Source organism: Lycium ferocissimum, chromosome 6, assembly GCF_029784015.1.
Source record: "Lycium ferocissimum isolate CSIRO_LF1 chromosome 6, AGI_CSIRO_Lferr_CH_V1, whole genome shotgun sequence".
Classification (NCBI taxonomy): domain Eukaryota; kingdom Viridiplantae; phylum Streptophyta; class Magnoliopsida; order Solanales; family Solanaceae; genus Lycium; species Lycium ferocissimum.
In genome coordinates this window covers 26,037,074-26,108,847 of record NC_081347.1, presented here as the reverse complement: position 1 = coordinate 26,108,847, position 71,774 = coordinate 26,037,074, and the positions used below count along the sequence as shown (strand labels likewise).

At 36.8% G+C, this 71,774-nt stretch overlaps 1 protein-coding gene across 1 annotated transcript; it reads right to left on the bottom strand.

The window, feature by feature from the left end:
- Nucleotides 1-12,617: 12,617 nt before the first annotated feature.
- Nucleotides 12,618-32,168, bottom strand: LOC132059576 (uncharacterized). The gene is made up of 13 exons (XM_059452220.1): nucleotides 31,644-32,168; nucleotides 28,643-28,814; nucleotides 28,318-28,535; nucleotides 27,466-27,526; nucleotides 23,184-23,256; nucleotides 22,143-22,220; nucleotides 21,306-21,463; nucleotides 18,990-19,158; nucleotides 16,867-17,329; nucleotides 16,385-16,786; nucleotides 14,822-15,025; nucleotides 13,535-13,668; nucleotides 12,618-13,220 (listed from the first exon to the last, which is right to left on the bottom strand). Exons 1-13 carry the CDS (start codon nucleotides 32,016-32,018, stop codon nucleotides 13,049-13,051), a joined length of 2,679 nt encoding a protein of 892 aa, XP_059308203.1. The 5' UTR covers nucleotides 32,019-32,168; the 3' UTR covers nucleotides 12,618-13,048.
- Nucleotides 32,169-71,774: the final 39,606 nt, after the last annotated feature.

Below are 71,774 nucleotides of genomic sequence, written 5' to 3'. Positions count from 1 at the left end.
TTATTAAACAAAGTTAAAGCTTTGAGTTCTTGTTGTTTATTCTTACCAACCCTAATTATTTTTCCAAATAAATCAAGGTTTATGGCTTTAATCAATGTTTGCAACCATTAATTATGAATGAAGAATGAAGAATAAACAAGCCCTAATAATCCATTATGTGTATATCAATCACAACCCAATCACAAAACACCCGTCAATTGGGTTCTGACCCTAGTAGGAAAATTAGCTACTCATGACAAAGAACAAGAAACAAGAAATTGAAGAATTCATAATTGCTTACTTTGGAAGAAAAGAGGAATTGAGAATACTTGAATTGATGTTTGAACCTTCAAAAACTAGAGAGTATTTAATGTTCTAAGTCAAAAGCTAAAACTATGAGAACTGATGATAATTAAAACCCTACAATGGACTATTTATAGGTTTCAAAACGTAAAATTACAAAATTTGCACTTAGGTCCCAGGCGGCACTTATACGGTCCGTACAAATTTCCACGGACCGTACAAGACTTCCACGACCTTCCTTCAGTTTCTTCAAAGAATAATACGAGCGGCGCTTCCACGGTACGTAGTAATATTATACGGCTCGTACAATCCTGCTCGTGAACGTATCTTCCATTATCGTCACATCTACTTATACGGCCCGTACAATATTGCACGGTCCGTATAAGTGTCCTTGGTTCAGCACCTGTCCTTCGAGACATTCTGTTAAGTTGCCACCGGTTGTACGAACAAAAATACGATCCGTGAAACTTTCTACGGACCGTAAAACTCAAGCTTCAGTGCAATTTTTCTGTAACTTCTACTCCTTGAACCCGAACTTCCTGATTTACCTGAAACATGTCAAAAACACATCAAAACAACACATACTTGCCTAAAAACAAGTAAAACTTCTCGTAAAAGAGTGTCAGATGTGCCATAATTTCCCAGCACATCAAGATGCTATTCAGTTATTGACTCAGTTAATAGCCACTCAGGCTCAGCGACTGGTCACCAGTACTAATTATGTTGACAAGGCTGTTAGTGCCAAGGTTCGAGACTATTAATTTAGATCCTCCAGTATTCTTTGGATCAAAACCAAATGAGGACCCGCAGAATTTTATAGATCGAATGTTGAGGACATTAAGGTTAATGCATGCTTCTGAAACTGAGTCAGTAGACTTGCCTTCTTGTTGTTTGCGATATGTTGTTGTCCAGCGGTATGAGACCTGGAGTTGTCTAGAGGGGCTAATTCACCCCCAGCAGTATGGCAGGAGTCCACAGAGGCTTTCCTTCGACATTATTTGCCAGCGGAGGCCCGACAGGCTCGATTTGATAGGTTTTTAAACTTACGCTAGGGTAATATGAGTGTTCGGGTCTTCTCTTTAACTCATTAGCTAGGTATGTTCCCACAATTGTAGCTGAGATGGAGGATCGAGTACACCAATTTGTGATTGTACTTGGGCCATATTTGATTAATGATTGCATGATGGCCTCAGTTCAGAAGGGTATGGATATCTCTCGTATTCAGGCATATGCTCAGGGTTTAGAGGTGCGGAAGCAGTAGCAGCGGGATAATCGAGAGCATGACAGGGGTCAGAGCAAGAGGGATAGATCTTCTGGATCTTTTAGTGAGTTTAGGGGTGGTCACAGACAGCAGTTTCCTAGGCGTTCGGCCTGTTACGTAGCTAGTCGCGCCTTCGGTTTCAGGGCCAGGAGGTTTGATAGACCCGCGTAATGCGGGCCGGACGAGCTCCGAGCTTCCCGGTTCGGAGGTGATTTTAGCTAGATGAGGCTATCTTTACCGCAATACGCTCAGTGTGGTAAGTTGCACGGCGGATAGTGTCGTTTGGGTTTAGATGTGTGTCGTACACACGGTCGGCCGAGCCGTATTATGCGAGATTGTCCGCCGAGAGGTAGTGGAGGTGTAGTTCAGCCGACAGGATCTACAGTTGGTTCTTCATCTTCGGTACGCCCTATGGGGAAAGGCTCTCAGACATCAGCTGGTCGTGGTAGAGGCAGAGGTGGAGCGTCCAATTCGAGCAGTCCTCAGAACCGCATCTATGCATTGGTTGGTCGGCAGGATCTTGAGTCACCTCCTGACGTTGTTACAGGTATATTGTCAATTTTCTCCCATGACATGTATGCATTAATAGACCCAGGCTCTACTTTATCATATGTCACTCCTTTTATTGCTGGTAAGTTTGGGATAGAACCTGAGAAGATTAGGCCTTTTGAGGTGTCTACACCTATTGGAGATCCGGTGGTAGCTGGACAAGTATACAGAAATTGTATAGTTATGATTTTCGATCGTCATACCGTGGCGGACTTGATTTAGTTGGAAATGGTGGATTTCGATGTTATCATGGGTATGGACTAGTTAGCTTCTTGTTATGCTAATATTGATTGGAGAACAAAGATGGTCTGGTTCCAGTTTGCAGGAGAGCCTGTGCTGGAATGGAAAGGTAACAGCTTCGGTGAGAGGTAGGTTTATTTCCTATCTTAAGGCAATAATCGCAAAGGGTTGTATTTACCATGTTGTTCCGACTCCGAGATACAGAAGCAGAACCACCCACCCTTTAGTCTATTCTGGTGGTTAATGAATTCCCAGATGTATTTCAAGATGAACTTCCAGGCATTCCGCCAGAGCGGTAGATTGATTTTGCTATCGATGTGCTACCAGATACTCAACCTATATCTATTCCCCCTTATAGGATGGCCCCTGCTGAGCTGAAGGAATTAAAGGAGCAGTTGAAAGATTTGCTCGAGAAAGGCTTTATTAGGCCTAGTATGTTGCAGTGGGAGCACCAGTGTTATTTGTAAGGAAGAAAGATGTCTCGTTGCGAATGTGTATAGATTATAGACAGCTGAATAAGGTGATGATAAAGAACAAGTATCCGCTCCCGAGGATTGATGATTTATTTGATCAGTCGCAGGGTGCCAGATGTTTTTCAAAGATAGACTTCAGATCAAGTTATCATCAGGTCAGGGTTAGAGAGAAAGACATTCCGAAGACAGCATTCAAGACCAGATATGGTCATTTCGAGTTTCTTGTTGTCATGACCCAATTCGTGAATCGTGATAGCACCTACACTGTCCCCCCAGGTAGGCGAACCATTCCCAAATCATTTTAATCATATATAAGAATTGTGCAGAAATAAACAATGATTTAACTAACAGATTTAACTTATATAAATGATAAGTGCGGAAGTAAGAATAACCCCAAAATCTGGTCTTGACTAGTACAAGAGCCACTATTACATAGATACAAGTCTGATAGGAAGTACAAATCTCAAATGTCAATATTGTCTCGAGAATACAAAGTAGACAGTTAAATACAAGAAGAGTCTCTAAATGCGAATCTAGCCCAAAAGCTCACCCTAGAATCTTTGTCGAGTAGACTCGGATCACCCTCGAGGACGGGAACTGAAACTAGTAATGAGACTCGCACTCAAAGAAAGAGTACGAACAAGAGCATCGCACAAACAACAAGTACTGAGTAAGCATCATAGGTCGACTAAGATTAGTTTACGCATATAAGCATAAAATCAACAAGATAAGCAGATAGGCACATAATACCCAAACCAAGGTCACAGAATATCCCATTACCGGATCACAACCTAAGATGAAACTTCTAAATCACAAGTCTGTCGAGTCTCAATAATCTCAAACGATAATCACAAAACCAAGTTCTGAACCTAGGCAGAGTCACTACTCTGCAATCTGACCCAGTCCATAATCCAATCTATTCCACCACAATGATAAGAACAGACCATACCAAATCAGACGTGAAGAGCCATATGATGATGCAGAATAAAATGCAATGTTGGCAATGCAATGCACTGGCCAAATACCTCAAACATGTAAACACATGCTAAAGGCATTGTTCGCTCAATAGTCATGACCCGTGGGGACCCGCGAAGTCCATGTACCTCTCGCTCCGGAATATACCTCGGATCACGAGTCCACTCACTCCAGAACAGACCTCGAATCACGAGTTCACAAATAGGCCACATCCTCACCCCATGTCAAATGTGCCTTATATGTATATTTCACAAGATAGGCCACATCCTCACCCCCGTCGTATGTGCCTTATATATATATATATATATATATATATATATATATATATATATATATATATATATATATATATATATATATTATTGTATGCAAGATGAGTATACAAAATATGGTTCAAGTCTAGATTCCCAATATGAAACACCAACTCAAAAGTAAGTATAATAAATCAATGAAATCAAATGCCAATGAAAGTACGAGTCATAATGCCATAAGATATATCATGACTTAGATAAATCAGCTCAACCATGGAATGAATCATACAAACCATCTCAATCAACATAAAGAGTCTATGACACCCTTTACTTCCAAATATAACAAGTACACCTCACAACCAAGTCTTGTGTCACCAAAGTGCTCCATTTTCTCATGTAGCATCATCAGTACCAAGTCATAATTCGATATCAATATACATGTGAAATGAGAATGTATGCCATGCATGATAACATCATAATTATACAACACGATTCAGGCCTAGTCTCATTATCCTTCCTTTCTCCGATGATAAATGACACAACAAGAGAGAAATGAGTGCAATACGTATCACAACATAGCAATTAAGGCAACAAGCCTTATCATAATAACAGGGAAACAAGCCATAATCAACCAACCTAATAGAATACCATCCCAAATCACCACAGTACGAATACAAATACACTATCACCAAGTGTAAATAACGGCGACAAGCCCACATAGTCAGAAGTCATACCAACCTAGGTAATATCCAACCAGACATTATATCCGAAGACCTAATCATGCTTTCTCTCATCAATTTTACACAATATATACGTTTCGCTAATCAAAGTCTAACTAAAGTAAGTCGTAACCTACCTCGAATGCAGAACAGGAACCATGAACTACTCCACACGAGCCTTTTGTTTCCAAAGCACCTCAGAACGATGGTAGTCTAGTAAATAACATTGCAAGTAATTAAATGACCACGACAACCAACTAATCGAATGAGAAATCAATTCGGGAAAGGTTACTCAAAATAATTCTAACGAGTCACGAGGGAAAAGGGGGAAATTACCCATAGTCCCAACAATCATAATCCTTCAATTCATGGGTTTCTAATCACATTAGACCCTTCAATTTCATCAATTAGTCAAAACCCCTAAATTTAGGTGAAACCTTAAGTCTCATAATTAGATTCTTAGACTATCAAGTAATTCAACCCTAGAATATGCTAATCTACACTTCTCGATGATATAAACAGCTAATTAAACAATAATAACCAATTCAAGCTAAGGTTTCATGATTTAGAATTCTAAGTCCTCAACCCACCATTTTTAGAACTTGAACTATCGTGGAAACTTAAAGGGAAAATGAAAATAAACAAGATAATGGTTTAGAACTTACCTTCAGGGATGATTTCCCCAAGTTTTTCAATAAGTGTTTTATACAAAGCATAATGGGCTGTCTTGAGGTGAGGTGAGTGGTGATGTGGAATTAAAGAGACTTATATGAGGTTGTTGTTATGTCGTTGACTGTTAGGTGTGCGGCAGTGGCTAAGAAGATTGGAAAATTAGCCGCCAGTTTCATTATGGGATTTTGGTTGATGACTTGAGGTATGTTACGGCTAACTTTTCTTCTTTTGGCATGATCCTTATGAACGGAACATAAACGTAACGCTACTCCATAATGATTCCATTCTTAGTAGCTAGGGATGCTCCATGTTGATTCATGTTCTAGTAATGTTGTTCAGAACGTCTTTCTTCAAATTCAGTATGATTCATAGAGTCACTCATTGATGAAAATGCTATCTCCTAATGATGTTCGGAGGTGTAACCACCTTACGTCACTCCGACATGTTCAGGATGTACTCTTATCACATTCATGCATTGCATTATATATATATATAGATATACATACACACACAAACCTATGACCCGTCAGGCGTTATATACGCGTATATTATGTATTATATATATATATATATGGGGTATGGGGAAGGTGACGGCGTTATATACGCATTACCACCTGATCAGCTAATCACATGATGATGATGATGCCCACAAAGGCCAATATGATACGATGGGATGCCCACAGAGACTTGACAGGCACTATATACGCATATATATGTATGACCCCTATACATGCATGCACAGTATTTCATTGGCACATAGAGGCAGTTCAGACATACAGGTTGCATTCATTTTATCCTATGTACTTTTATGTCTCTTTATGTTACTTTCATGCCTTACATACTCAGTACTTTGTCCATACTAACGTCCCTTTTCTGAGGGCGCTGCGTTTCATGCCGGCAGGTTCAGGTAGACAGGTTGACGATCTGTCACTGTAGGTTGTTGTTCAGCTGATATTGGAGCACTCCTCTTGTTCTGGAGTTGTTGTTGTATTTTTGGTACGTTATACTTTTGTGTACATACGGGTATGGCGGGGCCCTATCTCGACCTTATTATGTCTTATACTCCAGTAGAGGCTTGTAGACAGTCATGGATTAGTTAGACGTTGTATGGGTCCCTCGGTCGATATTTGCTGTATAGTATTTCATGATGGCCTTGTCAGCCGGCACCGTTTTGTCCAGCATAGTATGTATGTCTTTTTGGGCTCATCCCTTTTTCAGCTTATTTCTCTCATGATTTAGCATATTTCCATCTAATGACCCTCGAGGTCCATTGTTTATGATTATGATATGAAAGTATGATTAGCGGTCCTTGGCAGGTAGGGCCCCGGTGCCCGTCATGGCCTTCCGATTTGGGTCGTGACAGTACTTACCCTTTTGAGCCCAACAAACAACTTTTCACTTGTACTTGGAAATTTTTTGAATCAAACCGTCATTTTTGGTCTTTTCCTCCCATATGAATCTATGAAGGTTCTTATGAACACCAAGAACACCCAAATACAATCTAGGGCCAAATCAACTTATTTTTACTCCAATTTTCAGATCTAAGCTCCTCTTGACTTGGAAAACAAAGCCCACTATCAATTTAGCTCCAATTTGTCCTCAATCACCAAACCCAAATTTTGAGTTCTTCAAGCTTGGATGAAGCTCCAATGGTGAAAATTTCAAAACCCACTCAAACAACTTCAAACTTCGGATTGAGATGTTTTCCACCTCAATGAACTCAAAGCTAGCCTAAAAAACACTCAAATCAAACCACAACAACAATTTTTTTGGGATTTTTGAATTTTTCAGATTTTTTATTTTTCAAAATAAGATGAACCTAGGATTAAGAATTGTAGGAACAATCCTTTGGCCTAAGCTCTGATATCAAATGATACGATTCCTAAAATCGAAACTCTAGGAATCTAACCTAAACTTGGAATTTGAAAGATAAAGATGAAACCAAAGATGGGAAGTGAAGAATTTTTAGATGAGAAGAGAAGGATAGGAGCAAGAGCCACTTCATAATGAATTCTATGGGCAAACTTGAGTATATTAAACCCAAACCCTCCCAATTGGAAATCAATCAAGGAACCTATGCTATTTGAAATCCAATCAAGAGTCACAAACTTGAAATCCACAAATAAGCAACTCTCATATGAATATCAATGGAAAATGGTTCATAGCCAACAAAGGAATTCACTTATGATGAACTATAACTATCACTAACTCTATAGCTACCTAGCTAAACAAACTCTCACTCCAAAGAGTATTCTCAATTCATAATTCATGCAATCTAATCTTAATGAAATGGCTAAGTATAGTATTTATACTACTAGGCTAAAGAAGACTAAACTAGCTTATTACAAAAATACCCTTAATGAAGTAAGGGCCTTGTTTGGTCTTCTTGGATGATGGCTTGTTTTTCGAAAATCAGTCTGTTTGCGTAAATAGCCACCTTCCGGCCTTTAACCACCCAATCTTGCAATTGTGGCCGCTCTAAGAGGCAAGCTTCGGGCCTTGGCTCGTGAATTCTTCCTCAATGTATCTTCCATAGCTTGAAATCCTTCCCTCCGCTTCTAGTATAAGCCCTTGGAGAAGCTTGAGCACTTCAGTCATTCCGAATCGTATCATTTTAGTAGTCTAACATGCTTGAGATAAGGAAATCAGTTAGTTGCAAGAAAAGTGATAGCAAAATTAGTCTATTTTCATCCTACATCTTCTCACAGTTCTAGATCAATGATGCAATTATTTTACAAAATTGGCTATGGCTATCTTATTGGTGGTAAGATATGTTTAAACTCACAAGTTTTCAAAAATCTTCCTTCTTTATTAAACTCTAGCCCTGTCAATTGTATTTTCAGTTTATTCTATTTCTAAACAAGTGAGGATCATATATTACACTGCCAGTAATTTTCTTGAATCTTCAGCTTATAACTATATGGTTGATATGCATTCATTTTCACTGCATTGAGCAAGGATATTTTAATCCGTCCCTTTAGTTATTGTTGGCTGGTACATCTGAGTATTTTGGCTTAATTTTGACACAATTGCTCTCAATTTTATTTTATTTGCAAGTGTGACCTGATTACATCATTTATTAATATGCTGCCATTTGGTTGTCTTGGTGGGAGAGAGTTGTGCTGGTGCTTATTGCCTTCTTTATTTTTCAACTGTGAACATCTTTAAAATATAATCAACATCATCCTAAAAATTTGAATGAAAACATGTTTAAATAGTGAAGACCAAATAGTTTGGATAGTAATCTGTTATTCTTTTATTTTGTTCGATATATAAAATAGGACAACCGATGTGTTGTTCAATGGGGTCGGAAGATAACTTATGTTGCAAAAATGTGCTAAACTAATTTTGGGACAGAATTATCTGCACCATAAAGATACTAGAGACTGAGTAGTATATCTCAAAAGAAAACACAATAATGAGTCTTTGAGTACTTGCTTTTCCTTTGGAATGAGTGTCTTTTGTCTAATTTATTGTTTATCAGAGAAAATAAAGATTAATTTTAGCTGCAAAGTTAAAACAAAATTTTGTATTTTCCGAAGATGATTTCCATTTGGAATGAGTGTACCAAAAAGGAGCTGCTTTTAATGGCAATCTGTTATCAGTAATTGTAATTAGACAGCATCCTAGTCAGCTGAATTAGTTAGGTGATGATGCAAGCCAAGCTCCATCAAGAACCTGCACCCAAAGCCGAGCTAGGGAGTTCATGGACTTTTCATCAAGTCATTACTTTGGATGCTTGGAGGGTGCATGGGGTCACAATTCACGGAGCATTATCATGAAGATGGAGTCTTTGAAAATCATGGGAGGTCAACATAGAACGGCCCTCAAGATATGGAAGATAACTTGGGAGGCTATTTGTGCAAAAAGGTTATTTATGTCAAAAAAGGGGCTATTCCATAAATGCAAGCCTTTCATCTCTTGAGAAGACTACCAAACAATGTCCTTACTTCATTAAGGGTATTATTGTAATAGCTATAGTAGTCTTCTTTGTTTAGTTAGTATAAATACCTTAGGCTATTTCATTAGTTAGTTTATTCATGAATGATGAATATTGTTGTTGTCTCTAGAGAGAGAAACTTATGAGAGGCTTATGGAAAGCTCTTGTTGAATCTTGTTTTGTTGAGAGGATTGAATGCTTGGGAATACAATTCCCTCGAGGTCATCCTAAGAGAATTGGTGCTTGATTGTATGCTAGTTGGAGGTTTTAGCTATTATAGAGCTTTAGTTGCCTATTAGTGTCTTTCCTTGTGTCACTCTATTTATCCGTTACTTTCTGGTTGAATTTCTTGCGTTTCCATATCCTTTATTGTATCAGTTGACTAGTGAAATGGTTGAATTGTTAGTCGAGTTAGTTAGAAGTAGTTAGCATAAAATGGGCTGGAGAGTTAGTTAGGAAATAACTGACTACTCATTCATTGTGATTGAGATATATAGGTTTGTAATTCATTCATTGAAGATCATCAATATACATTTACATTTGTCTGAATACTATTCTTCTCTCTATATCCATCTTCTTCCTCTCATCTACTAGGTTAAAACTCTCGAATTACTCTGTATAATTCCTGAATTAACCATTGAATTCTCGAGCTATTATTGGTTCCTGCAATTCAGTAAACACAAGCCGCAATGCCTTTAAGGCAAGAGTTTTGCAGTTTGATTCTTGATATATAGAGTACTTGGTTGATTTACAATTTCTACCCTGTAGAGATGCAGCCTATGGAATGATGGAAGAAATGTAAAAACGCTTAAGAATCTACTGTTTTGGACGACTCTAGTTGAAATGTCTAATTTATTGCTTATATCTGGAAGATACATCACCAATGTCTTGTTCTATGTACCATGTCTTTAGTTTCGGTAATGCTGGCATTGGCTTAAGATTTGAATGTAAAAAACTCATATGAACTTTTGAAGATAGTATCAAGCCGTTATTTTACCTACATCGACTTCTCTGCTGAATATTTTGCTTGAAATTACACAACTTTTCAAGAGAGAAAACGAAGTTGAGTAATATTCAACACTTGTTAAAAAGTCACATGGCATTTAAGCTCATCAAGATGTCACATACAAGCTCATATCATTGACGTAAATCCTTATCACAAAATTGAGATATGCATCTTCAACAGTGTTTTAAAAGGCATTTTTACGGGCGAGTCCCTAGTCTAGGGGCGAGGCGTACCAAAAACGCAACGGGGTGTACTGGCGGAGCGTAAGTACTTGGTGCGTAGCGTAAGCCCCAACATTCTGGGCTTTCATTTGGGGAGTAAGCCTCGAGAACTTTTCCAAATTTGAGTCAAAATTGCTTAATAAATCTTTTCTCTTTGTTGTTTACCGAGTAACAGGTACACTTTTGACCTTTGTATGCAAAATACAAACTACAAAGCAAAGAGCATTGTCCTCCAATTCTTACTATGCTTCCATGCTTGTATTTTCCTTAGTTTTTTTTTTTTTTTTTTTTTTTCAAGGCCTTTTTAGCACTCTTCAATTTATCTTTCTCAAGATCGTTTTTAGTTTTAGAATTTCTTTTAGTATCTCTTGTTTAGATAATGTTTTGAAGACTCTACTTTGGCTATATGTATTATAATAACTATTTATTTGTTATCTAGCTTAGGTTTTTAAACAAGAACTTTATATTATTGTCATTTTTATTTTTGAATTATCGTTTTTACAACTAAAATTATTAATGCATCTTTACATGATTCACTTTTTCAAGAGTTTTTGTTTAATAGTTCGTGCACATGTTGGCATGTTCATAATAGATATATACATTCCTACTGTTTTTTTAAAAAAAAAAAAATAGTTTTAATGTATTTTTTAATTTATATGTTTATTTTATTAATTTATAAAATACTAAAAATTAAATACCCATGAGGCTTACGCCCCCGTGCATCGGGGTTTACGCCTCACCGAAATATATGTAAAATGTCTCGCCTTACACCCACGCCTTTTAAAACACTGATCTTCAAATGCATTTAGTTAAGTACGAGTTCTTTGATGTTGAAGTTCTGACCAAATGTTTACCGGTTACTTCAAAAATTGATGTTGGAGTTGGATCAATGGTCACCAGTTTACTTTACATAGATACAGAATTTATGTATGACCCGACTTTGTTGTTATCTCTATCAAGTTGTATACGTCATTATTTCTGCTCATTCAAATTTTCCATAGCTATTGGTACATTAACATTGAATTTTGGTTAATAGGATTTCTTTTTTCAGTTTCATTTAGCTACAAAGCACATTTTGAAGATATTCGACGTAGCACCACAGAAGAAAGCTATGAAGTGAAGCAACTGCTATTTTGAGGACTCATGATATTGATGCTATAATTGGCTAATGGAGCATCTAAAGATACTTTGTGGATTGTGATCTCAATGGGAAAGATCTCTAGAATTACCAAAGGTGTAAAATAATAAAATTTGAAATATCTTATGATTTACTAATGATCGATAATTAGACAAGCCTGTTGCTATTTTCGACGTTCATTAAGATACTTTTATTTGCACTTTCTTATTACAACAAGCCAAAGATTTATTCAAAGAATTAGTTTAATAGCTTAAGAAAAGTTAAGACGTTGGGCACTTCCATCTAGTATATCAATTATCAACAAGCATGAGAGTGATGAATAATGATAAATTTTGCGACTGTTATTACTTGTCTCCTTCCAAAACCAGAGCTCACGTGTCTACGGACACTCGAACAGTGTACAAGCTAAAACAATAGTTCTCTAGAAAAGCACCCTCTTGGAGATTGATCATTGAAGTACACTAGTTTATTCATATCAAAAAATTTCCAAGCAATTCAAAAATCGCAATAGATTTAAGAATTCCATAAGGTGTTAACATGAATACGACTCAATAATTCTCTCGAGTCTGATAATATTATGGATTTCAATTAACAAGAAGAAATGGAGGCTGAGGATGGAGTATAGAGAGGCACCAACGACTTGTTGATAGTAAGAGTCATCTCAACCTAGCCTTTCGTTTCTACTGAGGGTAATTTCATTTCATTTCAGTTTCATATGAAGTTGAATTTTACAAATAAAAAGAAGTCTCAATTTATTACAAATTTAACATTCATGCCCCATTTCTTAAGCAAATCCATCTTTCAGCTTCATGCATGACGCTTTACTTAGCATTCTCCGTTTCATTAATGTACTTGTCTCAGAGAAAGAACTAGTATCAACTTTGTCCATCTTTTGAAACAAGCTGTAAACCTCAATTTTCTAAACCATACCATCTTGTAGGGCTAAAGAATAAAACACACAGTTGTTACAATGAACCGATAAATCAATTTCTCTCTTAACTGCTGGATAGCCACCCTAAGTTCTCCGAAAATTCAACTATGCTGAAAAGATTCAAAAAATTGTTCACGTATTAACAACTTCTCAACAAGTACCAAGTACGTGAATTTCAACTTTTTACACCTCCAGGCAAAACCTGCTGATCTTTAAACCACCAATGACAAGGGGTTGGAAGCAACACTTAAGCATAAAACGGATCTTTTTCTGCTAACAACTAATTCTTCATTCTGTGCTTGTTTGTTTTAGATTCTATATGCTAAAACATTTATGATATGCTATTCTAAATACCTACTAACCTACCAGTAGAATCACAATATGCAGATTCTATTGCGAACCATTAACAGGAGTATCAGTACTCTGCCTGGCCGAAATTACTCTATCAAGGGTTTCATCCGGTACCTTGATTCCGCTAGTCTCTAAATCTGCCACTATGGCAATTGCAGCATCAAGCTCCCCAAGATCAAGGCATAATATAATGATCTCGTCATACAAAGGGCTGCAATGAATGGGTTAAGATCAAAAATCAGTTTTAATCAATATGTTAAATTTTTAGATAAGACCATGATAATGGCATACAAGATAAATTATGAAAAACACCGCAAAAAGAGTCGCTGCAAGTGAGCCAATATAGAGTAAACACAATCTCAGTTTGAATATCTAAAGGCAACTCTACTTGTTTAGCCAATCTTTGTGAAACCTTCTTTTTGCTGATGTTATATCATTTATTTGATTATTTGCAAGTGTGATGCAAGTAGCACGAAAAAAGATATTTCATAAAGAAGGAAGTATAACGGGTAAAACAAAACTTACCTTCCAAATACATAACCAAGACTATGTGATGTTTGCAAAATTTTCAAGAAAGCAGAAGGCATAGGAGCTCGTACTGCGGCCCGCAGTATCACAGCGCAATCCCCAATTGTTGGTGTCCCACCCAATTCTATTACCTGAGATAGAAATATTTTTAGTTAACGAGTAGAAAAAAGAAGCATCCATACATGAAGCCAAGTTCACTAGCTACAAGGACAGGAAAGAGCAAGGCACCAGTTCCGCTAGAATGCCATAATTCATGATCAGAATAGAAAACAATATTAGAAAACCTAGTTGTTAAACACCTTAGCTTCATTCACTGAAAATCTATTGGTATATTCAGAATCTTCATTCCAGAATCCAGATAGACTTAATATTTGAAGTAAGAAATCTAGAAAAGCATAACTGTAACTCCTGAAGTGTTACAGGAGAATGCTAGATAGAAGAATCAAGAACTCCTGGAAGAAGAACCAAGAAAGTTGTAACAACATTAACAATCCAGTCATTGATTTTAACATGGCCTGGAGTCTCTAGTGACTTCATTACATGCAGCAGCAGCTGGTACAATGTTACAGGAAACAAAGAACATGAAGGTGAGTTTTGAGCATCTTTAGCAGCTAGCATGCCTCCATAAGACCATAATAGCCTAATGTTGGATTATGCAGGAAAATTTTGGCAAAAATGAGACTTTATTCAACCAAATCTTCAATGCTGGATTCATTTCTTCTCCTTCTTAAACCAAGGATGAGAGCCAGTCATCAAAAAAGTTGGTCACCAATCATACAAAATTCTAATCCATATTTACCACCCTGATAGTTTCTACGAAGAAGCATGGATTGGTAAATGAAAAATCTGGAAAAGCAAGTGTTAAATGTAGGCATTATTCATGTGAATATGTTGGGTGTTCTGGACTACTTTCTTTCTCTGTATTCAAATAAGAAGACTAAGGCGGACGGTAAAAGCAAAAAATGTAACATCACCAATTCTTTTTTTTTTTTTTTTTTTTCTCTAAACACAAAATGCAATATCACCAATTATCATCTACAAAGAATCACCGAGCAAAGAGCTATTAATTACTGAGTCTGTAAAAAAAACAGGGAAAGTTTAGCTATACTTGGCTAAAAATATACATAGTTTCAAGGGCCCTCCAAAATCTGTCACGGCATATTCTTACATAAAAATTCAACCAATAAGCATACTATTTAGCAAGAGAATACTTGTAGATTGAGGAAAGACTGCATGTAACATTCAGAAAATGGTGAGGAGACCAAAAAAGATGTCATAACATACTTTTGTCATCACTTTGATCCCCAATTCAACTTCCCACTCCTGTGACCATCTTCGAGGAGCTTTGTTCTTGAACTCTTTATCCCATGTCCAACCCCAAGCATCAGTGATTGTATACATATCTGATACATCAAATACTTTCCGATTCCTCATCTCCACAAATGCTTCTTGAATGTCCAGTGGAAACCAGTCATCATCGTCATCATCCTGTGCATATGTGAAAAGACAGATCAATCAAACACCCGTGCTCTTAGACTGCAATTATATAAATCCTAAGTAGTTTCCTGAAGTAAACAAGATATTTTGTGAAAATTTGTAAATTTAAGGGTAAATTCTACTTCAGAAAACCTACTCCAATTGTAGAAAGAACTTAGGGTTGTTACCTGGATGACTATTTTCACTTATGCATGTATGCTAAAAATTTGCCCATGAAACAATTATTAATGTACTAAGACAACAGAAATGCTAGAAGATAAGTAAGTGGACCAAATCGTCAACAGGTTTAAGTGTTCCAATTAAAACTGACCTGATTGGTCGTTTCCTGCGATTCAGTTACAAATGCTTAAGTTTACAACTAGTGAGCAACACTTAATAAACCTAATAATGCACTGTACATAATATTACATACATGAAATGTGGCATAGAAATAATTGTATTAGCAGTCAACAGATTCAAAAACACAAGTTTTAGTTCCCCAAAGCACACCATCTATGTGTTCTAGATAAAAAAGAAGGTATAATTTTCGTAAAATGGTGAACCATAGATGTGATTTAAGTACGAATCATGAAGCTAAAACATGCAAAAGTAGATAAAGTAAATGTAAAGTCAGAACCTGGAGAGGGAAGAGGAAAACATGATATAGTTGTCAATCCCTCAACAGCTATGGAAGTAGTAACCAAACGATACTCCCTCCTCACCAAATTGCTTTTTCTATTTTTGAATCACAACTATTAAACAAATTATTGATGAAGCACATCGCTGCGGTGTTTATGAGAAACAAGGGGCCAAAAATCATCTTTTAGCTATTAAGGTAAAAAGGAAAAGATTGCAAATTCAGAGTGACATGGGTCTCATCAGAAATTCAGTGACGTTTTAGACTTTCCTTGTCCAGAATTGAATTTTAATGGGAAGAACCAGAAGAGATGGGGATATTCAGATGGAAGTTGGAAAAAGAGTCCACTGGGATTGAGAGAGCAGACATCAAATAAAACAATCAACCAACAATGTCTCAATCCCGAACTATTTTGGGTAGGCTAGATAAATCCTTTGAATCCAGTCCCACTCTATTCAGGCCCATTTCGTTCCAAATGTGGTACAAGTATCTAAATTTGATATCACCCAAGTTTCTTTTGAGTCTTAATTCCAATACGACCCCCACGCTTCATTAGCCCATACCTTTTACTAGAATATTACAGGAAGATACAGGAAGGATATTCAGTTTGAGTCCATATGAGATAGAGAGAGCAGCTATCAACCAAATGATTTGCTTGTATCTTATGACTTTTCTTTCTACAGAGATGCTATAACAAATAATTAGCAATTGATGAACACCATAAAATGTCATACCACTGCAGCTACTCTAGAAATCCTTCTCCTGGATTTTCTTGAAGAACTAGCTGTTGAATCAGAATCTTTTAGTAATTGCACTCCAATCATTTGAAGAGGTTTTGCAGCTTCAACTTCCTTGTCCTTCCTATCACCTACTTCCGGTTGGCTTTCAGTTTGCTCCACTTCTTCCTCCTCATCTTGTGCCTCGTCATCTTCTGCCTCATCATCTTCAGCCTCTTTTGCATTATCATCGACAGCATCAGTATCATCTGCAACACCAGTAGGTTCTAAGTCTATTATGTCCGACTGCTGGCCATGATTTTCGTTTAAGCCCTCCCCAAGAAAGCGGCGTTTCCAGAATTCGGTATTTCCTTCATGCAACTTTATACGTGAGATCAACTCATCCAGCTCTTCATCGACCTGGAAAATGATTACAAAATATGATACAGTTTGTGAGGAACAACTAGTTACAGTTAATATACACTTGGAATAACATTTACCTCTTCTTCTTCCTCCTCAACTGGAGGAACCCAAAGTGGCCTGCCTCTAGAACGATTTATTCTCCTTGCTTTCTGCACTCGTTGGTAGAGTACATTTCTGGTTCCATCTATTGGTAGACCTTGTGCTTCTAGTTCTTCCTTTAATTCTGATACAACCATTTTACTAGCAGCTTTTGGTTTCAAGGCGTTCTGTTCAGGTCCTTTGATGACTTTCCTCAGTCTCTCCTCAATACGTATGTAATCAGACTCGGTAATGTTCCCCAGAATTGAAGGTCCTTCATTGAGTAAGGTTTTCAAAAGCTTCCTGTGGTGCAACCTCCACTCTTCAAGACATCTTTGTTTAAAAGAGGTTTCCCTAGGATTGGAATATATAAATCCTTGGGCATCAGGATCTAAAGGAGTTTTTCCCCTTCTTGGGACCCATCGTTTGCGGTCACCTGTAAGTCCACCTTCAGAAACATACCTGAAAGTTATGGCCAACTAAATCACAACTTATAGTGGAAATCGAAAGATAGAAATTGAAGCAGAACTTCACCACAATAAACCTAGGAATTAATGAATATACAAACAAAGAAACAATTAGAAAAAACAGCCCATCATTAAACATGAAATTAGGGCAAGGCAATCCACTATCAATACAATTAGCACAACTACTATCTAGCTGAAAATCTCAAATCGTGAAAAGAAGACAAGAAGCTTATCAGCTAAAAACAGAAAAGAACAGATATGACAGTTATGAGCGCCTGGAGGAAAAAAAAAAAAAGATTATGAATTAGAGGCTATATGGTCTTCCCATGACTATTCCACCAACCCGGATATTATGAAGTCTAATTTGCATAAAAATGGACAAAGGAGGTTAGTTCCCTCAATTACGAAAAATAAGGGATTATCAGCATGATAATATCGGCATCATGTGCATCTTTGGTACCAGCAAAGTTCCAAAGTGATATACTCTCAAGTCTCAAACATAAATCATCATACAACTGAGTGGCTTAATTATCTCGGCATCGCACTTCAACATTGCATCATCAATGTTAGCTCAGTCAGTAGATAAAATTACTAAGCAAATAGAGCGAGCTGAAAGCAGACTAAGGGGGTGTTTGGTATGACGGAAAATGTTTTTCAAGAAAATATTTTCTCGGAAACTAAGTGATTTTCCGACTTAGAAAATATTTTCTCGGAAACTAAGTGATTTTCCGACTCATTTTCTTGTGTTTAGCAAGTTGGAAAAAGCCTCTCTACCTCCTAAGGTAGCGGTATGGCTTGTGTACACTCTACCCTCCCCAGACCCCACTTGTGGGATGGATTACACTGGGCATGTTGTTGTTGTTGTTGTACGCAAATTGGAAAATGTCATTTTAAGAGCATTTGCATATATTCAGAACTAAAACACGATGAAGGTTTTTGAATTCGGAGTGCGAGTTCTGGTGGTGGGGGGTAGAAGGGGTGAGGTAGGCGGGACAGGGTGGGGTGGGTGGGGTAAGCTGGGGTAGGCAGGGGTAGGGGTAGTCAGGGGGTAGGACGGGGTTGGGTGGGTGGATAGTGCGGGGGTGGGTTCGGAATGAGTGGGTGTGTTTTTATTGATTCGAAAAATGTTTTCCCTCGAAATTTAAGGTAAACATTTTTCTCCATTTTCTCCTATTTTGAGGAAAACATTTTCCAAGATATTTAGTGCAACCAAACAAGGAAAAATAGGAAAACATTTTCCGTCGTACCAAACACACCCTAAGAGTCACAACAGTGGAAAATCCCTAATAATGAATTTAAAGTGTTAGGTGGACAAAAAGGGGTTGCTCCAGTGGTAAGCACCCTCCACCTCCAACCCTAAGATTGTGGGTTCGAGTCACCAACGGAGCAAAAAATGTGGGAGCTCATAAGGAGGGGTTAAAAAACGGGAAAAAAAAAGTGTTAGGTATCAATGGAGCACACATAGAAACCAGGGTGCTATAACTTTTTTCCCTGATTGTCGAGTTAATCACTGCACAATTGAGCAAGCAAAGGTATTAGTTGATACCTCCATCATAACATTTTTACCCAATATCAATTAGCAAAACGAACTAATAATGTCAAAATCATTAAATATGCAACAAGACATGACTACTAACACGAATAAAAATGCTTACCTGGCTATGTAATCAATCTCATATCCAAGTTCAGCTTCTTCCTGCAAAGGTTCAATCCATGAGCTAACTAATGTACGATATTTTCTGCTCAAGATCATTGCTCTTGGTGGGATTGGCTGTTTATCTCTAGCCATTGCTTCAAGTGCTTCTAACAACTCAACAATCCTCCCTGGAGTAAAAGATCACTTTGTTGATATTCTTGTTTAAGACTCCTCTAAGAAATTACAAGCATATTATCTTATTTCAACAATTAAATGAGGGGGAAATTCTTAGATAGCCCTAAAACTTGGCACCAACTGCCAAGAAGACACCTTAAATTTACGAGTGGCCATTTAGACACCTCTACCTGGTAGAGGTGTGTAGCTTGAACGCCCGGGTCTAACCTCGCACCACGCGTCTGTTATCTTCACATTTGAGTGTGTTAAAGGTTATTCCAACACATTTCCAACTCAAAAAGCATATTGAAATTCTTTTATAAACCTTATCTACCTCTATTTCGCCCCAAATGCCCCCCTCCCATTCTTCTTCATCTTTTTTGTTAGCCAACCACCATTAAAGCCAGCACCACTTTAGAACAATAAATATAACGCCTCACAATTCCTCAATATAAGATACTCCCTCCATCCCAATTTATGTGAAGGTGTTTGATTGGTGAAGGTGTTTGATTGGGCACGGAGTTTAAAAGCTAAAAAAAGGACTTTTGAAACTTGTGGTCTAAAACAAGCCATAGAAAGTTGTGTGGCTATAAATCATCTCAGTAAGGGTAAAATGGGATGCATAAAGTTAACTTGTTACCAAATATAGAAAAATATCACTCTTTTTGGACTGAGGAAAAAAGAGTCATATAATTAAGGAGGGGGGAGTATTAACTTGACTTTCAGAATTCACACATAAACTCAAATCATCATATCAAAAGATTTACACATAAGAAATCAATATACAAAACACAGCTATTATCAGTAAGCGTATTTCTTTCTCTCTTTCCGCTATTCTCTATTATGTACCAATTTTTCAGTTTTGCTTCAGATGAACGAAACAAGTTCCATCGGAGGAACCGCAGCAAAGCAATGGTATACTGGAGCATAGAAACACCTTTGCTGGTGGAAGATTCCAATGATTCGGAGGTGGCCTCCGGTTTTGGTGATGGCTACGGGTTTTGTGTTTTTCTTAAAGTGTTTTGGGGAAAGAAGGGTTTTGCTATGGGTTAAAGAGAAAGAAAATGAGAAAAAATGGGAGTGATCGTCAGGGTATATTTCTTGGTCGGACTTCTGGTCCGGTGGCTCCTTGCCTTTTCCAGTGGTAGTCTCTTGCTGATCCTCTTCACTAGTGGATCTGTGGTGGAAAAATGAGGAGAAGAACGGTATAGGGAGGGGGGGTTAGGAGAAGAAGAAGAACGGGGGGGATAGGAAAGTTGCTGTCTGTTTCTTTTTTCTTTTTATAACTGAAAAATCCCCGAGGGTTAGCTTGCGCATTTAAGGGGTTATCTATGAATTTCGCCTTAAATGAGCTTAAGGATACTCAGGGGCAACTAACGCCAAAATACAGAAGAGTACACAATAGAGTGCTTTCAAGTACAAAGGAGGAAAATGAATACTCTAGGCAATAAGATATTAACACTTGAAGCATATTGATTTTAAGTAAAGAAATTGGTGAGTATAGGAGATAGGAGAGGAAAAGAAAGAAGTGCTAGCTTTTCATATAGATAGAGATAGAAGAGAGGAGGAATGGGCAGGGCTCGAAGCTCTCCTTTTACACGGTGTGAATTTCCATTATCAATGCGTATAAAAGTGAAATTTATTATGATAGAGAATATGTCTCCCAGCAATTTGGAAGGTTGTTCAACATTCAGTGCTCCCTCCTCCCACCCCCTCCCCGCCAAACCAAAAGAAAATCAGAAAATATTTGTAAATTGTAATATGTTTTTCTTTCCCCATTTTGAATTGCTCACACATGTTTATTTTAGCGAAACTCAATAGCAGCTGACTAATTCTTCATTAGTCTATACTGTCTAATGAGTAAAAATAGGTCTCTTCCATATATCTCTATCATTGTTCTTTTGATGCTGATGGTGTTGTTCCACATATATTATACAGTAGCTAGTACACATTTCAGTTTCCAATACAAAAGGATCAGTATATTTTAGTTGCATTATAAGTTATAACCTCCATCCTTCGAAACAAACCCATGCGATAGGTGACACGAGCGGGTAACAAATAAATCACAGAAGTACCAGAGAGAATTGTTCCTTCTGGGAGGCAGGCAAGAGCCGTTTTATCCTAATATTAGCAATTGTAAAAGGTCCATAGTATTTATTACCTTCCCTACATAGAGCACGAAGATACAATGAAAGTGGGTCCCCGTACTTTCCATCATTATAAAGCACTTGTGTTCCACCTTCAAAATTCTTTAGACCACGGAAATGTCTGATAGCTTCACGTACCACACAATACTTGGTAAAGCATTCAACCAACAAACTGAAAAAGGTACGCAAAGAGTCATCACTGAAAAAGACAACTTGTACACAAGACTCTGTGTGGGTGCATAGCAATGTGCTAATTAATACAATGGCCTCGTCCTTGCTTCCACTTCTGTAGTTGGCTAACCAAAAGGTTAGCAACAGAACTTTAGAAACAGCTAAACAGAGTACATAAAAAGAACAATGTACTACTCCTTGCTTAACTAGCTCGTGCTATTTATTTCAAAATTTCTCCAGAATCAGCTTTAGGAATAAAACTTTGCTGACAAGAAGGGTCAGAGGATAAATATCCACCCGATCAAGAAAGTATCTTTTCTTAATTAGAAAAGCTGCCCAAAGTTATCAGTAAACTTAATTCCCCAGGATCAAACTTTGGGCTTGTCCTGCCTCTGCCACTGGTTACAGTGTCTCAAGTTGGGAAGTTCTCAAGTCGAAACGAAGTTAATAAAAGTTTTCCCAGTGTTCAACAAAAACAAATAATTTGGGCTTGTCAGGGACAAACTGTAAGAAAAAGGATTCAAGATAGGTGATTGAGTCATATTGGCTCATACCAGTCTTGCCGCAGCTGGGAAATTGGGATGTTTCAAGATGAATAATCAAATATTACTTTCTAAGAGCAGAGAAATGTTCATGCTACAGAAAATTTGCTGAAGATAGAATAAAAGAAAGTTTCTTACGCATAGGTTCTCACGTTAGGTTGCAAACGTTTGTGGTCCTCAACCATCATCCCAAGTAGCTCAGCAACGTCCTGCACTCTAACAGTCAGACAAAAAGCTTCAGTAAAGATTGTATGATTAGACATGCTGTAAGTACATAAAGATAATAAAATTGTTACATTTCTCAACCCACAGTTCACACGAACAACATATGAGAAAGATGTACAACGCTTTGATCAACAGTGGACAACAGAAACCAATGCATAGATTAAGTCACAAATTTTAAAAACATACTCCAAGTTACAAACTATGACTAGGAGTGTCATTAGCCCAATTTTATGTAACCCACCGAAAGTTTGTCAGGTTGGTGCTTGATAAATCAAGGACGGATCATAATGGGTTGAGCACAAATTGACCCATTAAAGTTTTGGGCTCAAATTGGAAAAGAATATAACCAAAAACTTGATTGTCAACCTACTATTGGAAGGCTTAGCTAATAGGACTCAATAAGTTACTCAACTCTCTAACAAGAAATTAAAATAAACAAATGAAATAAGTGGATAGGGAGAAAATTTGTCTCAGCTGCAACAAGAAATTGTATGAGAAGTGTCCTTGAGTTGGGCAAGTTGGGTATGACCCGACACAACATTGATCTGACCCAACTTATACTGCTATGAACAACCATTGAATGGGTTAGGCTATGACCTTTACTCCGGTTTAACCGGTTCTGAAATGTCCAATCTTGATTCTACCCTTTCATTTAACATTCCTGATTATAACTCCAAGATTAGACTTAATTTAGCTGGCAGTTATTAGTAGATTCTAAGGCATTCAAACAAATGGTAACTGATATATGTCTGTTCAAGACATGTTATGAGCACGGCTGGGCAGAAATTGAAAAATCATCTTAGCTCTTTAACTATAGAAACAAAAACCAAGATCACCTGAAGGTCTGTATATACTTAATTCGACATCTTTAATCACTGCAAGTTTCAGCTAACTTTGATAACATGGCTGGGAAGACAAAATTACGAAAAAACAAGGGTATGATTCAGAACTTACCTATCATAAGACTCAGCCCTAGTATATGCTTGGATAACCCAATTATATGTCTCCGTATCAGGTTTCATATGAGCTGCCAAACAAAGTTAATGATCAGCTTATTCACTTGATAGAAATATCAGGTGTTATCAGTTATCACTCAGTGAGTAACTGATACTACCAGGAAAGACAATAAAACGAACAAACAATTCTTCCACTATAACAAAAATTAAAGATGCGAAAGCAACTTTGGCTACTATTTTTAATGAACAAGAAAGGTACTTAAAATTTTACAACAGTATCTGGATGTAAGTGCTTCAAAAGAAGATGTGTGATAGATAAATGGATCATAATACAGTTAGAAAATAAATTAGCCTAGGGTACACATATTGTAAGAACTTAAACAATGTGGCTCCAAAAGAAGAAGGAAGAGGAACAAGCTCCCAAGTACCACTCGTGTGTAAAGCAGACATCTCGTCAATCATAGCCTGTCGCCATCCGGGATGAGAAAGGGCTTCACCTGTAGACTTAGGAATGGGGACAGAGGACAATGATGATACAAAGGCATAATGGGATGATGATAGACGATGATAACTTAAAAGGGTATAATGTGGGTTAGTATTACGAGTGGACCGTTTACCTTTCCGAAGTGCAATCGGCTGATCAGGAGGAGACAAGTCCGCAGTAGGTGCAGGGTCCGACGCATGACATGAATCATCTGGACCTGATGTTGGGTCTGATGCTGGACGCGGTCGACGATGATAAGTCAGAAGTGGTGGCACTGTGACTGGAGATGTAGAAGTAACTGTAGATTCCTCAAAGGTCGGTGTAGGTAAAACCTGAGGTATAGGTAAGACCTCAGAGATATCAGGATGATCAGAAGGAGACCTAAAGTAAGGTTGAGACTCAAAAAATGTGACATCGGCAGACATAAGATATCGACGGAGATCAGGTGAGAAGCAACGATACCCCTTTTGAACCCGAGAATAACCAAGAAAGACACATTTAAGAGAGCGAGGAGCTAATTTATCTGTCCCCGGAGCTAGGTTATGCACAAAACATGTGCTCCCAAAAACACGAGGAGGAAGAGAGTATAGAGATGACTATGGATATACTACGGAATACCGAATATGGAATCTGATTTTAAATAGAAGATGAGGGCATTCGATTAATCAAATGGCAAAACGTGAGGACTGCATCGTCCCAAAAACGCAGCGAAACATGGGATTCAATGAGAAGAGTGCCAGCAGTCAATGAGATGTCTATTCTTCCCTTCTGCTACCCCATTCTGCTGAGGGGTGTAGGGACAAGATGTTCGATAAATAATTCCTTGGTGAGTCATAAACTCTTAAAACTGGGAGGAGTTGTATTCTAAGGCATTATCACTACGAAAAGTATGAATAGAAACACCAAATTGACTTTGTATTTCAGCACAAAAACTCTTGAATATAAGAGAATAACTCAGAACGATCTTTCATTAGGAATAGCCAAGTACATCTGGAAAAATCGTCAATGAAACTAACAAAATAACGAAATCCTAAAGGTGAACTGACTCTACTAGGACCCCAAATATCAGAATGAACTATTGAAAAAATAGACTCTGCACGACTCTCAGCACTACGTGGAAAGGTAGTGCGAGTGTGTTTCCCAAGTTGACACGACTCACAATCTAATTTGGACAAACTAGACAAACTAGGCACCATCTTTTGTAGCTCAATCGCTTATGGATCAAGTCTGGAGGATCCGTAATGAAGCATGTTATGGAGGAATTAGGAGAGGTAAGTGTTAGATAGTAGAGGCCTTGTGATTCATATCCTGCACCAATCACCTGTCCCGTACTGCGGCTCTGCATAACAAAAGAATCATCAAGAAATATTATGGCACAATTTAGGGCACGTGTCAAACGACTGACAGATGCAAGATTAAAAGGACAACCAGGGACACAAAGAACAGAGTTTAGAGTGACAGAAGATAGGGATTAGCTTGTCCAACCCCTTTTGGTTTTGTTTGGATCCTATTAGCTAAAGTAACCAGAAGAAGAGACTGTGAATAAATAATATTTGACAAAAGTAATTTTTTACCAGAAATATGATCAGAACCGCCTGAGTCAATGACCCACGATGGACGGATACTAGACTGTGAAACACAAGCGAAGGAATTACAGCAGCAGAAGTATTAGGCTGAGAATCTGTGGCTACTTGTGGAGATGTCTGCTTACTTGCTCGATACTAAAGGTGCTCATTATATTCAACTTCTGATAAAAGCCTCGGATTTCCTGTAGTGTCAGACTGTCAGTCTGAGCAACGTGAGCATTGTTGGGTGGTTGACCATGCAGAGCACGACATATGTCACGAGTGTGTACAAACTTATGACAATAACTACACTGAACGTCATTGGATAGTGGACCATGTAGAGCACGACATACGTTGCGAGTGTGTCCAAACTTATGATAACTACACTTAGTTTGAGATTTTTCAAAGCGACCTCCTCTTCGTCGATTATCCATAGGCTGAGATGTTCGATTCTCTATGGTTTGAGATGCGAGAATAGAGGAGTCAATGGTTGGTGATGGAACCCTTTGTGTGATTAGGAGGCGCAGCAAGACGAAGCAAAAGAGAGAATGGTTCATCAATTGTAGGAACCATAGGACTAGCCAAAATTTGATCATGCACCGAATCAAGGTTAGTAGGAAGTCCAGTAAGTATAATAACTAGAAACAACATCTGTCTTTGCTCCTGTTGATTTTTCAACGATCGTAGTGACTGGCATCAACTGCTTAAATTCCTCCATGACTGCTTGTACATGTCCCAAGTAAGTAGACATATCTAATTCTTGTTTCTTTTAAGTTGGTCATCCAAGATATCACATTATAAAATCGCGATATGTCATTAGTGTATAAAGCGCGAGCCTTTTCCCAAACTGAATAACATGTCTAGAAGCAACGAAACAAGGGCATCAACTTGGGATCAATAGATCGCCACAAGAGACTACATAATTGAGCGTCAACCTTCTCCCACTGTGCTTTGGCCTTTTCATCTACCTCACCAGCCTTTGCCTTTTCATCAACCACAATAGCCTTTTGAGTTAAGTGATCTTGAACACCTTGACCCTTGCACCACAAGTTAACCGAAGAAGCCCAAGCTAAATAGTTTGAACCTCCCATTAATGGTTCGGAAGTAATCATAGGGCTTGAAGTTCCGATTCCCGTGTTTTTGGAGCCAAACATATCATATCCTAGAGACATGGCTCAAAACTTCAAAAAGGACGAAACTTAGCTAGTTGTGCTAATAAAACAGATCTAGAAGCTGCCAGAATAACAGTCACCGGAAAAGTCGCCGGAAAATACGAAAGTGATCAGAATCAGGAAAAAATTATTAGGTTTTGTGCGGAATTGCTGGGAGAATTGACTAGGGGAAAAAAATCTCGAAAGAAAATGGCCGGAGACTGCTCGAAATCGCCCCGAAAACAAAAAGTGACCGGATCTTAAAGAAAATTATATGGTTGGGGTCGGAATTGTTGTGCAACCTTACTGGGTTTTTTTTTTTTTTTGAAAAGGTGGCCGGAAAAAGCAGATCTGCCAGAAAAAAAAAAAACTGACAGTGCCGGCTTAGGGTTACAGCGGTCGGAAATTTTAGGGGTTTGGTCGCCGATGCTCTCTACCCTGTGGTGGTTTCGGATTTTGCACAAAACCCACCGGAGAGAAAGTGACAAAATTATCGCCGGAATTGAGGCACGGCAGTGTGATGGTATTTTTTCTCCGAATGTTTCTCACCAATGCTCTGATACCATGTGAGAATATGGAAGAAAAATTATATTATTGAATTGTGTATCTACATTATTACATTGAGCCCTATTTATAGACACTACATCCTAATCCTTTTCCATGTAGGATACTATATACAAATCCTATTCTTATTCCTATTCCTATTCTAACAAACAACTTGAAGACTCTTCCCTAGCCAATGTATACATGTTTCGTGTTTACAACCCCAAAACTAGCAAAGCCATTGATATATAGTTCAGAAATAACAAAAGTACTATTACTCAATCTCCTATTTGATCCAATTAAGAGCAACCTCCTTTTAGTCACCTAAAATGAAAATCTTCGCATGAGTTAAGGTTGCAAACTCCAGATGCATCCTAAGAACATTTATGCACTTCTTGATCCTAAATATAACAAATAAGCCATACTTTCTGCCCAGTATCATAACCCAAGCATATATTGAGAGGATTTAGCTCAAGCACAAACGGGGGAATCAAAGTGGGTCAATTACAAGCTTGACAAGGGAAAGAAGCTGCAGACCTTCACCATACTCCATGTTCTCAAATGTCGCAAAAGCAATTTCAGGTATCCCACAGGTAGCCTGGAAGGAAAAGAAAAAAAAAAGAATTCGAGAAATCTTATAATTTAACAAGTCTACTGTTACTGTAACTAAAATTAGTCAAGGATTTCATATGTGCAGCTGGTTTACCTCTTTTGGCTTTAACATTCTTACAGTAGTTAATAAAAACATGAAAAAACTGAAGATCATTTAAATAGAAACGCCACAATAGAAAGAAGCTCCACTAATCTTGAAACAAGGAGCAAAAAGGTCATAGAAATTGTCAGCTAACTTATGCAAATCACCCCCGATTAACTTACTTAACTGAAACAAATAAACCTAGAGATTTCCACATATGCCTACACACTTTGCAAGCGCCTCAATAGAAGTTTCACCATCCATGAGAATGCCAATGAAATTACATTTTCATATAGATTGCTAATATATGACATGAAATTGTGCACTATAATATATTATTCTATTAATTGAAGAATCTAAAGCAATTACAGATGACCGAATTCCAATTTATCAAACCCCAGAATTCATACTCCTTTTAAGCTTCAAGCTCGAACACACTCAATATGATATGCAACTTGAGTTTGTATAGAAGATCGCAACAGTATGGATGTGTTGCAGTAGGATTTTATCATCATAAAAAAGAAATTAAAAAATTACATCTTAGAGATGCTTCAGCCTTCTTCTGCAATTAATGAAAATTCTCCTCAATAATATTTCTAGTAGGATTCTCTTTTTTCGATATATTGAAATTTAAGCCTCTTATCCGGCAAAAGAGATAGATACATTGAGTTAATATACAGTAGTATTAGAAGTACCTGCACGCTCAAAAGACAATTGAAATGGAAAGTAGTGGCCATTCTGCCAGCAGCTTCCATTTCATAGGCAATAGTTAAGGCATTTGAGTGATCTCCTACTTTACAATCTTTTTCTATTAGGAGATCATAGATCTCATCAGTTGCTCTGAGTCCACCTTCAGCACCCTTGAGAAACACTTTGTTGGCATCTTCTAGATGATTACACCGTACAAGCTCCTCTGCTCCAAGGAAAATACAAACTTAAAACTTAATGAAAGAATAGTTTATGGAGAATGTAAATCAAATTAAAGCAACAAATCAAGCTAGGTGCTTGCTTTCACTATACCAACAAGAACCAGCCAAGCTTGGCGAATGTCGTATTTCAATTTCTCCATTGCTGCAAGAATTTCTAAGCCTCTCGTAGCAAGACCCTTGGCACCAAACAAACGAACCAATGCCAAAAATGTTTCATGTAGAGGCCGAAGACCTTCACTCAACTCCCTTCTAAGAGCATGCATCTGCCATTGCATGATATCAGATGACTTCAACACCCATGGTTACCCAATCAATTAGTGTGTCCAAATTCTATTTCTTGTATCACCAAAATTTGTATGGCCAGATTCAACAATATTGGCTTACATGAAATGCAGCCGGCATAAAACAATTAATACACAAGCAGCTTTACTAGCAGAAGAGTTCACAGGTAGGGGATATACCAAAAAAGGGGAGCTTAACTCCTAGAAAAGGGTGGCAATCAAGCTTAAATAATTAATCAGAAGACATACCGACTAATTGGAAAAGCAGAAGAAAAGGGAAGCCAGGTAAAACATGCTCATATGCCCAGTAAATTTCACCGGTGTTCATCCAACTTTAAGTTTATAACACAAAAGTTGCTTTTCTATTTTTTGTCTCATAAAAGTCATTTAACTTAAAGATTATCACACAAAAGTCACTTTTCTATTTTTTGTCACATAAAAATCATCAACTTTGGCCAAGTTAACTAAAAAGTAAATCTCACCTGAATTTTTATATTCTGTACTGGAAATATGACATGGCACTCAAAATAGCTAGTCAACTTAGTAAACCATGTTAAATGTAATGGATCAATTTCAAAGATCTTCTCCGAGGTTTCTCCATAACACTAATCTCCTTGTCGTTTACGATATTACACTTATCTCCTTATATTGATTCTTTTTGTAACAATTTGAACCCATGGGAACATATCAAGCTCTAAGATTTTGTGTTTGTCATTGAATTGTTGGATGCACTAACATCGACTCTTTTGCTAATTATAAAAGGTATTTATAAAATTCACTAAATAAATGAGTATTGTAAGGACAAAATAGTCAAATCAAATATTTTAAATTAATGATAATGAGTTAAAAATAATTACAAAATATTAAAATAAGGAAAGTAAATGTAGTATAGTAAACCACAATGGAGATTAGGTTATAAAGTGGAACCCGGAGGAAGGTTTCTGAAATTATCCATGTAATTAACTTATTTTGAATTGCCATGTCATACTTCTGATATAAAATATTAAAATTCAGGTGAGATTTACTTTTTAGTTAACTTGGCCAAAGTTGGATGACTTTATGTAACAAAAGTAGAAAAGATTTTTCTGTGATAAACTTTAAGTGGGGGGACTTTATGTGACAAAAAGATAAAAATTGACATTTGTGTGATAAACTCCAAGTTGGATGACCATCGGTGAAATTTACTCATCATATGCCAGTGTGCTCGTCTATCTTGAAAATATCAAGTATTGAACGAGGCTAATAACATTATAATTAAGTCATAGCATCAGGATCAGTAGTTGCTTGAGCTAAGCCTCTAACAAAGTATGACTACGACGCAATTTTGAGTAATTCCTGTGGCCTATAATTAACATAGGTGTTCAATATTAGCATTGGGATTCACTAAAGTTTCACCAAGCAGATACCGGATTGTATCTTAATAGTAGCATATCGTTGAATGAGAGAGCTAAATAACATATCCTAATTTTTCATTACTAGTATACTACGAATTAAACAAAACATATCACCTAGCAAATAAACATAACAGAAAATAAAAGCTTGTACTCCCTCTGTCTCAAAATACTTGTCGTCCTTACTAAAAATATTTGTCTCAAAATACTTGTCATTTTAGAAGTTCAAGACAAAATTAATTTTTTTACCCATTTTACCCTTAGTAGTTATTGTTCTTGAAAACTACAAATACCTAAATAATGCCACATAATAGAGTAAATATTCAACGAAGAGATATAGTATCTTAAGACATAAATAAGGGTAAAATAGACAAACATCCCTCCTAATCAATGTTTTCTTAAGGGACGTGTAAATGAGAAACACAAGAAGTATTTTGAGACGGAGGGAGTACACAGATGTTGACATTAAGCATTTAAATGAGCGAGAGATAGAGAGTTACAGCGCCATCATTGTCTCTAATATACTATGAACTAAACAAAACATATCACCTAGCAATTAAACAGAAAAGAAAGAAAAGCTTGTAGGATGTTAACATTAAGAGATCGTTTGGTAGGATGTATTAGAGAAAATAATACATGTATTCGCTTTGATTTTATTAATTCCTTGTTTGGTGGTGTTTTTCAACCTAGGTATAACTAATACACGCCCTATTAAATACTATTCTTTTTTTTTTTAAAATCAAGTAAGTGTATTTTCATTCATAAACATGGCCACAACGGCTGTATACAAGAGATACACCAAAAAAGTAGAGAATTTACAAAACGATATGATTCTCTACGAAATCCACCCAATTGCCTATACAACAAGGAACACCAAAAGAAAATAAGGGAACGAAGACTACTCCTCAACAGAGAGAAACTCAACTCTACACAACAAACCATGATATTAGCAATACAAGGGTTATTAATACATGGATAAGCATGGTTAAAGACAGAACTACCCTTAATACGCCAAACCAAACAGTGAATAGCATAACTAATACACCTTATTCAGTACTCCCTCCATTTCAATTTGTTTGTCTGGTTTTGACTTGTCACGGAGTTTAAGAAAGTAAAAAAGACTTTTGAATCTTTTGTGGTCTTAAATTGAAGATATGTAGAAGGTAGCAAAATGTCATTTAATCTTGTGACCTTAAACATGTCATGTGGAAAGTTGAAATTAAAGAGTTTCCACAAAAGGAAAGCGGCATTCTTTTTTAAACGGACTAAAAAGGAAAGTAAGACAGAGGTATTAGATATGCGGTTTCTAAACAAATTGGTACTACTTATGCAGGATTTAATAGATGAATAACTTAGCTCCTAGACAGTTACCAAAGCATTTAAACACAAGAAAGAGAAAGGGAGAGAGATAGAGCGTTACAGCGCCATCATTATCGCGTTCAAGCACATGAGAAACAACCAAACCATGAAAAGAACGCGGTCCAGGAGACAGACCCGCAGCAATCATATCATAAATAACTCTAGATACGCCTTCCGAATCCGCATTCCTAGCACGCTCCATTAATTCCTCCATAAAAACAAGCCTCAACACTTTCTCCGTTCCAGATGCCACAATATCATCATCCACAGTCTTCAACTGATGTTGCTTTTGCTGTTTTTTTCTTCTGGTTTTTCGGGGTTGCGATGAAACGGAAGCCTTAACAACGCTGTTAATTGACCGAGAAATTGATGGAATTGGGAGATTGTTGAATTTGGAATTGAATGGGATAAGATGTATGGAAAGGCTAGTAGCCATTGTTGGAGGTGTAAATTTTGGAGAAGTTTAGAGTAAGAAGAAGTGAAAGTGCATAACGAGGGGATAAGGTTTTTGGATGGTTTTAGCGGTTTTTGTAAGAGAAAGAGAAAATGGGGTTTGACATGGAGGGAAATGACGTTATGGCCCGACTATTAGTTGGTCGATTCTGAGGTATATAACATACAGTAGATCGTTATATGGTGTCAAAGGTATATACCATACGGTAGATCGTTATTGGTGACTAGCTGACAGCAATCGCTATAGAAAAAATTATACTTAGTTATGAACTTTATCGTTAAATTACTCGTAGCTAAAAAAAGTTTCTTGCTAATTCATAGCTACATAGGATTAGTGACGAATTTTGTTGTTTAACTTTTCTTCGATAATTCATATTTATTCTGTAATGAAGCAACTTAATATATAAAAGAATATTAAATTTTTGTAGGAGCAAAGAGGAAAAGGGGTTTAACAAGGAGGGAAATGACATTACAGCCCGACTACTTCCGGTCAATTTTTACATTCTTTTTCTTTCTTCTTTTACTTTTTTCCAGAGTATTATTCCGTAAAATTATGTTTAGGCCATAAAATTTTAAAATTTAATTTTAAGTTCCGGAATTTTTTTGAATTTGAAAAACACCAAAAAAGTTGTTTTATTTTTGCACTCCAAATTACTAACAAAAGTTTAAAAACAACTCTAATTTGTATTCACGGCCAAACACAGCTTCAATTTTCAAATATTATTTTTCACTTTTAAAACAAAAATTACTTTTTAAAAGTACGCACAATTTTCATGGCCAAACGATCCCTTAGTCAATTTCTCAGGTAAAATTATATAAGGATTATAACTTATAATAGATGTTATACGGTGATTAATAACCACTGATGAATTTATTATTTCATGTGCTTTTATATGAATGTTTTAGTTTATCGAATCACAGATGAAAATTACAATGTGTAATCTAAAAGTTAAGGTTTTAGTGATGTTTTTAAAGTAACTAAAAATGAGAAGACAAAATCAAAAGTTAATGTTATTATGAAAATGAGCGATTTCATTGATAAGGGAGTGAGTTATCAATATTATCATCAACAGAGAAGTGTGATGGTTTGTATGTTGAATTAAATACAACTGTTGATAAAGGATAAGGGCATGTTAGATTAAATGTTTTTAATAATAGTTAATTTTACGTGAAAGATAATGTTACACTTAATTAACCTATTGTTGATTATGCTTATCTTTAATAAAGGTTAGTGTATATAAATGTGGTTACCCAAAATTATCCCACATATTTGGATTGGGTGAATCATTATGCTTATTGAGCTATGAGGCTTGTTTAGCCTAAAATACGTTTATTAGAAACATAAGTTAAATTTATTTGAAAGAAGTCTATAGCAACGAATTAATTCAAGTTAGTCGGAAAATATAGAAAATATTTGACGTGATGTTTGAAGCGATGATTGATAGTGATTACGACTAGGCGAAGCAATAATATATAATCAAAATAACATAATAAAAAGAAAGAGAAAATCTTATTCGATCTCCTGGGTTATTAAACAGAATGCTTCGAACGATGAAAAAGAGTGCCCGTAAACAGTTGTCAAATCGCAATGAATGCAAGTAACTAAAATTGCATTCAGGTGAGAGCTTCTATGGGGTACAAATCAAGGATTTATGGGGGATAATATATAGGTTTGACCTAGCTAACTAACTCATCTAATCATAGGCACGTAATAGTCATTGTTGGCGTGAGGATCGTGGATTCTGAAATAAGATAGATCGTGATCCTTTGAATGTCGATCCTTTGAATGTCGGGATGCATGGTTATCTCTACCTGCATATCATCGGGTGCGCGAGCTGACTGTCCGGCTTACTGTATGCGGCATATGTCTGAAATAAAGTCTGAGGCTTTAATGACCGACAAATCGTTCGTATTACCATTCTAACTTCTCAATTGCAGTCCTTGGACCCTCTTGCTCATACTGATTTCATCTTTTTTCACCACTGGTATCCATCTAAAGGCTCATTGCATTTTGACCAATACAGATAATCCCCACGCTTTTCGGTTAAGTATTAAGGTTGTACCAGAAAGTGGAAGAGCCTTGTCACGCCCCGAACTATGGCTTAGGCGTAACAGATACTCGATGCCTGATTGCATGTTATTGAGCGAACCACATGGCTTGCTGACTCAACATGCGCATGACCTGATGCGGAATAAACTATGAACATGCATAATTTAAGTAAAGCGTGGGACCATAAATCGTAAGTCTGAAAATATCATAATATCATAATAATAATGAGCCAAAATGGCTAGACGACTCTGAATATCTGACATAACATAACTGACTAGTCTATGAAACCTCTAACAAGAGTCTGAACTGCTAAACATGATTGCTGGGACAATGCCCCCGGCATACCTTAACTGTATAACTATCATAAAAGTAAACAACGATAAGAATAGGACTCACCAACTGCTGATACGTGCAATATCCAACTGAGCAGATGCATCATCCTGTAAGTCCGCACCTACATCGTGAAATGCAGGTCCCCAAGCAATAGAAAAGGGATATCAGCACATTGAATGTACTGGCATATAAAGCAACTAAATGAAATAAACATGGCATAGAAAATAACATGATAAGAACCGAAACTGAAACTGTAATCTGGTCATGAACATGAACATATATATATATATATATATATATATATATATATAGAGAGAGAGAGAGAGAGAGCATTAATGTAACCGACATGGAACCATCACGTTAGTACGTGGCGTATGATCTCTGCCCAATCAGCTAAGTCATCTTGTACCTTGCCAGGGTACAAGACATGAACATGGACATGACATGAACGGATCCAAATCCCTCAATGGGGACAATATGAAGGAATTGTCCTAACTGGGCGGAGCGATCCTTGTCCTACGCTGACAAATATAGTTTTAGGTATAAAACCTTCTCGGTAATTTGTGCAACTCCCAAAAATATGAACATGATATAGTTGGCTAAGAAGCCCATGAATTTCATAAAATGACTTGTATTATAACATGAATATACTTATCTAATATACTTGCATGAAAATGTGTAGACATGTAGGATTTTCATGAAATTAAGCATAATAGTTCATAACTTGTATTTAAGAACCCATGGAATTCAAAGCATGGGTTTTTCATGGATTACGGACATATTCTCAATAATCAAAATGGAGTATTAAGAAAACAATAACGAAATCTGTACAATCATGGTATATCATAGTGAATGTGATACGGTTATCATGAACATGGCTAGAACCCTAGTTTTTGTGTAAATTCATACTTTCATGGAAGAACGTGGCGTGGGAAAGAACAAAGATGTTCTCACACGTAGATAGAAATCCTACATACATGTTATTGCTCCAAACTTACAATGGAATTCCAAAAGCTTGAACTTTGAACCTTGAGATGGGTTTGCTTGAAAACCCTAGGTTAAGAATAGTGGAGCTCGCTTAGGAATTGATTATACTACGATAGAATCGCCTGAAAATACACGGAAAGGACTTACCTTGATGTAGGAGATGGTCAGGAGAAAAAACCTTCGTGCTAGGGCATTGGATTCCTAAAAACTTTTTTTCTAGAATGAAGTGTCATATTTGTACGCTTTTGTTGTCGGGGAGGATTGACGGTGCACTTTGACGGTCCGTCGAAATTCGACTGTCCGTCGAGTTGCTTTGACTGTCTGAGTCAGTTTTTTGACAGTGCATCATTGACCGTCCATCGACGTGTCGACGGTCCGTCGATTCTACCATCCTGTCAGTAGTCTGAGAAAGTCCAAAGAGTTTGCAAAACTAGGTTTTAGGGATGGTGACGGTCCGTCGACCAATCGACGGTCCGTCCCTCTGGCCGTCGAATGTCACTTGCAGAACTGAGTTTGGTTTTTCGACTTAAATTCCCCTTTTTGGCTTTCGGGATCCCTGAGTCATAGACGCGGCTTAGTTTAAAGGTACGAGGTGTTACAATATCTCCCCCTTGGGATCATTCATTCTCAAATGATGGGTCATGGTTAAGATTAGGCTGGACATGGCTTGAATACATGAACGTGAAGGAAACATGACATGAAACATGGAGACTGTATTAACATGACATGATTATATAGAAACATGAATACTGAGACATGGAATATGGGCACTGGATAAATGATATGAGCGTGAAACATGAGACATGACATGGACTATAGAAGGGTTACCTTCAGCGTTCTCTGCTTGCTCTTCAAACAAATGGGGATACCTGGATTTCATGTCTTCTTCGGCTTCCCATGTAGTCTCTTCAACTTTCTAACTCCTCCATAAAACTTTTACTGAGGCAACCTCTTTAGTCCTTAACTTGCGAACCTGACGATCAAGAATTGCTACAGGGATCTCTTCATAAGTCAAACCATCCTTAACCATTATAGTATCAGCAGGAATAACCAACGACGGGTCTCCCACACACTTCCTCAACATAGACACATGGAATACTGGATGAACAGCAGCCAACTCTTGTGGCAATTCAAGTTCATAAGCTACTAGACCAACCCTTCGCAAGATTCTATAAGGTCCAATATATCTAGGGCTAAGCTTCCCTTTCTTCCCAAATCTCATAACACCCTTTATGGGTGAGACTTTAAGGAATACCCAATCATCAACTTGAAACTCTAAGTCTCTTCGCCTCACATCTGTATAGGACTTCTGGCGACTCTAAGCCGTTTTCAAATGCTCCTGAATTAACTTGACTTTCTCCATAGCCTGATAGACCAAATCTGGTCCTAGCAATTCTATTTCACTAACTTCAAACGAACTAATAGGTGAGCTATACCTTGGCCCATACAAAGCTTCAAACGGTGCCATCTTGATACTAGTATGATAACTATTATTATAAGCAAACTCAATGAGAGGCAAGTGATCATCCCAATTACCTTTAAAATCTAGGGCGCAAGCTCTCAACATGTCCTTAAGAGTCTGAATGGTACGCTCTGCCTGGCCGTCTGTCTGAGGGTGGAAAGTTGTGCTGAGGTTTACCTTGGTACCCAATCCTTTCTGAAAGGATTTCCAGAAGTTCTTTGTGAACTGGGCACCACGATCTGAAATAATAGACACTGAGGTCCCATGCAATCTGACAATCTCGCGAATATACAGCTTGGCATAATCTTCTGTTGAATCGGTGGTCTTAACTAGCAAGAAGTGCTCTGACTTAGTAAGTCGGTCCACAATCACCTAAATTGAGTTATGTCTACGGGATGAACGAGGTAGACCTGTTATGAAGTCCATTTTATCATCTCCCATTTCCAAACATGAATATCAATATTCTGGGCTAAACCACTAGGCCTCTGGTGTTCGGCCTTCACTTGCTGACAATTTAGACACTTAGCCATAAAATCTCCCACATTCTTCTTTGTATCATTCCACCAATAAATCTCTTTAAGCTCATGATCTTTGTGGAACCTGGATGAATTAAATACCTAAAATTATGAGCTTCTAACATAATTCGCTCTTTGAGCCCGTCTACATCTGGAACACATAATCTGCCTCAGCACCTCAAGGTACCATCATCTCCCCCTTGTTCAAAAGCCTTTGTCTTATACTTGTGAATCCCCTCTTTCAACTGTAAGAAGTAGGGATCACTAAACTGTTTCTCTTTAACTTCTACCACTAAGGAGGAATGAGCTTTGTTCTGAACAATCACACCACCATCCTAGGAGTCCAAGAGTCGAACTCCTAGATTAGCTAAACGGTGAACTTCCTTTGTCATAGTTCTTTTATCTGCCTCAACGTGAACTACAATTCCCATGGAACACCGACTAAAAGTATCGTCACCACATTCACTTTCCCTGGATAATAAAGAATATCCACATCATAGTCCTTAAGCAATTCGAGCCATCTTCTCTGCCTAAGATGCAGCTCCCTTTTCTTGAAGATATACTGTAGGCTTTTATGATCAGTGAAAATACCAACATGCACTCCATACAAATAATGACTCCATATCTTAAGTACAAAAACCACGGCTGCTAATTCTAGATCATGAGTCGGATAATTTTTTTCATGAGTCTTAAGCCGACGAGATGCATAAGATACAACCTTACCATGCTGCATTAAGACACATCCGAGACCAATTTTCGAAGCATCACAATATACAATGAACCCTTCGGTTCCCTCTGGTAGTGTCAAAACTGGAGCAGAAGTCAACCTCTTCTTCAAATCTTCAAAGTTTTGCTCACATGCATCTAACCACTGAAATTTAACCTTTTTCTGAGTCAACTTAGTCAACGGAGCTGAAATAGAGGAAAACCCCTCCGCAAAGCGTCTATAATAACCCGCCAGACCCAAGAAACTTCTTATATCAGAAACTGAAGTGGGTCTGGGCCAATTCTTTACGACATCTATTTTCTGAGAGTCAACCTTCACACCTTCACCTGAAATTACATGGCCTAAAAATGCCACCGACTTAGTTTCTAATTCACACTTCGAGAATTTAGCCTAAAGCTCGTGATCCGAAGTGTCCGCAACACTATTCCGAGATGTTCGCATGTTCGCCCTCACTACGGGAATACACCAAAATATCATCAATGAAGACAATGACGAATAAATCAAGATAAGGCTTGAAGACTCTGTTCATAAGGTCCATGAAAGTAGCTGGTGTATTTGTTAACCCAAAAGACATAACAAGAAATTCAAAGTGACCATAACGAGTTCTGAAAGCGGTCTTAGGAATATCAACTTCCTTAAACTTTAACTGATGGTAACCTGATTTGAGGTCAATCTTGGAATAACACTGGGCACCCTGAAGCCTTACCAAATAAGTCATATATTCTGGGGAGATGATGCTTGTTCTTAATGCTTGTTCAACTGGCGGTAGTCAATGCACATGCTTAAGGAACCATCTTTCTTTCGGATAAACAAGACTGGCGCACCCCAAGGTGAGACACTAGGCCTAATAAATCCCTTATCAAGGAGATCTTTCAACTGGGCTTTTAACTCTGCTGGAGCCATTATGTATGGCAGAATGGATATCGGCTGAGTGTCGGGAAGTAGATCAATTCCAAATTCAATCTCCCTGTTATGAGGAACTACCGGAAGATCTTCTGGGAAGACCTCTGGAAACTCATTAACAACTCATACTGACTAGAGGGCTAGATTCTAGGCATCTATATCCCTGACTCGAACTAAGTGATAAAATATACCCCTTGGAAATCATATTTCTAGTTGTTAGATAGGAAATAAATCTACCCGTCAGTACTACTGAATTGCCCTTCCACTTTATATGCCTAGGGTTATCATGAACATAGCTAGAACCCTAGTTTTGGTATAACTTCATACTTTCATGGAAGAACGTGACGTGGGAAAGAACAAAAATGTTCTCACAAAAACCCTACATACCTGTTATTGCTCCAAACTTCCAATGGAATTCCAAAAGCTTGAACTTTGAACCTTGAGATGGGTTTGCTTAAAAACCCTAGGTTAAGAATAGTGGAGCTCACTTAGGAATTGATTATACTATGATAGAATCACCTGAAAATATGTGAAAAGGACTTACCTTGATGTAGGAGATGGTTGGGAAGAGAAAACCTTTGTGCTAGGGCTTGGGATTCGTGAAAACTGATTTTCTATAATGAAGTGTCATATTTATATTGTTTGCTATCGGGGAGGATTGATGGTGCACTTTGACGGTCCGTCAAAATTTGACGGTCCATCGAGTTGCTTTGACGGTGCATCATTGACGGTCCCGTCGACGTGTCGACGATCCGTAGATTCTACCATACTGTCAGTAGTCTGAGAAAGTCCAGAGAGTTTGCAAAACGAGGTTCTAGGGACGGTGCATTTTGACCATCCGTCGACCAATCGACGGTCCGTCCCTCTGGCCGTCCAATGTCACCTGCAGAACTGAGTCTGGTTTTTCAACTTAAACTCCCCTTTTTGTCTTCCGGGATCCCTGAGTCATAGACGCGGCTTAGTTTAAAGGTACGAGGTATTACAATATCTCCCCCTTGGGATCATTCGTCCTCGAATGATGGGTCATGGTTAAGATTGGGACTGGACATGGCTTGAATACATGAACGTGAAGAAACATGACATGAAACATGGAGACTGAATTAACATGACATGGTTATATGAAAACATGAATACTGAGACATAGAACATGGGCACTGGATATATGACATGAGCGTGAAACATGAGATATGACATGGACTATAGAAGGGTTACCTTGAGCGTTCTCTGCTTGCTCTTCAAACAAATAGGGATATCTGGATTTCATGTCTTCTTTGGCTTCCATGTAGCCTCTTCAACTTTCTGACCCCTCCATAAAACTTTTACTGAGGCAACCTCTATAGTCCTCAACTTGTGAACCTGATGATCAAGAATTGCTACAGGGTTCTCTTCATAATTCAAACCATCCTTAACCATTATAGTCCAGAGAGTTTGCAAAATGAGGTTCTAGGGACGGTGCATTTTGACGGTCCGTTGACCAATCGACGGTCCGTCTCTCTGGCCATTGAATGTCACCTGCAGAACTGAGTCTGATTTTTCGACTTAAACTACCCTTTTTGGCTTCCGAAATCCCTGAGTCATAGACATGGCTTAGTTTAAAGGTACAAGGTGTTACAAGCCTTGAGTGAGTGAGAAAATGACACTAAACTTGATGTTTTATCGCCTTAGGTGGAAATACGCCATAGCCCTCATCTCATCATGTGGATAGGTCAAAATGCACTGCCATTATTAACATCCTTGAATCTCATCTATCAACATCTTTTTTTCTATGGTGTTGTGATTAGGTTGCATCTCATAATTTTTCAAGGCAATGATGACTCCTTCGTCTATCCAAGCAAGTTTAGACCCTGAGCCCCTTCTTTACTCTTCTTTCATGCTTTCTTCAAGCAATCTGCAGTTTTTTTAAGTTTCTCCTTCTTTCGAACACATTATCTGTCTTCCTCTCGTAGCAACCGATTTCCGATTTCATGTCTTCTCCTCCTCGTTCTTCATTAAACTCCCCTTGCTAAAGAGCATATTGAGGAAGAATCTCCAACATTGATATGATGGATGGGAAGAGCCCCTATTGTCAAATCTTCAAGTGGGGCTTATGAGGAGGGCCTTATCTCTGAAATCATCCTCAAGATCCTCTCTTTCACCCGCAATTGTCATACTGTAGGCCAGTGGAAGAGTATGAATCTTTGGTATGGAAGGGTTCCTTCCTCAGGCCACGCGTCCAATAAATCAACAATAGTAGTCACTAGCTATTCTTTATATAATCATCTCACGTGATACGAACATTTTCTTTACCTCGAGCATGAGTCTCTTTTTTACAAAATTTATAATTATGGGTCTTTTTTATAAAATATAAACTTGTGGGTCAAGTATGACGTATTTAAATTCATATTCTCTTTTTTTAACCACCACAAATTTAATATTTCAATCAAGTGTCTATATAAATCTAGTAGTAATAGAGGATGTAGCATACAGTCAATGAGTCCAACTGGACTTAGGGTGGCAAAATCAACCCCAACAGGCCCAAAACATCCGGTGTTGTATGAGTTAGGTCATGACTCGTTTGTTGAGTTGAATCGAGCGATTGAATCCAAAATGACCCATCAATAAATCGAATAAAAACATTCAAAATAGTGTAAACCATTGGGTCAAAATGCAAGCCGTTGTAATTTCTGCTACTTTCTCATGAGTTGCCACGAGTTTATCCTTTTTTCTTCAACTTCATTTGTATGTATTTTTTTTATTGGTACTTTATTTTTTGATATAGTTAAAGCTCAAACTGGAATAAGTATAACAGAGAACTAGAGAGCGTAACATGTTCATATGACAATTCACTTCGATAATGAAAGAAAGAGGCTATTTCAATTATGAGACCAGTTTCAAAGTCTTTGATTTTTTTTTTAATCTGATGAGAGTTCAAGCTAATTTATGTTTGATTGATTAAGAAAATATTTCTAGCTTTTACCTTCATTTATTATTTTAAGTAAATTCTTGCAACTTCTATATTGAAATAATAATATCTATGGATCTTTTGCATTCTTGACAACTATACATATCTATCTATATTATATTAAAAATTTATTCTTTCACCTAGTATTATATTAAAAGCACGAAGGCCTTAGAAATATTGATTGAACTTTTTACCCTTTATTATAAGACTCTATAATAGACAAAATTGTCACTTACGATTTTTTTAATGTTTATAAATAGTTTATTAATTATTTCCTTAATATTTCAGAAATTGACTTCAGTTCCTTTCCTTTCTAGAATTCTTGCACCTTTCAATTACACAGGAAAGTTTTTGATCTTTTTTAATAAATTCTCATTAATATAGGAGTCTTCTTCACATGCGGCTGGAAAAATTAAAAACTGGAAAAATAAATAAACCCTGTTAATCTATGCTTTTTCTTCACACTCAGCTGTCTCCTAATACAAATCATATGGGAATCCTCCATTTTTTGAGTTCCAATACTTTTTGGTTTATCATGTAGGAGTTTGTGAAAAAGCTTCTATAAAAGGAGTTACAATTTCAAAGTCATCTTTGTGAACTTTGCCCAAACTGTCGAAGTCGCAACTGCTTTCAATCTCCAGCGTATGTTTCCAGCTTCTTTTAAGCCAAAATTTTTCTATATATTTTGCATTCATGTATTCTATATTTGTCATTGCATGCTTTATTTTGATTCATTAATTCTCTGTATTTATCGTTTGCCTGTTGTATTATGATTCATCAGTTAATTCTAACAACTAACATCATCTGCAATAATTATTTTCTTCCTTGAGCCTCTTTTTCTTTTGAATTCACTTCTATTTCTTCACAACCTAATATTAAAACATCAGCAATCTGTAATGTTTGACCATGTTTAGAGAATGTATTTTAGAAAAAGACAACAATTAAAGAAGAATACATATGGAGTAGGTAGTAACTGACAAAACAAACCGTATGACAATTTGCTTTATTCATTCTCGTACTTGATGATCTTCATAAATTCGTCCGAAGGGCTTAGCGTAGCATATGTATCAAAAAATAGGACGCTTGTTGATAACATCCAAATCCACTCCTCAAAGAGAAAGTGTACACGGTCTTCGTAATATAATTTACCCAACTTTGAGTCTGGGTCGAATCCACAGGGAACAATATAAAGGTGATTTAAACACGTAAGGAATTATCACCAACTAAGCTAAGTCAAACACTTTTTCAAAATTTGATTTTTGGTTTAACAAATAACAATAATAAAACTAACTAGAAAGCGGGTAAAATGATCAATGGCCACAAGTATGGATACAAAGGAAATTACGCTCAAGTAACGATTCAATGTATTTCACGATTTTACGACTAAGAGTGAGTTTATGTTAAAAGATAACGATTTCTAAAATCTCATCAAAAATCTCTCGACCAAATTGGTGAATGTCATTACTAAGCTTTCTCAAGCCTTAGAATGTTGAAAATATAAACAATCAATATAATCTCAAGTAACTTTTCTATACGTATCCAATATATTCTGGTCATTGATGTCAACCGAATAATTTGGATAACAGTTAAAGTAAATCGGGCCATTAGCTAGGTTACTTTGTAAAACTCCTAATAATGAATCTTCAAAGTTTAATAACCAACCTATCATCTCTTAATAAGAGACATAAAGGTGTGTCTAAACCTAATCTGTAAAGAGGTTTCACTGCAACTTGGACAAGTCCTATGTGAAGAAAATTGTAACTTTTCTTATATCTGTTTATATCTTGAATAGATAATAATTTAATAGTTTCTTCGGAACTATTGATGCTACTGTGGATTCACAAGTTTTGATATTGTAATTCTTTACAAAATCAAACTTTCCTGTATTATAGATTGCTCGGAATGGTTCCTTAGGAATATTCCAATTTTGTAAATCGTTTTAAACTTTAGCTATCTTTGTAGCTTGTGTTAACAAATTAACACGGTTTAAAATATTCCGTTTTTCAGAATTCATGATTAATATTGGGCGGATATTATATTAAGTTGGTTTTGACACCACTTAATACTATTTTCAGTAACAGACATATTTTCTCTGTTTAAATCTAATAACCATTTAATTTGTCTTATAGAAATTAATACTTCTTCTAGAGAAATATTTCTGTTATCAACTTTGTTATAAAAATAAAGGATTTTTGGATCCTTTAATGAGTTTCTAAACCAGAATTCTGATTCTAGTACTTTTAAATGTTCTAATAACTCTTGTTTATGAAAATAAAATGTCCATTTATATTTATTATCAAAATTTATTCTTTTAAAAGAGGGATGGGTTTTCATAAAACGTTAGTTAGAGTGTGGGTACTATCCTAAGGGTGTCAGTCTACTATCTCTGTTATCTTTATCTTATTTGTTCTTCTACTGTAATTATTTAATGCTTGCTGTAAATCTTTCTTAATTCTTATTAACCTGTTTCTCTAGTGTCTTAAGTGTCTACCCTTCTTTCTATGTGGTCTTGGGGACTGGAACACCAAACCGTGTCCTGCTTCTACGGCCCTCCTGGCTCTTGAGTGACGGCGGTCTATTCAGGCTTTGCCAACATCTTATCCGGGGATTACTCGGATGCCTCACACTAAGACTCAAAGGGTTTAACTATTCTGGACTAGAGAATAAAGTCAATAAGCTCTAAGGAAGATGAACAGTAAGCCTAAATACTTAACAGTATAGGAACATGAAAGGATTATAACAGGATTTCGACAGAACCCTAGGATAGTATGAGAACTTAGCCACTCATACTTGACTCTGATACCGTTTAAAACTGGATCTTATGGGTAAAATAGTAAAGTAATAGAAATGATGGAATTTAAAGGAAAATACTTACAAAAACTGAAGCTTTTTATTCAAACATGAAAGCAAACATGGGAAACATTTACAGAGAGAGGGAAGGGAGAAAGGCTTTTCGAAAGAGAGAAGGAAGGGAGAAAGGCTTTTCGAAAGTAGGGGGATGATTTTCGAATGCCTTTAGTGTTACAACTTGAGAGTCTTATATAGACCTCTGAAAATAATTTACATCTTGTAGATGCTTACAAATGGACGGCTATCTTTAAAGATGGCTTCTGCTTTACTTTTTGAAAAGTTAGACAGCTACTTTTGTAAAAGTGGTCGGCCAGTGGTAGAACCCTAGCTCTCCAAGACTTGTAAAATGGCCAAAGATGTAAAATAATGTCTTTAAGTCTTGATTTTCCAGCACCCCCATTTTTCCAAGTCAAAATATGACAAAATAAACCCCAAAGTTTAAGTTTTTCAAATCTGTCTCATTTTTGCACTGCTAGCCATTTTATCATAACTTTGTCAAGTCTGTCAACTCTGTCAAAATAACAGAGTCATAACCTAAGATGAAGCTTCTAAACCACAAGTCTGTCAAGTCTCAATAATCTCACCTGATAATCACAAATCCAAGTTCCGTCCAGTCACTAATCCATAATTTAACTCAATCAATGGTCATATTTATATCACAATAGGCATTCAACATCCATACCAAAATTAGAACCAAACGAGCATATAATAATGCAGAATAAAATGTAATGATGTGCAATGCAAAATATGATGATGTGCAATGCAATGCAATGCACTGGCCAATCACTCGAACTATACATACATGCTAATTGGTGTCTTTGCCCAATAGCTATGACCTACAGGGGACCCATGGTGTCCAGGTACCACTCGCTCCGGAACTGACCTCAGATCACGAGCCCTTTACTAGGCCACATCCTCACCCCCTGTCAAATGTGCCTTCCGTATATATATAAATATTCCTTTCTCATCACAATGTATGTCTCAACGTATTCCAGTTCATTAGTATGTATGGACTATGAACAATTAGCAATATCAATGTCAAACACAAGGCATCATGCCACAAGTCTTTCATGAATCATTTCCGAACCATTTCCATCATGTATGAGTGTATGAATGCATAAATGAGTGTAAACATGGTAAATCAATGCAAACAAATAAAGCAACAGTAAAGGTACAAGTCACAAAGCCACAAGTCATATCAAGACTTAGATCAACACAACTATGAAATGAATCATACAAATCATCTCAACCAACATAAGAGTCTATGTCCCTCTTTACCTCCACATATAGCAAGTACGCCTCACAACTAAGTCTTGTATCACCAAGGTGCTCCATTTTTCTATATATCATCATCGACGAGTAAATCATACATCAAGTTTTCATCCGAGTACTTTCTTAAGTATATATTACGATTCGTGTCTAAACTCATTATCCTTCCTTTCTCCGGTGATATGTGTCACGAAGAGAGAATTTGGTGCAAAGAACACCTATTACAACACAACAATTCGAGTAACAAGTCTAATCACGATAATAAAAGGACAAGCCACCATCAACAACAATCAACCTAATAGAAATCCATCCTGAATCACCACAATATGAATATAACTACACCTCATATTTCAGTACATAAAGTAATGGCGATGAGCCCACAAAATCAGAAGTCATACCAACCTAGCTAATATCCAACCAAAACACCATGTCTGAACACCTAATCATGCTTTCTCCCGTCAATTCTATACAATACATATGTTTCACTGATCAAAGTCTAACTAAAGTAAGCCGTAACCTACCTGGAATGTCGAACAACAGTCTCGAATCGTCAAACCTTAGCCTTGCCTTCCTCTTTGGAGAGCCTTGAAACGATTAACGTCTATCAAATAATTAATCTACATCAGAAAACAAGGCTATCAATACCCATATTGGTATACTTCAGAAAAATACCCAAAATACCCCTACAATGTGACTCCGCATTCATGAGGATAAAACGGGAAACTTAGTGCACAATTATGTTACCCATCGTCTAATTAACATTCAATCTTAATTTCATGGAATTCTATTCATCACAAGATATCCAAATTCATTTTTTCTATTTTTAGCCCTAGGGTTCTTAAACCATTAGTTCTTGACAATTAGTATGTAGGATGACTATGAGATGATGATAATCAACAATAAATAATGAATACTAGGTTAGAATCTTACCCCAAAGTGCTTGTGAATGCTTTTCCATTGAAATCTCCCCAACCCTTCAATTATTGGAGGTTTCATCAATTCTTGGGTTCTAATCTTTCACCCAACCTTAATGGAGCTTAAGCTTGTCATGGGATTTGAAGAAAGAATGATAATTAAGCACATAAGGATTTGCACTTACCTTTAAGGAGGAACTTCACCCTAGCCCTAGGAAAATAGCCTCTCAGTTTCTAGGAAATTATTTTTGGGGGTTTTTTGGGGAAAGACTCGAAATTTACACTTAAAAACGGACTTTTATGCCCAGTGGTTTGCTGCAGCAGGTGCACCCTTTGCTAAAGTGGGTGCACCTTCGCTGCAGCGGGTGCCCAATTTTCTGGCATGATCAAAATTTTGTTTTAGCCCCCGAAACTCATTCGGAACCTCCCGAACACAAACCATATATGCGTTTTGATTGTAAACCACGTTACGGACTCACCCGTGACCTCGAAATTCTCAAAAGAGATCATTTTAAGCTGGTGTTGACTAAGTCAACCCCAACACTATGAAACTAAGCCTTCACTCGAGACTCAAAACATCCCCGAACGCCTTGGGACCTAAACCAATGACTTCACTAAGTCATAGATCATACTAACGGGACTCGGGGGAAGGGTCAACAAGGTTAAATAGGTCAAACCACTATAATGACCAAACGGGTCGTTACACAATTTGGTGCATTTAGGTTAGTTTGGGATTTAAATTTACTTGCTTTGGTCCAAACTTGTGAATATGTGTTTGTGACATTTTTTGAGTTTCTTTGTGTTAGTTTTTATTTTTGTTATTTGTTTTTGTTACTTGTCTTACTACAGCATCATGGAATAAAAATGGGTTTGATGGTTGCAACCCTTATTTTGATGACCCATGTCCATATTGTGGAGGATCCCATTTTTGGCAAGATTGTGAAAATGCTCCCGGGAGAGAGATGTGTGCACCGTCTCAATCCTATGATGGGAATATTTGTAATATATGTGGTGGTCAAGATGGACATTGGAGTGATTGCCCAATTATTTTGTTCCCCCTCCCCCAAGTTGTTATAACGAAAATCTTTAGTTGTGCTTTTGAGTTTGATAGGAATAATAACATGGCAAGTGAAGGACAAAATTCATATTCTCCAAGTGGAAGGAAAAGTGGTAAAGTTGATACACGTCGTGCCACGACGTTAAATGCGGCGCTTTATGGGAGGCAACTCATGTCTTTTTGTTTTTTTTCTTTAAAAAAAATATTAATTAATTTTTGTATTTTTAGTCTCACAGTTAAATCTAAAAGAGGATGAAAAAAAAAAAAAAACAGTGCACAAAACAAATACTAGCTCTTATGGGTCACAAAAGTGCATAACTGGATATATAGACCCACTGCCCTCTACGATGGGAACACAAAAAGAGTACCAGCCTCTTCTTCCCCTCTCAACTCCCTCGTCCACGCTCAATACACGTGCACTGCCACTAGCGCCAGGTAAGTTCTCGCCCCTCCTCTCTCTTCTTCTTCTTTCTCCGCTCATCTGCTTCTCTGTCAGAGCACCCAGTCCATTAGAGTTCTTTTCTTTTTTCTTGTGCGAATTTGGGATTTGTGATTCACTAGTGAATTTTGTCGATTCTATGGCTGGATTGTAGTGATTGAAGTTTTGTTTGCTGAACTATGATTCCTAACTTTTTGGGAGGTTTGATCACTGACCATTGGTGTTGAAACCCAGCTAATTATAAGATGCCCGCAATGCGTTGCCTGAGAGATGGTTTTGTTCGTCGGTAAAGTCTGAGTAACCAAGCGACATTAGGAGATGCTTGGAAGTAAGTGTGGCTATTTTACGCGAGATTAGAGGCTATAAATTTTATATCCTTTGCGAGAATTAATCACTCTCGCTTAGTGTGTCCCAATACAACATACGGGCATATACTAAATGTCGTCAACTGTGTATGTTTCGGATGGAATTTTCAACTGCAGCTCCTTCACTCAAAATGTTTCAAATGAGTTTACTTGTTGTATTTATCAATCAATGTTTGTCTCCACTAGCTTCATTGGTTGCTTCTCTTTTATTTTTTTCGGACAACACACTTTAATAACTAAAGTTGTGCTTGTTTCTTTATGGAAATTGTGATGTTAAATTTTGTCTTGATCACTCTGTGTTGGGTGTAATCTTTAAAACATTGTGTTGACATTTAGAACATGGAAATGGCAGTACGTGCATGATTAAAATTGGACGCACAAAGATTGTTATGGTTGGTGATATTCTGAGTATGAATACTAGAATTGAGGAATCTATGTGAGATTATTTATTTTTGGTACCACTTTAATACTATAGGTGCTGGACTTTATTTGGTTGATCTCATTTCCTAGAAAATAAGTTAACTAATGGTTTTCTTGAATTAAGAGTGACTGATGCAGCATGGTACTACTGTAAGGAGACTTTGAGTTTTGATGGGAATCTGATGCAAACTGGATAAGGTGCTGAGGTAATTTGACATTAAATGGCCTCTAGTTCACTTGGAACAACTCAAGGCGAAGTGGAAGAGATTTTCCCCCTTATGCTCTAGCTCAACGAGACCATCTTTTTAGGGAGTCCCTCAAACTTGAGCTTTATTTTATTTAGTTATGTTGAGGACAATGCAACATTTTTAGTTGGGGGTGGCTCATTATTTGTGATGATATTGGTAGATTGACTCTTTGTTTGAATTTTTATTTTTTTTATATTGTGTTTGTGACATATTTATATTAGTATGAATGCTAGTTTTTGTTTGTTTGTGTATGCCCATGTTTTGTCATGTATTAGCAATATCCTGGCTTTTCTTTGCCGTGGTTCTTTTCCCGAGGATGCTAATGTCTTTTGAACCCAGTGTTTTTAGGTAGTTTTGAGTCGGCTTGTCCCTATGATAGATAGTTGGGCACTTTCTTAAGGGAAATAAACCTTGTAGGTTAGGTGTAGAAGTGAGTTTTTAGGTAGTTTAATTATAAAAATGGCGTTGGGATGTGATTTTTTTCCCCTTGGCTAATTTTTGGCTTGCTTGGTACCAACACATTTAAACCATGACATATGAATTCTTGAAGAAAAAAAAAGATTTTATTGAAGTGACGATTCTTGTTGTGACCTTTAGACACAACTTTTGGCTCTTATGCTCACTAAATGATTTCTTTAGACTATAAGTGACTTTCTTTGAGTTTATTTGTTTCAATTGTGTTTTGGATACATATTCTACTTGGATTATCATGTGCCATGTGTGGTGAGGTTTTTGTGGGTTCTTTTACATTATTTGTGGTCTAGAACTTGCTCGGAATGAGTTTCAAGGCGAAATCCTAGACTACACTTGGTTTGAAAAATGATGTTAGGCCTTCCTTGGACCCTTTTTTTGTCTAAATTTCCTACCCTTGCCTATTTTCCCTAGTCAACCCCTTTTGAGCCTTTAACCTTTTCTTTGACAACCATGTTACAAGCTTTATCCCGTTCTTCATTGATCCATCTTTTGGCACCTCACTTCCTTAAGTGCGTTGAAAGTGCAAACATAGGCTAAAATCCTAAGTTCGGGGGTGATGGTTGGTAGAGTGTGATGTGGAAGTTGCTTGAAAGGTGAAAATGAAAAAAAAAAAAAAAAAAAAAAAAAAAAAAAAGAACAAACAACAACAAAAAGAATGAAGAAAAATGAAGGAAGAAAAAAGAGTTGTGAATAAAGGGAAGACTTGGCGAAATGAAAACATGAAGAAATGGGTGAAATTTTTTGAAGTAACTGTGCTTTGAATTGTTGCATTTGTAGTGCTTAGGGAGGTTTTGAGTCACTATTTCCAAATTATGCCCCTACCTTAACCCAAAGCCTACATTACAACCCTTTAAGTCCTAATTGATTTTGAACCAAGTGTGTCTACATTAGTGGAGAAATACATGAAGGGCAAGCTTATGGTACTACTTGTGTGCATTTGCACATCTTTGTGTGTGACAGAGTTAATTCTTTCTATTTGATATCCCATTTGTGTTTTAAATTGCATTTGTGAGTTGGGATTCTCTTTTGATTATGACGGCACATGGGAATTTGAGTTGTGAATTTGTTTCATTTTTCAATTGAGAGGAATGAAAAAAAGAAAGTTATTTTGTGATAATGAGGCAAACTTTGAAGCTTTAGAGTTATGTCTTGATTACTACTTTGATTAGTTTGGTATTTGAACACTTGAAAAAAAAAATTGAGAAGTTGGTGATTCATATGTTTTGGACTAATTTATTGGTATCAATCAAAGTCATGTGTTTGTGCTTACAGTAGTCTTTTTGACTTGGTATGATGTTGGTGCACTATTGAGTTGATTCCTTGGAAGGAGATTGTATGTTTTGAATTGCTTGAGGATAAACAATAGTTTAAGTTTGGGGGTTTGATAAGTTGGTATTTTACCAACTTATCTCTTCTTTAATCTTATATTTTTGCTATGTTTGATTGAGAAAATAGTGCATTTACTGTCGTCTACTTTCATTTTACAGGTTTTATGTAATTTAGAAGTGATCGAGAAGAAACCAATTAAAAACAAGACAAAAAAAGGCCAAATTGAAGAAATGGAATAAAATGGCTAGAAGTGCAAAAATGAGACAGATTTGCAAAACTTAAACTTTGGGGTTTATTTTGTCATATTTTGACTTGGAAAAATGGGGATGCTGTAAAAGCAAGACTTAAATACATTATTTTACATCTTTGCTCATTTTACAAGTCTTGGAGAGCTAGGGTTCTAACACTGGCCGACAACTTCAAAAGTAGTTGTCCAACTTTTCAAAAATAAGCTTAATCCTTTCTTCAATTCCATTTGTTTCTACAAGATGTAAATTATTTTCAGAGGTCTATATAAGACTCTCAAGTTGTAACATTAAAGACATTCGAAAATCACCCCCTTACTTTCAAAAAGCCTTTCTTCCTTCCCTCTCTTTGTAAATGTTTTTCATGTTTTCTTTCATGTTTTGAATAAAAGCTCCAAGGTTTTGTAAGTATTTTCCTTTAAATTCTGCCTTTTACTACTTTACTATTTTAGCCGTAAGATCCATTTTTAAGTGGCATCAGAGCCAAGTATGAGTGGCTAAGTTCTCATATTATCCTACGATTCTGTCGAAATCCTGTTATAATCCTTTCATATTCCTATACTATTAAGTATTTAGGTTTACTGTTCATCTTCCTCAGAGCTTATTGACTTTATTCTCTAGTCCAGAATAGTTAAACCCTTTCAGTCTTAGTGTGAGGTATCCGATTAATCCCCGGATAAGACGTTGGCAAGCCTGAATAGACCGTCATCACTCATGAGCCAGGACGGCCATAGGAACAGGACACGATTTGGTGTTTCAGTCCCCAAGACCACATAGAAAGAAGGGTAGACACTTAAGACACTAGAGAAATAGGTTAATAAGAATTAAGAAAGATTTACAGTAAGCATTAAATAATTATAGTAGAAGAACAAATAGGATAAAGATAATAGAGATAGTAGACACACACCCTTAGGATAGTACCCACACTCTAACTCTTTCTAGAAGAAAAAGTTTTATGAAAACTCATCCTTCTTTTAAAAGAATAAATTTTTATAATAAATATAAATGGACATTTTTTTCATAAACAGGAGTTATTAGAACATTTAAAAGTACTAGAATTAGAATTCTGGTTTAGAAACTCATTAAAGGATCCAATAATCCTTTATTTTTATAACAAAGGTGATAACAGAAATATTTCTCTAGTTTAGAAGCTTCATCTTAGGTTGTGACTCTGTTATGGGATATTCTGTGACTTGGATTTGAGTATTAAGTGTCTATCCGTTTATCTTGTTGATTTTATGCTTATATACGTGAACTAATCTTAGTCGGCCTATGATGCTTACCGGTACATAGTGTTTGCCCAAATTTACCTTGTCGCACTTTTTGAGTTACCATTGTGTCCAGAGATTTCATCCAGACTACATCTCTAGCTTGAAGCTAGTTTGCTCGATCAGATCCGAGGGTGAGCTTCTACCCATGCCATGCCACCTGAAGATCTCTCTTTCCAAATGTCTACTTTAAATTCCAAACATTATTTATTATTATATTTGACATATATTTCATTCTTTAGACATTGTTAGTTAGAGTCTTTGTACGATGACTTTCAGATTTTTGGGGTGTAATAGTTAAGACTTCCGCACTTATATTATTTATTATTTATGACTTGGTCAGACTATTTATTCATTCACTTATTTATTAATTGTTAGAGTATAAAGGATTAAAGAAACTGAAACTGGCTAGTGATTAATGGGTTAACGGGTAAGGATTCGCCTACTAGTGATAACAAAGTAGGTGCCCGCACGATCAGTAATTTGGGTCGTGACATTTTTCCCCGGCAATGGCATCAAAATTGATAATGTCTAAATCCACTCCTCAAAGAGAAAGTGTACACGTCGTCACAATATAATTTACCCAACTATGAGTCGGGGTCGAATTCACAGGGAACAATATAAAAACGATTTAAATAAGTAAGAAATTATCACCAACTAAGCTAAGTCAAACACTTTTTCAAAATTTGATTTTTGACTTAACAACTAACAAAGATTAAACTAACTAGAAAGCCAAAAGTATGGATACAAAGGAAATTACGCTCAAGTAACGATCCAATATATTTCACAATTTTACAACTAAGAATGAGTTTATGTTAAAAGATAATGATTTCTAAAATCTCATCAAAAGTCTCTTGACCAAATTGATGAATGTCATTACTAAGCTTTCTTAAGCCTTAGAATGTAGAAAATATAAACAATCAATATAATCTTAAGTAACTTTCCTATCTCTAGCTCAAGTTATTAGATGAGGTTTAAAGCCCCAAATTCTTGTGAATTAATCTTTTCCAACCTCAATCTTCCTCTCCCGAGCTCAAATCAAAGTAAATGGGCGAGTTTTAAGGTTAGCTAATCCCTTAAGAAATATTAAAGAACAATATTAATTAAAACAATGTTAACTCACTTCATTAGCAATAAAAATCATTCAATACATAAGCAAAATAAGAGTTTCATCCATGCCACGGCCCATTTTAGGACCGCGCGGGCACCTACATTTCCTACCTCGGTAGGTGAACCCTCTCATTGAATACACATCAATTAAATAAAGACGAATCATTTAAACCAATAGATACTTAGAAATACAACGGAAACTTCATAATATATTCAACAAACTCAAGATTTAATATAATTACAACGATGTAATAAATACAGACTTGATCCCATTTCCCATGACTTGGTCTAGATTAGTACAAGAGCGACTAATGAATTCAGATTACCACTACATTCCAAGACTCAACCTCCGTCCCGGAATGAAGTGGGAGGAAGCCTTCCAGATAGGCACCGCACATTTTCGCTTCACATCACAATTAAACCACCTGAAACAATCTACACCCAAAAAGGGTGTAACAAGTGTAATATCAGTACAATCCACGCGTACTGAGTAAGTATTATAGGCCAACAATGGTTAGTAACACATATCAGTAAAAGAATTCACAGATAAACATGATAACAACTCAATCAAGTCATACGTCTATCTACCACACACTGTACATCAATACCTTTTAATCGTTAACTTCACCCCAATAATCACCAGCCAATCTCACAACAATCTCACAACTTACATATCATTAAATCGTTCGTTTTAGTCTAGTAGTCAACTCATCATTAAGACACTCGTTATCCTATATCACATAGAGCCCAACATATAGCTAATCTTATGGCGGTCTATGGGGCACTTCAACAAGTTCAAACAATAAATCCGGATCCAAGTACACGTCATTGCCTAAGTAAAGCATCTAATCCCAAATGTGCTAAGTCTGAATATATCAAGCCGAATACAACATCATAAGTAAACACCAAATCATCTCAAACAAGCCATAATTCAATGCAATGCAATGATGTATGAATGCAATGCAACACCATAGTGTATGAATGGAATGCAATGCACATATGTACTCCGGACGAAAATATCGACGTCTCGATAGCACAACCTAGTGTGACTCGCGAAGTCTAAGTGCCACCCGTCGTGGATCTTTGCCCAATAAATAGACGAGACCTCGGATCTTTGCCCACGGGGGGTTCTCACCGGCACCACCCTAGGGGACTCGCGAAGTCCATGCACTATCAACGATTCCGGAACTAATCATCAGATATTGCAATCAACGATTCTGGGATGAATATCGGACATCGGACTCTCACGTCACTCAAGTAAAAAAGTTTTCTCAAATATCAATTTCACTCAATTAACGATTCCGGGATGAACATCGGACATCAGACTCTCACGTCACTCAATTAAAACTGAGCCCAGCTCATCAAGTATTTCATCAAATGTCATCAATATCTCAACAGTGTATCATCAAAATGAGAGTGTGTGCAATGTATGAATCACATCAATAATCATGCTCAATATCACAAGTACTAACTATCGGGTAAGCCAACAATATATCCGAATCATAAATACCAACAGTGGGTATGCCAACACTATATCCGAATCACAAATACCAATAGTGGGTATGCAAATAATATATCTGAATAATAAATACCAACAGTGGGTATGTCAACAATATATCCGAATCACAAATACCAACAGTGAGTATGCCAACAATATCGTAATTGTCACGACCCGACTAGGGGCCATGTACCCGGGGCTAACCACCGAGCATTGCTCATACCATTACCCATCGTACTCATCAAGCGTTCATTCATTAATCTTATACTCAAGTCATAGAAAAAAAAATCATTTTTCACTTCGAAACATAATTACCTTTATATACATAAGCCCTTCGGCTATCAAAATAATATCTATATATATATATATATATAATAAGGACATCGTGAGACCATGCTACCCACACATACGCTACGAGCCTCTACTGAAGTACTAGACATATGGACGGGACAGGACCCCGTCATGCCCAAAACATATATATACACAAAAGAATAAATCAATGGCACCTCCGGAATAATGGGGTGCTCTCAAAATCTGCTAGTAGCTCCTACGAGTCTGGATCACCTCCCTGCCTACTTGTGGGCATGAACACAGCGTCCAGAGAAAACGGACGTCAGTACGAATGTTGTACTGAGTATGTAAGGCATGAATAAAATGAACATAATAGAGAAATCATAAGACATAAGATGAAGATACAACCTGCGTAACTTTTAAGGGTGGATACATTTCACACATATATCATATATAATCGTAGTACATGTATCATCATAGCGCATACATCATCGTATCATATATATATCATCATCGTTAACCCGCGTCCGGGTAACCATCATATGCCGCCCACCAGTGGTGTCATACCGCCCTCTAGGCTCGGTGTAAACATAGCAGCCCGCCTTAGCGGTGACATGCCCGGCCATTTAGGCACGGTGGAATCGTATGCAGCCCGCCTTCGCGGTGACATGCCCGGCCATTTAGGCACGGTGTAAGCGTATCGTCATATACTCGTCGTAAACTTAACATTATCATACATTGTATAGGCATATCATGTCACGCCCCGAACCATGGCCTGGGCGAAACACGGCACTCGGTGCCATACTGCATGTGACCGAGCGAACCACATGGCTTGCTGAATCATCATGAGGCATACATGAGCGGAAATATAGCATGAACGTGATGAGCTTTTATAAAACATGAGATGTCATAATAATTTAATGAAATACTTGTTTAAATCATGAATGCGGAAATAACCTGAGTTGAGCCAAAGATGGCTAAATACCTTGCATGTCTAACATAACTAACTGACTAGTCTATGAAACCTCTAATTGTGAATCTTGACTGGAAAACATACTTGCTGGGACAAGGCCCCCAGCATACCTTTAGATGCAAAACTAATTAAAGAATGACAATGTCTAAACCCCGAATGAGATGGGGCTCACCAATAAGTACGTGCAAATCCTGCGAAGCGAGAGGCGTCGTCTCGTAAATCCGCACTGCATCGTGAAATCTGCAAGCCCCCGATAAAAAGGGGACGTCAAAGACACGAATGAATGTCTTGGTATGTAAAGCAACCGGAAGAAATAACATGGGACATGATAATAACATAACGAAAGCCGAAACATGATCCTCGAGCATGAGTACATATACATATATAACATGTGTAAAGTATCGTGAGTAGGGGAGAGAGTAAATATAACCGAAAACATGGTCTGGTACTTGCATCCTACCAGTAGAACACTCATACCTTGCTGGGGACATGAGATTTAATAATATTATGAAAGGATCCGGTCATTGAGAGATCGTCCTAAGCATGGGTGGAACAATCCTCATCTACGGTGGCTACGTAGTTTAAGTACATTTGAAGCCTTCTCGGTAATTAATGCAACTCCCAAAAACATGAACATGTAAAATAAGTGGCACTTGCTGCCCATGGTTTTCATGAATATAACTTGCTTGTACATGGATATCATGAAATAACTTGTAAACGTGGTTTCATGAAATAACTTGTATTTAGAAAGTATGTATCTTGTATCATAGCATGAAAGTAATTATGTAATACATTTGCATGAAAACTTGTAGATATGTAGGATATTTATGAAACAATCATTCTTAGTCAAAAACATGCATGCAAGAACCCATGGAATACAAGATATGGGTTTTCATAGATTACGGACGGATTCTCAATAATCATAAAGAAATATTAAGAACACAATGATGGAATTATAACAATTCATACATAATATAATCATGGACATGGACCTAGGGTTATCATGAGCATGGTATTGAAACCCTAGTTTTGTATTGAAACCCTAGTTTAGTAGAGAAATCATAATTTTATGGATTTTGAGGCGTGGGGAAGAACAATGATGTTCCCACGTAGATAGTAACTACATACCTTAGTTGCTCCAAAACTTGAATTAAATACTTGAGCTTTGAAGGAGATTTCCAAAACCTTGAATTCTTGATCCTTGAGTAGTTTTAGAATGATAATTTCTTGTTTAGATTACAAGGATATATGTTAGAATGAAGTTGGAATAATTAGAATGGACTTACCTTGGTGTTCTTGATGAAGGGAGAGGGTAGGAAGTCGTTCTAGGGCTTGAGGGAGTGAAAAATAATGAGTTGAACTGATATGGATGAATATCTACCTTGTCTGTGAAATTGCAAATTACGACCTGAACAGTGCTGGTCGTAAATTCAGTTTACGGGCCGTAAATTGATTTACGGTCAAGTATTTTGATTTACGTTTTGCATCTTTCTCTCTTGATAAAATGGTCATAACTTTTTGCACAGATGTCCGTTTGACCCCGTAAGATACCGTTGGAAAGTTATTTCAATGCTCTACAACTTTCATCAAGGAAGTTTTCTCAAATTCCCAACACGTTTTGAAATACGGGCCGTAAAGTGAAATACGATCCGTATTTAACCATATGACCTCAAAATGTCAAATTCGAGAATGTTGAAATTCTTGGTTTTCGGTTACGGAACCTTGTTCATGGGCGTAAATTGGAATACGACCAATACGTTCATAGGCGTAAACCACCATATCACAACTGAACGGAAAAATCTCAATTCCCACATTCTTTATCTGATTTTCTAAGTCTAGGATCGTGGTTAAAGCTTACGTTAAAGTACGAGGTGTTACATATCATAAGCTTAGCATCATTATACATTTATCATCAACATACATTAGAACTTGAAGGCAACTATGGCTATGTCGGGGTGACATAAGGTCGTGAACCCCCGATTGCATTATGGGGTGATCATAATCATCATATCTCACCTTGAGGGGACTAATGTTTTAAGGTGAGTGTACACAAGGAAAAGCATCAATGGAATCACACTTAGGATCATTAACCTCATGGACATCGTACCTCACTTTAAGATTCTTTGTACTTAAACTCACCGTCATCATTATCATACTCGTATTGTATCTCTTTTCTTTATCATATGCGTATGTAGCTCTTTATAGTCATGGACTCATAATTTCCGTTATTTAGGAGGATCATGGAAAAATAGAAAGATTTATGCCATAAGAGTCATGCCTTAGAAGGAAAGAATTAGCCTTACATACCTCTTTCGTTTAGCTATTCTATCGTTTGATCGTTCTCCTTCGATGCTCGTGTTTCTACCTTGAAAGTTCGTATTAACATTAGCTAATCGAATATAAGAACATGCTTACTAAAAAGCTAGAGAAAATTGGCGCATTTCCTTTGTTTATACAACTTTCCTCATATTACATATCAACTCCCAAACATCATAACAACATTCACAATATCATAAGCAACAATCATCATTCATCCACGTTATCCACATTTCAAAATTTCACTTCAATTCCTCCATAATCATGGTCATAGTACACTAATACGTTTTCTCACATATAATGCTTATCCCATGTCCTAAATGTCATTTATAACATAATTATAATCACAACATATCAATATTCATGACTTATTCTAAACTACCACTCAAAATGTCACTATCCTCACATTCATGCTCATTTTCTATGTCCTTTCACAATCCAAGTCTTTCAACCTCTCATTACTTTAAACAACCTAGAATGATCATAAAACTTACCTTAGATTGTGTAAGAATAAACCTTGAGCGGAGATACTCCTCTTGCACCAAAACCCTAGCTTCACTTCTACTTAGATTCCTTGTCTTGGATGAACTCTAGTGAGCTTCTTACACTTAACTCTCTTGGTTTGATGAAGTTGATCTTGAATCTCTCTTGAGTTCTTATGGAAGAAGTGTGTGGAACCTTCTAGAAGCCTTGAGAGAGATGAAGAAGTGTGGGAAATGAAATTAGTGAAGTGGGATCACATTTATATAATTGAACTTAACTCGCCCATCGGGACTTCCACGGACACTTATACGATCCGTATAACATTGCACGGCCCGTATAAGTGGTCGTGGTTCACCACCGAGCAAACATCATCTCTCTTTGGGTGTTATACGGACCCTTATACGGACCGTATAATGTTATACGGACCGTATAAGTCGGTCGTATAACCCTATTTCCCTGAAATGATCTCCGTCGTTCGTTTGATCTCTAATCCTTATGGAACCTTCTTGACACTTGTTTAACACTTCATTACCAATATAAGGATCGTTATAACTCCTCCTTAAGACATCATTAAGTCAACATTAGCTCTGTATTTTACGGAACTTTTCCAAAACACAACCGTCTCCTACCTCAAATGTCTTTGAAATCTCATTTAGAATCATCAAATCTTATTTCTTACTTATCAAAACATCGTATACGTTGTGCCCTTCGTTAGTCTATTCACTGTACGTTAACGAAAAATTTTCGGGGTGTAACAGTAACCAAGACGATAACAGAATCCAGTATTTATCAATAACTCATGGCATCAAGCCGGCACAATAGAAAAATCAAATCACAACACAATGGGGTGGCTAGTCCCAAACACATAACAGGTTAATCGAATCGATATACATTATTACCACTTCCCTAAGTCAGCCTATTAGCTTAGAACAAATAATCTCACCCTACGCTCACAATCATTCGTCACAACCCAATCTAGGACTCAGTCACAATCGTTGGTGCATTTTATCTTCCATTTATCAATTAGATTCACTATTAAGGGTATAACACAATTAACCACATATTACGGAATTTCCCATTGTGAGACACAAATAAATTATGTACCATCCACTCCCAAGTCACATAAAATTCACCAATATTCAAGAAACCACACCAAACAACCTAACGAGTCTACAGGCCACAAGCCCGAACACACAAATCACACAGCAATACCATCCTAAGGTTCCATCCCAAATCTCCAATTCCTACACTTGCATTCTCCGTTCCTTCTAATACACGAATATATGAAACTAACTGGAGTCTACCGAAAGGGAAATCATAACCTACCTGGCAGCCGAACAAGTGCCACGAACCCACACATTTGCCTTGTCTTCCGAAGCGTCTCCAAATAAACAACTCTCTTCACATGTAAATTCTATATAAGAAACGATGAAGAATGATATCCATATTGACTACTTTCTATTCGGGTTAAATCCCACCCTTTAATTTAGGAAAAACGGGTCTCAAGGGCAAAACGGGAATTTTATGATCAAAATACCAAATTCAATACCAAAAAGTCAAAACCCTTTACTACAATCATAGGAATACTCAATTAATTCTCAGGATCATCAATATAACGGAAACCCCCAAAATTGGGTCTAAGGACCCTAACTATAATTCATGAAATTCAACTCTAGCATGGAAGATTATTGGTTAACAAGCCTAGATATATCATTATCTAGCATAAATAGCAACATTAACCTCATTTATTTAAAATCTAGGAAGCCAATTCGTTTTGAGAACCTTTTCAAGAAAAACCCCATAGACCCTCTTTGATTCTATGGTCATATTAACGATTAGAAGGTGAAACTAAGTAAGTATGAGGTGAAGAACTTTACCTTAGGATGGAATTCACCCTTCTACCTTCAAAGTCGCCTCTTCTATGTCTTAGAACGAACTTATAATAAATAGTGAATGTTTAAGGGTTTATGAAATAAAAGGGTATTCTGGTGCAGTTATGCCGCTACAGCTGCAGCCCCAGCGGTACCGCACCAGCGGTGCTCAGACCGCTATGGCGGTCTAGCCTTAACCCTTCGCAATGCCACTGCAGTGGTCACCTCACCTCCCCAGCGGTCCTGGTGCCGCTGCGGTGGACACCAGTAACCTGAACACCAGAAACAGATCCCTAACTTTGGTAAAATCAATTTCGAAACTCGATTATCATCCGAGACCCAAAACACAAATATGTAGATATACATAAAAATGCGCTACGAACTCATCTGTAGCCTCGGATTTCCCATCAGAGGTCTCGTTGACCGAGTCAACCCCCGATATCTCAAAACTAGCTTTTCAATCCAGGTCCCAAAATGCACCCCGAGCGCATTGGGAGCCGAAATGAATATACACACAGGTTCTAAACGATTATCCGGACCTCTCGGAATTGACAGATTTTCGAAAAAGATCCGTTTACTTTGAGTCAACTCATTTTCGCTTAAAGCCCAATTTTTCTAGAAAACATTTTAAAGCCCACAACGATGCCTAGGAAGTTATGCCAACTATCTGCTCGGGTCAAAATAGTTCTAACGAGACTCAGGAACGGGTCAACGAGGGCAAAAATGGAATAATCACGATAACGACAAAACGGGTCATTACAATCCAACACTTTAATCATAGAGTATTTCCATAAACAAGTTTCAAGCATTAAAATGAAAAACTACACACTTAAATAGTCAATACAAAATAAGGAATTGAAGAAATGAGTAATAGAGTAAGAAATTTCTCACCTAAGTCTTCAAATCTTCAATCCTCAAGTGTGGGTGTTAGAACCCTAGCTCTCCAAGACTTGTAAAATGGCCAAAAATGTAAAATAATGTCTTTAAGTCTTGCTTTTGTAGTACCCCCATTTTTCCAAGTCAAAATATGACAAAATAAACCCCAAAGTTTCAGTTTTGCAAATCTGCCCCATTTTTGCACTTCTTGCCATTTTTTTCCATTTCTTTAACGTGACCTCTTTTTGACTTGTTTTCAATTGGTTTCTTCTCGATCACTTCTAAATTACATAAAACCTGTAAAATGAAAGTAAACGACAGTAAATGCACTATTTTTGCAATCAAACATAGCAAAAATATAAGATTAAAGAAGAGATAAGTTGGTAAAATACCAACTTATCACTTGTCAGTACTGATGTCTTAGAATGTAAATCCTCCTTCTCAAGTTCAATATCCAGTTGATCTTGGCTTTCCTGGAATAATTCAATTTTCTGACTGAAAGAACACTTATGTTACTCTTTTTATATAAGTTATTTGACTTAATTTAATTTTTTGTACAGATTGTTTGGATTGTTGTAGTTCATAATAGAAAATCAGTATTAAGTCTTATCCGTTTAATATTCTTTTATCTTATGTTTCATAATTAACAGTACTAATTTCTACGCTAGCTCAAGTTGCTTATTTTCAAAGAATTCTAACATAGATTGTCTCCTTTAGTTGAGTGTAATATTGATATTATGTGATTTAAAAGTTATGTTATTTATAACTAACATGCTTGAATCTACTCAACTGTTCACAAGATTAATCTATTCAGGTAAATCAATTTCCTCATCTCACAAAATAAATTATTTACACAATTATTCATTATTATGATTATAATTATAAGTGTTGTGTACGCTTTATTTAGATATTCTTGCAATGACAACTGAAAGGACTTGACGAACGAATGTGTGTCAATCAACAACTTAATGATATATGATTTCTATTGGGTCATAGAAGTCTTAGTAATTAGAAGGGATCCGGTAAAAGAGTATAAAAAGGGAACAAATGAAGGTATTCGAAAGATTGCAACATTAGTTGACCAAGAGGTAATAATACTTTCATATTTGTAATATCTTATATATATTTTTACATGTATGTTGTAACTATTAAATTTTAACCGTTTGCAGGGCACAAAAATTCGTGTTATACTTTTCAATGATCATATTGGAAAGTGGAAAAAACATTTACAACAAAACAAGATTTGTTACATCATAAACGGATGAATCAATGGTGCTAATCCTAATTTCCTATCAGTGAACAAGGAGATCGAGGTTGGATTCAAGGACAATACTATAGTCCAAGAATGCAACAATCACTTTTCTGCAATTACTTTTTCGGACAGTTTTGTTTCGTTCGAAGAGCCAACATAATGCCCATATGGAAAAACCTTTGATAATTTCTTTAGAATCAACTAATCTTACATACAATATATGCACAATATTTTTACTCCTATTTACTTAATAATCTCTTTAAGATTACATGTGTTTGTTTGAATATTCTTTGTAGATACACTTAGCAATTCTGTGAGTTCTATGGCCTTCGTAAGAGAGAAAACAAAATGAAGAGAGATATAACTTATAAACAAGAAGTAGGTTGAGTTTAGTTTACTTATTCATCGTTGAAGCTTTTAATATATTTTTTTATATAAAAGCAGAAAAAGATCTTCACTTTCTTTCGCTTGTTCTCCTAAAATGCAACTGTAAGGATTGTTTGGAACATGAATTTATGCTAGCTTTTTCTTAATCTTATATGTTTAATTGTAAAATTCTTACTATGTATAGGTAACGTGGAGGAACCTACAATAAGAGATGATTTAGTACTTCTTCCAAAACAACTGGTTATCGAAAATATTCCTGATACAAGAGATGAGAAATCTTACTCAATCTAAAATTCCTGATACAAGAGATAAAGAAAATGCTCTCTAGGCGGATTTTAGCTAAGGCTTGCTAACGTGCACCGACGGGGCAAACTAAACAGAAACTGAGCTCATCACCGGCGAGATGACATCTGAAACAAAGAGGATTGTTACCCCTGAATGCGGGAAGAGTTGTAGACTGTCTTCGCTTTCGTTTGGAAGCTTTCTCCCATCCAAGTTTCAGGCTATTGAGGAAGTAAATGAAGACCAATTCAATGATTCGGACTCGCAAAATTCGATTCACTTGGAACCATATGGGGGTACTACCACCATGGCACAACCGCCAACTCGGCGCCTGCAATTTTCTGATGTTGGTACATCGGCGCACCCAACGCCGGTCGTGGAAAATGAGGCCCGAGAGAACAGATTAGCTCAGAAAGGTAAGCCACTGTCCTATATTCCTCCGTGCACTAAGGATGGTAAAATCTATGTAAGCATTGTTGAGGATGACCTAGAGGAACAAATGGACTATTGGAAGTCAGCTCTAATTGGCTATGTAATTGGTGATACGCCATATGCTAAAACTATGGAAGGATACATACCAACACATTGGAACTTTGCTCAGAAGCCCCAGGTGCTTCCACATACTGACGGATACTTCATCTTTAGATTTGATACAGTGGAAGTTTGTGAGAAGGTGTTGGATCTTTGGACCTTACACTTTTCATAATAAACCATTTGTTTTACAACATTGGGAGCTAAACTTTGAGTTTGATCTAGATTGCCTAACATCAATACCCTTATGGATTACTTTTCCTGGCTTGCCTGTTGGTTACTGGTCTAGTGAGGCTCTTAGCAAGCTTGCAAGTGCCATTGGAAGACCAATTTACACTGATAAATTCACAGCCAATATGGATAAAATTTCCTATGCTAGAGTTTTGGTGGAGGCAGATGTGTCACACCCCCTTCCAACTACTTTAGAACTGCTCTCTCCTGCTGGATCCTTTCAACAACCAATTGAATATGACTGGACTCCTAAATTCTGCACAGAATGTATAAAGTTTGGACATAGTGCTATTGATTCTTTGGAAAGCTAGGGAGGAAATTCAGGAAGAGGTGCAATTTCAAGGGGCAAAGAAGAGGAGGAGGAGAAGAAATAGACATAGGGGGAATCAAGAGAGGCAGGGTTGGATAGCAAAAGAGGGGAGGCAGGCAGAAAATACCCCACCTCTTGAGGAGGACAGAGAGAGTGGAGTAAACACTATTATTGCAGAACCATCAAAAAATGGTGTGCCCACTCAGAATCAAAGTCCCTCACAATAAGATGACCAAGGAAGTATGCAGACAAGGATGCAGACTATAATAACTACAGAGGGTATTCAGGTAACTGACACTTACGATGTTTTTCAGGTTGAGGCTGAGGCTCAACCAGGAGATCCTAAAGGTAATCATAACCCCTCATGATAGTGTCAACATAGAATGTAAGGGGGTTTAACCAGCCCTGGAAGCAGAAAGAGGTAAAAACCTTTCTGCAGAAGAATAAAATAGATATTATGGGAATTTTAGAAACTAGAGTAAAGGAAAATAAGGCAAATGCCATACTTGGGAAGGATGCAGTGGGCTGGTCCAATTGCTGCAATTACTCTTTAGCTTATAATGGAAGAATATGGTTGGCTTGGAAGTCTCATCTTCAAATGGTGATAGAGGTGATACATGGACAATTCATCCATTGTAAGATAGAAGACTCAACTAGTCTGTTCTCAGCACACTTCACAGTGATATATGCTAAGAATAAACCTCAGAATAGAGACATATTGTGGCAGGAACTTGTCAACTTGGGCAGAGCAATCTCAGGGCCATGGTTTCTCAGTGGGGATGTCAATAATGTGCTATCTAGTGTAGACAAGATTGGCTCTCCAGTACTACCAATATAGACTCAGGGGTTTCAAGATTGTATTGATAACTTGCAACTTACAGCTTTGAGATCCAAAGGGTGGCAATATACTTTCTGTAACAAGAACTTGCTAGATAGCAGGGTCTATTAAAAAATTGACTGGGCTTTTGGCAATCCACCTTGGATCACTAATCATGGGCATATAGAGGCCAAATTCCTCAACCCTGGAGTCTCAGACTACACTCCTATAGTGATCCATGTCTGCTCACCACCACTTTCCTACCCCAAGCCATTTAGATTGTATAAAACAGTCATGCTCCATCTAGATTTCAAGGGCCTTGTGAAGGAGGCTTGGTGTACAAGGCATGGGGGCACAAAGATGTACCAACTATGGAGGAAATTACAATCAGTCAAAGAAAGGTTAAAAGGATTGAATGCCTATATGGCCTCTTATAAGTAGAAACTAATACAGGCTAGACAGGGTTTAGAGATGGTTCAAGCACAGATGGACACTAATCCTATGTGCCAGTACTTGATAGAGCAGGAAAGAAACTTGGTAGCTGACCTAAAGAAGTGGAGTGAAATAGAGGAACAAGTCCTCAGGCAAAGATCCAGAGCAAATTGGATTGCTTGTGGAGATGCCATCACTTCAATCTATGATTTAGCAGGAAACAAGTTACAGGAACCCAAACTTGTAGAGGCAGAGTTCATAGCTTTTTTCTCTAGTCTAATGGACACAGCTGATGAGCAATTACCTTGTCCTAATCTAGAAGTTATTCAGCAGGGTCCTTGTCTCTCTTATGCACAGAAATGCTACTTGATCAGGCCTATAATAGACCAGGAGATTATTAATGCACTAAAAGCTATGCCACAGGAGAAGGCCCCAGGTGTGGATGGCTTCCCATCAGAGTTTTTCACTCAAAACTGGGACTTACTCAAAAAGGATGTACTTGATGCTATTAAAGAATTTTTCAGGACAAGTAAACTATTAAGGGCTGTCAGTTGTACTGCAGTCACACTGATTCCTAAAACTGCCAACCCTACACTTGTTAAGGACTATAGGCCAATTACATGTTGTACTACTGTATATAAGCTGATTACTAAAGTCTTGACTAATAGAATCAGGGAGGTTATTAGCCACATAGTTCATCCATCACAAACAGCTTTCGTTGAGGGGAGAAGCATAATTGACTATATTGTTCAGCCATGAGATATTGAAGTGATACTCTAGGAAAGGTTTATCCCCTAGATGTGTATTGAAGGTAGACCTCAAAAAAGCATATGACTCCATAAAATGGAGTTTTTTGAAAAGATTACTTGAGGCACTGGGATTTCCCTTTAAGTTTATTGGGTGGATTATGGAGTGCATCTCCTTTGTATCTTATTCCCTGGTACTAAATGGGGGCCTCACAACTCCATTCAATGGGAAAAGAGGGATAAGACAGGGAGATCCAATGTCCCCTTATCTATTTGTGATTGCAATGGAATATCTTCAAAGAGAAATGGCCTTACTCAAGCAAATTCCATCCTAGGTGAAAAAATGGATGTGGTACACATATGCTTTGCAGATGACTTATTGATGTTCTGCAAAGCTGATGTAAAATCCATTATGCTGATATAAGATGCTTTTAAAAGATTTTCAGCTGCCTCTGGGCTAGAGGCAAATCCTGACAAAAGTTTTATATATATGTCTGGGGTCAAACCTAAGTTGAAGCAGGAAATACTAAATACTTTAGGCTACCAAGAAGGGGAAATTCCTTTCAAATACTTAGGGATTCCCCTTTCTTCCAAAAAACTCACAATTGGCCAGTGCTTACCACTAGTTGACAAAATTACTGAGAAAGTGAGATGTTAGTCTGCAAAGTTACTTTCTTATGCTAGTAGAGTCCAATTAATAAAGTCTGTGATCTTTGGAGTTCAATCATATCGGGCACAAATCTTTGTGTTACCCAAAAAGTACTCAAGATGATAGATTGCAAAAGATAGGGATTCAGGTCCCCATGGAATGTATATTTTGTGATGCTGCTGTAGAAACACTGGAGCACCTATACTTTGAATGCACTGTTACTAAAAGCTTATGGGGTAGGTTATTGGCCTAGTTGGGATTACACAGAACTATAGGAACATGGAATGAGGAACTCCAATGGGCTTGTAGATGGGCAAGGAAAAAGATAGGCACAGGTGCAATCATAAGTTGTGTGTTTGCTATGTTGATTTCTATTATATGGAGGGAAAGGAACAATATGAGGTTTAATGCTGAGCAGTTTCAGAAGGAGAAAATATGCAGAGAGATTGCACTTCATGTTCACATCAGATGAAGGGACGTGAAGAACTGGAGGGGAGCACTAGACAAACTGAACAATATACCTTGATGCTGCTACATAGTTGGTGTACATGTTTGTTGTATCTAGTCATTTTCTCAGAGTCTGTTGCCTTGATTTTTTAGAGTTGTCTTTAAAAGTATCTCTGCAAGCTGTTCATGAAGTGGTCTTGTAACTGGTTTTGTCTAGATACTACCTAGAGTAGGTTAGTTATATTTTGTTTTGCTATTTTGAGAAGTAGGTGGTCAGATCCTACTTAGTCCTGTAACTATTCACTTGGTATCAATAATATAGTTTGTTTACCAAAAAAAAAAAAAATGGTTATCGAAAATAATGGTGATATTACTAGTGAAGATAGCTTAGTAAGGGAAATATTTAGTAAGGGAAATATTTCCATCATTAGATGAAAACACAAGTTGTGCAATATACATGACAGAAAGGACTATCTTAGATATATGAATATGTTGATCAACTAAATGAGATGTTAATTTTCAAGATTCCGAGTGAAAGTAGAATGTTTCTTAGTTTTGACTCTAAAAAAGATGACACCAACAATTGCTACCAGGAAGATTATATAAATACTTTAACACCAAGAGGCAAAATAGGTTGAGATCTAAATATAGAATACGTAATATTATTCACAACATAACAAAGTATTTGATAGAAGTATTTAATATAAATAAAATGTTGTTCTTTAATTTGACACGCTTCTAATATTTAGGAGTTGAATTTATTGAGGAGTCTTTAATTTGGATCCCTTAAACTATGGGAGGTTCAAATAGATAATAATGAGTTTTCATTAGGTTTAGTATCTGGATGATTCCTTTATGCAGCTTGATCACAAACAAATACGTGTCTCCTTATAAGGTTCAAAGTCGAATATAAAATTTGGAATGTAATATCTCTGAGACTTTACTGACATGCGAATGGATAGGCCTAGAAAAGCAAGTCGTTGTAGATTGGCAATGGGTATTTTTTTTATATTACTATAATTATGTTTCTTAGATAATCTTTATTTTGCTCTATTTGATTGAAAACTTTATAATTAAAAATCTTCACCACAATGTTCTTGCATCTTTCTTGAATGTAATTGATCATCTAATTAATTTTAAATAATCTTTTATTTTTATACGGGTTGAATTTGAAGAAAAATGTGCCTATCATGTTATTAAGAAATTTGAATTCTTTCAATGGCTTATGTAATGGTATAAGAATGATATGTAGAGGTTTTGACAATAACGTCATACATGCAAAAAACATGGTGGGACAAAATGCTTTCAAGCATGTGTTTATCTCAAGAATTCAACTTTCGCCTCTCGGAAATGAAGGCTATCCTTTTAAATTCATTAGGAAACAATTCCGAGTACGATTATGCTTTTCAATGACGATAAATAAAGTACAAGGACAAACAATACCAAATGTTGGACTATACTTGCCACAACATGTTTTCTCATACGGAGAACTATACGTTGCACTCTCAAGAGGATTATCAATGTCAACAACTAAAATTTTGGTCATGACAGAGCAACCAAAGTGACAAAAGTGAACTTACATAAAAAAAAATATCTTCTAACATAACATATTGTTACCTCTATATTCTACAAAGAGATATCTGGTCGGATACAATAACATAACATATTGTTACCTCATACAAAAAATTACTTACACTTATGAATAGATTATAATTGACTCACCATGTGTTTGCAGGTTTAGAAGATGCGCAATTACATTGAGTTCACCTATAATGCATCAACATCATCACATTGATTCTTTCATTTTAATGAACATTTCATCTATCTCAACGTCATATTCTATTATACATAATTTATTCTTATTTTTATATACACCTTTAATTAATAAATGCAGAATACTCGTGCAAGTACATACACTTAAACTAGCAGTATACCAAATTTCTTTCCAATATTTTGTTATACGAATTTTAAATGACAATGAGAAACTCCCAAATATAAACAGTATCAAGCAAATAAAATATGAAGTACTTAGATTTAAAAGAGGGGAAGCTAGGGGAATTAAGTAATTATAGGGACATGTAGGTTATATTCGTACTGGTTTCTCATGTGGAATCATAGAACGAATTCAATCACTACTAATTGGTATCCTTATTAATGCATCAATGACTATAGATGCATTCGCCACATATTAAGTTATGACCCGTCGTGTAGCCCATCTTGATCCAACCTATGTTGACCCAAGTGAACTTTTGACAAGTTGGGTCATGACCCGATTATTTGTTTGACCCATTTTGACTAGCCCAAATTTGACCCAGCCCGCCCATTTGTCACCTCTAACTGAACTTAATATTTTTGACACGCATAATAATGTATATATTAAAAAATCATTAAAGCACAAATTAATTTTAACCCTATACTATCAAATTATAATAACTTCATGATAAAAATTTAAAAATTGAAACCGTTAAATATATTTAGAATCTACTTATTCGCAATAATGAATTTTTTTTTTTTTTGTGAAATCCTAAATCCATTTTCAATTGGGTGTGGTGTGACTACGTTTTTCTGGTTGTGGCTAACACTCCAGTCGTGGGTTAATGAATTTCATAGAGTTAGCTACTATTTTCCTCGAATTGGCTTGAAGATTAAACTAAGGACCCGTTTGGCCATAAGAATTTTTCACTTTTTTCCGAAAAACTTTTTCACTTTATTTAGAAATCAACATTTGGCCATGGAAATTTAAGTTGTATTTGGAATTTGAAAAATACCAAAAAATCCGTTTTTATTTTTTTCGCCACTTTTTTCACTTTCAGTACATTCAAACAACCAAATATTCTTTGCAAAAACTATAACCAAACACAACTCCATCTTCAATTCCAACTTCAAAATTCCAAATAAAGTGAAAAAAATATTTGATTTTCATGGCCAAACGCCTACTAAAAATAGTACAAGGATAGACATGTAACTATGAGAAACTAGAGGGACCAAAACAACAAGTTACTCTAAAACCCATAGCCACCATTCTCTAAAGGAAAATGATTTTTGGACAGAAAATTGTGGGCAGAATGAGCAGAACGGGGCATTATGGACATTTCATACTTTTTTTTGTGCCACTTATGCCCTCAATGAAATAGTAGGATCAAAATTTTGAATTTTATTCTTTCTACTAAAGTAATGACAGATTTATGTTTTCAATGCATAGAAAAGGTTAAAGTTTCTCTCTCTTCTTACACACATTTAATGAGTTTAGCTTTTCAAAATTATAAATACCAACTTATTTTTCTTTTCTTATTCATATCTACCATTTAAAAGTTTTTTTCTTAACTAAAAATATTGACAATCTTATATCTTCTAAAAGGAAAAAGTAATGAACAGCTAGCTTGATTACTTGTATTAAATGTAGAAAATAATTTTTACCTGGTGCAGAATAAAGTACGTGTT

Bases quoted from the DNA above. Each gene is read 5' to 3' on its own strand.
- LOC132059576 (XM_059452220.1), bottom strand. From the start codon at position 32,018: ATGGCTACTAGCCTTTCCATACATCTTATCCCATTCAATTCCAAATTC. The intron at 19,159-21,305 runs GTAATAAATACT...CTTTTACTCCAG, and splicing joins TCGTGCTCTATGTAGGGAAG to GGAGGATTGTTGAGTTGTTA. The intron at 13,669-14,821 runs GTATGTTATGAC...TTTCTATCTCAG, and splicing joins GGATCAAAGTGATGACAAAA to GTAATAGAATTGGGTGGGAC.